We start from the raw sequence: 72,089 nt of genomic DNA, 5'->3' as shown, positions 1-72,089 counted from the left end.
CTTTCCTAGATCAAATGAATTGCGCACGAAAACAATCCGAAATCTTAATCTTTTTACGAAGTTTAGCTACGACATTTTTTAACATAGACAAACTTTTACTAAACCAAATTGGTCTTTTTGAATTTTTGGAATTTTTTTAAAGGAACAAAATTAGCAAAAGCATCATCTAATATGTTTCGAAACATAGCAGAAGCCATCTCTAAATTACTGCAATTATAAAAATTTGCCAATTTACACTTTAAAAATAACGGTTCATAGAAACAAAATCAGTGTTTTTAAAATCATATACATGAGCTATAACATTGGAACAAAACTGTGATTCAATAAATCATGAACATTATTTTAGCCCAAAAGAAAACTAGCCTCATCAAGATTCTTATCAATAAAAACTAGATCTAAAATTCAACCAATAGAATTTTGAACATTATTATTGATGCAGATTTAAAGTCAATAGGCTATCAATTACATTGTATTCAAAATCTTTAGTTACGTTATAAGGAAAATATTGTTCATCATCATTTGAAAATAGCCATTTTACATTTGGTAAATTAAAATCTCCAAAAATTGATAATGTTGACTTTTTCGAGGTTTAAAGTTCTCGAGGATCTGAATTTACGATTTTTAGAGAGATGGCTGTGTGTGCTTGTGTGCATAAATTCGTTCTTACATTCGGCATCCTTTTTTTGTCGGCCATATCTCAAGAAGCGGAAGGAAAATCGACTTTAAATGAATTGTGTTATACAGATAAAAACATCATAAGCTGCCGAAAGAACTTTTAAAAAAAATTAAGGGAACGCTTTTTATACTATATCAATTTACAAAAACTTTAACAAAACGTCTTTTTTTGTTGTTTTTTGTATTTTTTGATGGGTTTTGTAAAAAAAAGTCTTTAATTGAATTATTCTAAAAACTTTATTAAAAGTAAGCAACAATTTTTTGCATTTGATAAAATAAATTTGATTTCAAAATCTCTTTCTGTTTAATACATTTTTAATGGCAAACAAATTTTTAACAATTTAAGTAGTAGTGATAAATATTTTCTGAATTTTTGAATTAAAAATTTTCCCAAAAAAAAAGTTTGGTTACTCAAAAAAAAACTAATTTAATTTTACTTAAAAAGTATCCAAATATTTAGAGAATTTCGAAAACAAAACTAAAATAAAAACAATGACATTTTTAATTTTAAATCAAATTTTACTGAGACAGTTATTGAAACCGTTTTATTAGTTTATTAGAAAACTTAAAAATAAAATAACGGTACAATGGGGGGTACCCTTCAGGAGCAATACAAACATATTTTTTATTGAAAGAAGCAGAATTAAGAAATTCGAATTTTCGATTTTGATCAAAAAATTGGCAGCAAAAATATAGTAAATAAATTTAAAAAAACGCCTTACGCGAATCAGCTTAAAACCTTAAGTTTTAAGTTTGCACTCAATCGACCAATCGAAAGGCGGAATCAGGGAACCCAAATTTTTCGACTTCTCTTTTGATGTCATGTTTGATTAAAGTTCGAATTTTTTTCGAATGCAAAACTTGCCATACAGTTCCTATACGTCACAAGTAAAAAAGTTATTTTTGAAGCTCTTAAGGTCAGCTAATTTTTTTTAAGAATAAAAATATTAAAAAAATGATACTTAAAATTGGTTTTCGATTGAAATATCTTGGGAAAAAGTGGGATTTTGAAATCACGCTTATTTTATCATATGCAAAATAGTGTTATTAGCTTTTAGTTTTGGTCTAAGAAAATTCCAATCGACAATTTTTCTTTCAAAAACGAAAATCTATAAAAAACAACTAAAACTTGGTAAAATGGTTTTCGACTCAAGTATTATTATGAGAACAATGAAATATATTGACTCCAAACTTTTTCCATCTCACATAAAATGTTGTTATTAATATTTGGTAAGATTTTTAGAATTATTGACAAACGGCACTAATGGGAGCTCTTCAGTGTCGCGTCACAGCCCTCTTTTTCGTTTTGGTTTTAAAACAAAATAGTTTTCGAAAACCTTTATCGATTTCCAAGGTACTCCAAATTAAATACAGTTTTTTAAAATCCCTTGCAGTTTGTGAAGGATTGAGAGGTCTGAAACATGAAAACTTGCCTAATTGGACAGGTATAATATGTTGGTGCTCTATTTTCTGTCATACGGACGTTAATACTGTTTAGAACTTTTTTTACTTTAAAAAGTTGTTCACCTCGGAATAACAGATAGTAAGTTGGAATTCCTTTTGAGGTTTATTCATTGTGCAAAAATTCTCATTAAATCTCGTGTAAGTTATGGACCACCAAAAGTAACGAAACCTCTTTATCTTAATTATCCCTGCTTCAATAGCTCGAATGGTGTTAAAGCATACAATTTGCTTAAATGCTCATTCAAATAATTGTTTGGCCACTGTGAAGTTCTTGATTTTATAAATTTTTGATTCTATGCTATTTTCAAATGATGCTGAAAATAACTTCTTCCTTATAAGTAGAAAGAATACGGAATGTTTGTTAATTCATTACAAGAACCGATCTATTGACAAACAAACCAAAAATATATAAACTTTTAATTAATAATACTTTAATTTGACCTAAGCTCAAACAAAACAAACTTATGTTTGTTAGTTGTAAATATTATACCTTCCAGCATTGCCAAACCAAATGTGCTTTGTAGTAAAATTATGTTGTTAAACATGGCCCATCATAAGCACTTTGTTAAAACAACTATTAACATCTCAACACAGGATTATTTACGGTATAAAATCAATTCGTTGTGTATATCCTCTCCCCTTTGCCCCCAACAATACCATCATCATCACATATAGCCATACCTTCTATAGCCAAACATTGACTACCCCACAGCTTCTCATATAATAAATCCAAGCATCAGATGTGACAGCAATTTAAATGATATCATAACATCGCATATATGTATGTTACACAAAATATAGGAGTAGGGGTATCATATTCCTGTTGTGTATCTTATACCCGCTCTCGTTTCTACCAAAAGCTATACAATAAAATGATGTTGTCCTTATAAAAGCATAAAACATTCCCGGAATGAAAACAAAGGACATGGACAGGACATCCAGAAAACACCATAAGGATCTAAAAAAGGTGATGACAATAATTTAGATTCACATGTCACCATCTTGCATTGGCATTAGTTTTTATTTATTGAAATGGCTTTGTAAAACATTCCTTCTTCGGTGGAGGGACTCAAAAGGATTAATCCTTTTCTGGTCACTTAGTCAAGTCAGTTGGTCAGTCAAAAGTTTGACTATGACTTTTTTATCCACAGAAAAAAAAGGTACACATATTTCAATATTGTGCCTTTCGGTCTATTTGATTGTTGAATATTGAATACTTCCTGATTGATTGAAGTTTGTTTATCAAGGATACCAAATATTCCAAAGAAAAATACAAAACTGTTTAACTCACTTCGTATTATTTTCAAAAAGAGAAAAAAATAAGGAAATGGCACGCGCCCTCGGCAATAATAACATCCGTTTTCTGAAGGACCACCACCAGCCAATGCCATAAGGATTTTCTGTGAAGTTAACGCTAAAGAGGAAAAAAAATCTCATCACCCGAACTGTTTAACCCTTATTTGGGTGATTTCAATTTCAACCCTTTTTTCTAAACTCTATATAACTTTGCCTACAAAAAATGAGGGAATAAAAAACAATTTACCCCAATTGCTACACTACACAACACATATCGCAATGTTATACGTTCCATTGACAGCTTGTACTCTATGGCCTGGCCATTTTTTATGTGGCGGTGTTTACATCGCCTTTTAAATGAAATTTGTGACGTTTATATGCTTAAACGGGATTTAACAAACACACGCGTTATGTTATGTATGTTAAAATGGGGGGCTTTGATATTTTTTTTGTTTGGGGTTACTTTTAAATTCCCAATTCACACGCACACTATTTATCACTCTAAAAAAAAGCATTTTTGAACTTTAAAAGAAATGTTTTTTTTTAAAGTTAGTATGAAACTTGAAAAACTTAGTTTTATAAAAATATAAAAACAAATATAAAATAAAATGGTTTGAGGTTCAGTAGTTCTCAATTCTTGGTTTCTATCAAAGCCTGATTATTTTGTATCATATTCTAAACTTAATTCTTAAAATTTTGAATTCTAGGTTTTGTTTTTTTATTCAAATATTTTAAAAAATAATCTGTTATGCTCTTTCTAGAGCTACTTCGAGTAAAATCATCCTCGGAATTATCAACATTTGTGCATACCAATTTTTTTGTTTTGTGTTTTGTTAGTTAAAATTTTCCTAACTTACTAATAAGAGCCAATGTTCTCCAGAAATGTGGTCCTTTATTTAATTTTCGAAGGTTTTGAAAAGTTCTTAAGGAAATTGTATTCAAAATAGTCTCTTCGAACATATAAAAAGTTTTTAAAGAGAATATTTCACACAACAAAGTTAGCTATAAGAATAATATAGATACATATAAAATTTGTATTTTGGTACCATCAGCCTTGTTACAAGGAGTGACACTTTGAACTGAGGACTGGACCAAGAACACAATATTAAACGAAAATCCAAGCCCATTTCAATCGAACAGTACTAATTCGTCGACTTTTAATCAATAGAGGATTCACCATACAGTTTAGTTCTACAATCAAAAATTTCATCAACTTATTTGCTAGTAATTCAACCAAAGTCATCAAAAAAAATTATTATAATTATAAGTCAGTGACCCTTCTTCCCCCCCCCCCCCCTGATTAAAAGCCTTGATATTGCTATTAATCTTTGATTGACAAATTTTGTTTGAATATATTTTCTTTAAAACAAAAGAGCTGATGTCCGAACTTGATTTTCAATTTTGCATTAATCAGGCTAATAATATTCAAAGAAAAATTTAAAAAAAGTTAAAAACTACTAATTTTACTATTTTGAATTCAAAAAACATCCAAAGGATAAAATATTTATGTATTTTTCTGCTGCATTTAATTAATCTCAAATTTTTAGAAATAACAATTAACAAATTTTATACACATTTTTTTAAGACTTCTTAATGAGGCAAGAGTTGTTTATCTATATTTTTATTGTTGTCAGTAAAGCGAAAATTTGCAAATACTTGTAGATTTAAAGACAAAGTAACATACAATACATACATAGAATAACAGTCTTTTGATTTTGTATTTATAATCTTTGAAAATATCGTTATGAAATATTCTAATAGCACAGCATTTCATCTTATCAGATTGGCCACTATTACATGAATACAAAAGTTAATACAAAATTAAAACATGATCAGATCAAATGCTGTATGGTTAGAGTTCTCATTTTGATTTTTCTTTAAGCTCATTTGCAGCAAGTACAGAATTTTTTTTTTTGGAACTATGTATCATTTTGATTTTGTATTTACTTTTATATTTTAAGGCTATATTGTCCATCCGTTTAGTCCAATTTTGGCATACTCTGTCCAACATTTCGGCCGGTATCTCACTAATAAATGCTACAATGTTGCCTTCCAATGCGTCAATTGAAACGGGATTCTCGTATAGACATGAGCCTTAACATAGCTCGACAAAAGTAGTCTAAAGTCGTTAAATCGCACGATCTAGCCGGCTAATTGACCGGTCCCGAACGTGAAATAAAATGTTCACCGAACTCGCCTCTCAACAAGTCTATTGTTGCGTGTACTGTGTGGCATGTGGCACCGTCTTGTTGAAACCACATGTCATGCAAGTCAAGCTCTTGCATTGTGGGCAAAAAAGAGTTGGATATTATCACACAGTAGCGCTCGCATTCACAATTTCGTTACGATTCGGCACATCTTTGAAGAAGTACGGTCTAATGATGCCACCAGGCCATATACCGCACCAAGCTGTGACTTTTTTTGATGAATTGGTAGCTCTTGCAATGATTCTGGCTGATATTAACCCCAAAATCAACAATTCCTCTTATTGACGTACCCATTGAAAGAATAATAAACTTCATCGCTGAACACGCATTTTGATAATAAAATTCAATAATTTTCAAGCCTTGTTCGTCTGTAAGATGTTTGACAGTGGAATAAAACATCAAACCTGCATCAGCTGTTTAAACAAGTATTGCCAAAAAGATAATGGCTAAAAAATCACCCTTTATTATGACATAGCGTTTTTTCATACAGCTCATGAGGTTATTTTCACATTTAAGCTCCCTTGTTCACGGTTCTTAAAAATATTTCAACAAAGTATTGAGCCTATTCTCCCCATAGTTAAAATGACAGTAAAAATAATTCCCTCTTTTAGTTTTAATAAACCAAAAACAAAAAAGCATTAATTCATTGTAATTTGGAAAAGTTTAAGTCACTTAAAGAAAGAATACAAAACCGTTTTAAAACATTTATAAGAAGGAAAGGAAAAGCAAAAAGAAAAATTAACTAAAAAAAATATTCAATTTAACATGCATTTAGAAACCCATATTTTTCTTCAAGGCTCTTCACCTCGAATATACAAAGTTTTGTGTGTATATTATTGATTTTATTAGTTATGTAAATATGTTGTTTGTTAACTAAATTTTTAATATTACATTTGTATACACTTTCAATATTTTACAATCTATTTTCTTTCCATGCATTGAAGTCAGTATATTCTAGCGCGAAAGTGGACTTTTTTCAATTTCGATAAAATTGCAATTAGGCCAGTATGATACTCACGGCATCAAATGTAACTCCAACAACTTAATTGCGCTTTGCCATAAACTTTATATAAAACTCAACATGTTTCCAAACGCATTTAATTTGTATTCTTAGTAATTTTTAAACTCATAAAATAACTTACTTGTTGGATCGATTAAAATAATTATGGGTCATAATTAATGTTCCAAGACAAATAAAAAAAACTAATGTTGGTGTGTCCCGATTTTCCAGAGCTCCGTTTCGTCTACTTTTTTAGTCGTACTTTAGCTTTACAATAAAGAATAGGTAAGTTGTTTGTTTTTTGAATAAAGGATAAACCATTTAAGATATTTTGGATGCTCCAGCATATGAAAAACGCATAAAGAAAAGCCTATAATGGGAAATATCGGCATAAGCAGACCTCGTAACTACACATTAAAAATGATATTTGGAATCCATTTTATAAAAAATATATCTGATCGTTATTCTATTATGTATTGTTCAGAATTCAGTAAAAATAAGACTTAATATTTACCTTACTCCATAAGTCCAAGAGTTCGAAATTAATAAACATAATATTTAGATCTGGAATGTTCGTTTTTTTTGTGACATTTTTATTGTGTGAGTTACGAGATTTGCGTATGGAGCCGGCGGCGATATTTCAGTTTAACCGACCTATGATTTAAGTTCTCAATGAGTAGATATAATCACTTGCTATGAGAATTGTTTATTATAAAAAGAGTAAATGTTATGGCCAAGAATGTATATTTATTATAAAGACAAGTTTTTCCGCGTCAAATATTCACTTCCAAGGCGTCAATCGTCTTGCACTTTTGTACATAGACAAATGACTTCACTCCACAAAACATAGTTAAACAGTTTTAAATCACACGATCTGGGACGCCAGGTCAAAGACATTAGATAATACGTTCATCAAAAGTTCAAAATTGTTTGTTCAGGAGTAAGTACATTAATTATAAAATGAAGTGGGCATAAATCAGGGGTCATCTGTGTAACATCAGATTTAAGACCACAGGCACGGTTGCCAGTTTGGTCTGTGGTTTTCGACCAAATTTGGTCATTATTTTCTTAATTGGTCGCATGATGTTTTCTTATTCCATTTGGTCCTTTTTGTAAGGAATTGAAAAAAAAAATAACTCTACTCTATTCCTTTTATATTCTCAAATATAAAATGCTTACCTAAAAAGATATTCATCTTATGTAAACGTACATAAATTTATTTAATTCAACGCACCCCATAAGTATGCACACACTGAATTTCACAATTTAATGACATCCGGCTCAACATCTCAAAATCATCACATCTCAAGATTATTAGAATTTTGGAATAGTTTAGTTATCATAAAAACGCTTTAAATGAATATTGTTTTTAAAATTTAAGAAAGTTCGTTTATAACTGATGTTACTTCCTCACAATAAAAACTAAAGGCGGACTTAGTTTTGATAAAAAGTTGTCAGTTGAATTATTTTTAAAAACTTTTAAATTTACAACAATAATTTGCATGCGATGAAATAGTTTTATTTCAAAATCTTTTTTGTTAATAAGATTTTTATTTGAAAATCAATTTTTACCAACTTTTAGTAATGTTTTTTTAGGTTTTTATTTTTTATAAAAAAATATATGTAAATTCGATTTTTCTCAACATTTTACGGGATGTCAAAAACGTTATTTTCATTGCATACAATTATTTTAGAGAAAACATTTTGTGTTCGTAAAATATTCGAGGCGACAATAATTTTTTTTTAGTTTTTTTTTATTAAAAAAAAATCCGTAAATTAGTTTTTTTTTTTTCAAAAATATACTTGTTAGTGCCCCGTTACATTATATAACATACAATTTAATTCAATTCGCTAGTGTTATTGGTTCGTGAAATATTTGAGGTTAAAACTTCTACGGTAAAAACAAAAACCTCTCAATTTTTTGAGAGTCCTTTCTGCATTATTGTCTCTATAACGAATAACTTCCTCTACTTACTCAGGTCCTGTAAAGTTCGTTGGGAACCTGTTAAGGGGCATTGGGTCTCTACTACGTCTACGCGCTATCGTGTACGGTTTCCGGAGATGTGTTTCAACTCCCTCCAACTCTTGCCTAGTGACGCTGATTCCGCCTCGACTGTCCTGCGCCATGTGCTTCTCGGCCGTCCAGCTCTTCTTCCTTCTTGAGTGAGCGGATTCAACTGCATTACTGGCCTGCAATGCAGTCGTTACCTTTTTGAAGTGTATGCCCAATCCATTGCCACTTACGTCTTCGTATTATAGATTCCAAAGGTTTATGGCCTGTCCTTCTATGAAGGACCTTATTTGATATACGGTTTGACCAGAAAATCTTTAGGATGTTACGAAGACATCTATCAACGAAGGTTTGCAGCTATCTTGTTATGGCTGAAGTAACCTTCCAAGTGCTGCACCCATAAAAAGACACAGATTCCACATTTGTACGAAACAGTCGTAGCTTCGTTCTTAAGCTGATAGAGTTTTTCCTCCAAATTTTTGACAGCAAACGGCGCTTTTGATTTGCCGATGCGAAAGATATCATGTTGTTCGGTTACGCCTTTGATGGAAACGATACTTTCAAGGTATTGAAAGCTCTCCACTTTCTCCACCGGTTGTGAGAAAATATCTATTTGAGAGGGTGGTCGGATTCCGAGGCTGATCATTTTTGTTTTGCCGGAATTAATTTTCAGCCCCACAACTTCTGCTTCTCTCTCCACAGGTCTGAGAACAAAACATATTTTATTAAATTCCTTTCTTTAAAGATAATTAAAACTGCTAGCTGTGGAAGCTACTTAGAAAATGCACTTTTCTCATCAGCCAAATTTTTAATTGATTGTTTTTTAATTTAAAATTCACGCGATCTTAAGGTAGAGAAGCCTTTACGAAAAAAAAACATATCCCTTGAAATCCTTAAGCTTCTCCAATAAAAACTAAAAAGTAAGTCTTAAATTCAAGAATATATTTGTGTGTAAAATAGCTAATAGAAATCAATCACTAATTTTATTTGCTTTGCCCTGTGTAAATAGATGCCAGCCTATTTAAAAAAAAAAAACCATTCCAAAGTCTCCACTCCCACATTAACCTCTATATCTTTCTAAATACTTTAAATAGACCCTTATTTAGCCTTGCAGCAAATAATCAATTACCCTTAAAATGTGAAAATGATTAGCACCCACTTCAAATAGCCCTTAGGCTAAGAATTTGTTCATCCCTTCAAAATAAAAAAAAAAAACCTAAAATAAATGAACCAACCTTCATACAAAACCCAAATACGAATAAACTTCAAGTAAATAGATATCCAGATTAAAATGAAGATCCGTATCCCCTTTCCATTATGATTGGTAAGGTATGATGGGCTTGGGGCACATTTACTCGTATATTTATTTACACAACAACATCAAGCCCCTATTTTTTTGTTCTTATGTATGTATCACAGCACAACCTTAAAAAAAAAGAAGAAGAAAACTAAGCTCCACCAATGACCGAGATTTATCTTCTTCTTTTTTCCAAAGACAAATTTATCATCCTTAAAAAATAGAAGAAATAAAAAACCAAATCTGATTCCAAGAGAAAAGGATTATCCTATTCACACCATTTTGAATTTTGAAGGACTCCATATTGCGTTGCCTCTTCTATCTATTTCTATGTATACTCTACCATCAACAGCAACAACGACTGACTAACCCTTTCACAAAGGATGATGCCTGCCCATCAGGAATATACAAACATACGTACAGATTACTTAACAAGGACGATTTTCTTCTTTTTGAAATCATACCCGACCGGGTCAAGTGTTTTGATTGGAAAAAGTGAAAATCGAGATTAAGTTGGCATCATAAAGAGACATAAACACAGCTACTCAAAAGGAGAAAGGGCTTTTTCTTCCAGAAGTTCTGAAGGTTATGAGGGCTGGAAAAATAAATACAAAAAAGCCTTCTACCCTCTGCGTGGGTATTATCTTTAAAAGTATCCTTGACTTTTTTGTGTTATCTCACACGAAAAAATACAATGCCTCCTTTTGATTTTTTTAATCAAAAGAATATCCTGTGCCAATGGAAAAGTAGACCTTTTGTTTGATTTGTTTTTAATTAAATTAATATTATGATCCTATCAGATTTTGATTCTTTGAAAACAAAGAGCAGGGCCAAAAAAGAAGAAGAAAAGAAAAATCACCACCGGAAGTGCGAACTGAGTTTTATTTATTTTAAATAAATACACACGACAACAAAAAACATGTCTTCCGAGTTTAGACTTCCGCCATCAAAGGAACAAATTTACTTACTCGAGCATTTTGTATTTGTATGGAATGTACATAGTATGTGCCTTTGATTAGTGCCTAACGAACCGTTATCATAGTTGGATGTCAGAGTTTAACAAAAGGTGGGCCAGAGATTTCTCAGAACGGCGCGCCATGCCGCCGCACCAAGTCGGTTGAAAAATTGAGGGTGGGTGGTGATTTAAACTTTTTTTTCCAACCATCATCAGCAACAAAACGTCTGTCAAACAAATATACCTCTATATACATATAGACTGGTGGAGGGGGTTTGACGTTTCATTGCAGTTAAAATGATTAAAGGTTCTAATTCCTTTGTAAACGCGAACTACCCGGGAATGCTCTAGGAAGCGACTTGATGTAGTGAAAACTTTTATTTTTCTTTCCTCTAAATTGTACCAAAAACATGTCCGCGTTGAGAAGGGAAAGGGCCATATGCATTCTCACCATATGTGCGTGTATAGTGAGCCGTATAAGACATCAGGACCCTTCTATATATGTATGTTGTGTATGATACGGAAGTATAGATAACGGACTTTAGAATGTTCTTATCAACTCAATTTCATTCGTTTGGCAATTCAAATAATGGCCGAGAAGAAATGGATTTCTTTTTCTCTTTTTTTTTTGTATTTCTAATGAAATGAGAAGAATAAGTAGAACTCTGGTTTGGGTATTAGAATTTGATTTTGAAATTGAAATTGAAATGAGGGTGTGGCTAGGAAGATGGATAAGCTTTATTTTGAATGAATTTTCTTCCTCGTACTTTGTTGGGTGGATCATAGTTGTTTTTAAATTTTGTTTTCTTTCTTAAACAAAATAAGAGCCATGTTTTTTTTAGAATCGTTTCAGCTCAGAAAACAGTCTTCAACTTCAAGTAATGGTGTTGTCCATAGTTTAGTTTAAGAAATAATGTTAATTAAATTACCTAACACACTGTTCCAAAAATTAGTTTTTTTTTGGAAGCACAAACAAATCAATACTTATTCTCATTTTTTTTAAATTTTTTTATCACATCAGGTTTTTGAAATATGTCCCTTTAAAAATGCTATAAACAACCTGAAACGGTGTTTTTAAAGCTAACTTAAAACTCAAAATATCTCTTAACAATAAATTGTATATGATGATTTTGCAAAGCAGAAATATCTATCCTTTCAATGGATGATCCAGGAGGATGGTTGTCATGATCATTTTCTGGGAGATAATTTTTGTTTGTATATTTGTAGCAATTCCGTTCAATTAAAAACTAATCGTATTGAGTTAATGGATATGACTCCCATTATATTTTGAATTATTTGTTTCTTTTTTGTATATGAAAACAACATTTGTATTTCACTTCCTAAATTTTGTTGCGAAAACTCAAAAGAACCACTTTCTACTGAGGATTATACCAAGAACATAATTTGAATCGTAAATTCAGCCTTATTAAAAAAACTTAGCACAAATTCATTAAATCTTGACCAATCGACGGGGAGGTCATATGAACCATAAAGCTTATACAATTAAGTTATATAAGTAAAGATTTCATCTCAAGATTTTTTAGTAATTTAACGACATTTACCAAAAAGTGGTTTGCTGTCAAAAACAACAAGAATTTTTGTAACTTTAAATTATTTTCAGGTTTTTAAGAAGAAGCCTTGAATAAGAGATCGCAAATTTTATATTAAGTTGTCTTTAAATTCTTGAAACCAGCCTTCAATTCCATCTTATTTTTTGATGCACATAATATATAGTGAACATACCGCAAGTATTACATTCGAAAAAAAGTTCGAATCAAACATGGCATTACGGTGGTAGAAAAGTCGATTTTATCCGTCTGGCCTGGCCCCTACAGCCTAAACCATTGTGACGATTGAAATTAAGTTTTTCAGCCGATTAGTTGGCGTTTTTTTAAATTTTTTTTAACAATTTTTTTAGTTTAAAACGGAAAATTTGAAAACTTTCTATAATTTTTTTTATTAATTCAGCTTCATTCTACAAGAAACAGAGGGGTACCCCTCATAACACCGTTATTTTGTTTTAAAATTTTCTCGAGACTAATTAACCGATTTTAATAATATACTCTTTCAGTGCCGGCTCTTGTCGATGAGCAAATTTTCAAATTGATGATTATTAAAAATACCATTATTTTTTTTCAAAACTTGATAACTCAGAAAGGGGTGAACATTTTTTAACGAAATTTAATTATAAAATTTTTATTTTTAAGTACTAAATAACTGCATACCAAAAATATTTTAAAGACAAAATTTAAAAACTTTATATATATCAATTGATTTAAAAAAAAAAAAAACACTCTATTGATTTTCGAAAAAAACTTAATTTGCAGGTTCATTTTTAGATCTTAAAACATAGGAACAATTTTAAACAGACTTTTTTTTGAGGAAGTAGCAAGTTTTAGCGATACATTATACTTCTTTCAAAATTGATTTTCTGTTGAATAAAGCTTTGAAGATCTCAAAAAATTAAATAAATCTAATTTTTGAAGTGAATTTGCCTTAGATGTTCTACAACTGAGATTTAAACACTAATTTCAAGAACATAAATGTCCCAAAAACAGCAAAAGTGGCACTTTTGTTAAACTAATGGCTAATTAGAAAGCACAATGCTCGTATAATACCTATTAATATAAAAGCTTTGAATCTCTTGAGAACTGAATTGAAAAGATATTCTGAAAAGTGTAATTTGTGACTGCCACACAAAAGTGTCTTCCCAACTTATTTGCATATGTTTCTTAAATTCAAGATCAAGATCAACCCTTGTATGCTTTAGATACAATTTAAATAATTTTAGTATTTTACTAAGTTTCTGGAAATTCTTATTAATCTTTACTTGACTCTTTATAAAGTTTTGGGCAAACCATGAATTTAATACTTTCATACTTTTAAAAAATGCGTTTTGGAGTAATTTTCGTGCTGGTTTTAGATCCAAACTTTAATTTTAACCATGTACATGTTCAAATTTTAAAAATACCCCTTTCCAACATTTCTTAAATTTCACAATTGTTTAGACAACACATTCGTTACAAGAACAATACTTAGATACTATCAAACAGTTTTAGCTTTTTCTGTTGAAAACTGTTTTAGAATAAATGGCTAAGCGTTTTCTTCACTTTTTCATAAAACAGGTGCAACTCAACAACTTAAGGATATTATTCGAACACTTAATGAAAAGTTTAAATATTTCTACTGAATATTGACGAAATAGATTAAAGATTTAGAAAACCTTCACGGAATTTATTGAACAAAATAATTTTGAATTTGAATTCGAATTAAGGCCATCAAAACCCACTGGAAAAGTGCAATTTTATTGCCAGTAAGAGTAAATGGTGGTCGAATGATATTTGTGACGGTGTCAATTATTTAATGCCATTATTGTTACGTTTTATGCACTTTAGAAGAAGGAAATGGTCGCAGTTGATTTATCAATTAGTTCTAGATTACAAATTAAAATCAAATTTTTTCGTAAAATATTTTAAAAACAATTTGCAGACTCAATGGAATAAAGATTTGGCTTTTAAACTAAAAATAAATCAATTCATTGTTCTCAATGGAAAGCTTAAAAACAACACTAAAACTGAGGTTAATTTAGCAGAGGAAAAGAGTGGTGATATATTTTAAACACATAATTAATGCATTATGAACTAAACCGTGAGATAAACAAACGAGCCAATAAATACCCGCGTTCCTTAAAAACTTTCTAGTCACTTTTTGACTGTGATCCAACCAAATATAAATCAGTCTTTTTAAACCGATGCATGTTTGAAAACTGCCCTCCACAAAGAAACTTTATTTTACAGCTAGCTATAATGCAAACAAAAAAGATTAGACAAAAGTTGATTCGTGAATTAAGGAAAAATTAATTGAAATAAATTGAGCAGAATCCGAGCATTTATTAAGCATGCTCTGAACATCCTCTGGACAAAGTATGATGTTCAGATTCTGACCGCTGAGAATTATTTTTGAAATACAACTGAACACTTAAGGGCCTTCCACATGAGAGCAAACAACGAATTGACACAAAAACACATTTAAATTAAAAGAAACCAATTGACACTTATGTTAAAATAGTAAAATTTGCATTATGTTTTCTAAAACAAGACAATTTTGTAAAAACTGTTTGGTAGTAACGAATTGCAGTGTGGTTGCTACGAACTGTCAAACTCTAATCGCGTTTTACATACCATCCACAATGGAACGAATAAATATTTCGCGCTCAACTTAACCTCAAATTTATACCACTCTTGTTTTGTTTGTTGAAAAGGGTAATTATAAATTGACAATTCGTCCTTGTCTGCGAATAGAAATAAAGATCATGTGAAAGAAAACTCAAAATATACGAACATCTACAGTTCGTAGCTCATGTGCATGATACTTTATCTGTCACTATTTGACATTTGCCAATTTAAGTAGTATTCACATGAGCGCGACCAACGAACGACGAATGAATTACAAAATGTGACTTTATATGCGTTTGAAAACGTATTTCCACACAAATTTTTAACAAAACGATAACAATATAGTTTCTATTTGATTTATGATGCCTGCTTTTACTTTTAAATATCATAGGTATATCAATAAATTTAATAAAACAAATTTATTCGTCGCGAAAAAAATGGTAGTTGATACGAACTGTCAAACTTTATTCGCGTTCCACATTATCCACACTCGCAACGAATAAAAAAATCGCTCGTATTTAACCTAAAAAAATCATTTTTGTTTTGGTTTCGTTGGTCAAAGTGAAACTTCATTCGCGACGAATTAAAAATTCTCATGTGAAAGAAATGTCAAAATCCACGAATATTCATTCATTCGTTGGTCGTTGGTCGTGCTCATGTGAATAATGCTTTACTTGTCATTGTCTTCTACAGAAACAAAGAAATTGATTCTAAAATTACATTAAAATGGAAAAACTACGGTATTTAAACAAAAGTCAAAAACTAACACAAATTTTAAGCTTTCAATGCTTAGAAGTATCTAAAAAAAGGAACACAGTGCTTGACAGTTAAGACTTTGCTCTAAACTAGTGTTTTGTATATTAAACGCTACTCTTTTAAAAAATCATCGAATATCAAACGTCTAAGAATAAAAGCTATAGTTTTCGAGAATTTTCCAATTAAAAGTTTATAAAAGTTTATCCCCTAAAGTTTCATAGCAGTATTTTTGTATTGTAGAAATAACTAAACTGAATGTAAGACGCTCTAACATGGTGCGAGTAAACATTAACTGGACATGGAAAAAATGGCAATGTTTACATACTTAGAATAAAATGTCAAAGTTAAAGAATAAAGCAATTTAAAATGTTCATTAGTTTGGAGCATCTGTCAAAAAAATGGAATTGTTAGTTTTTTTGCCAGTTGTCACTTCTGCGTCACTTTGGCAGCCATTCCATATTTTTACCACTTTCAACTTAGACAGCATGTGTATTCCCTTAAGTCATGTTTAATGTGAGAGAATAAAGAACAAACATCTTGAACAAATTTCTAAGTTCACTATAACTATCTCACATGAGCTAAAAATTATGGCACATTTTAAACCAATTTTTATAGCATTTATATCATGTAAAAATGTTATAAAAATATAAAAATAAGTTGAAACTTCAAAAAAAAATCACATTTAAAGACTTTTATTAATAACCTACAAACAGTTATGTAATTGAGAACAAGCAATCTTGTATTTTAAAAAAATAGAAACAATTTTTTTTCAAATTTCACCGCAACTAGAATTGGTTTAGTAATGTAAATGACATTATCGCATGTCCCGAACTAGAGTGATTTGCATTAAGTTACTTCTGTGAATTTCGAAAGTACATTCACACGAGTATTGTTAGTCAATTACGAGAGGTTTAAGCTCAATCAAGTAATATTTAAAATTTTAATAAACTTAAACGTGTACCACCATAATTTCTAATGTGGATTGTCAGCTTTGCTTATCTAGACATTTAAAACAAAATTAAAATTATATTTCTCTAAGTAATTGCTCGAAAAAAAATATATGTATTTATGTATTTCTCTTAAGAAACTGTCAGATCTGTCAGTAAAAAATTGACTCAAATGTCTAAAAGCTTATAAACTTATAATTTGTGTGTAAATATCTGCTGAAACGTCACTGTCAGACAACATTTAAAATTGTGAAGATATGAAAATTGCTGACAACGTCTTCATTGTCATTTATAATCGGGCCTGTAAAATAATCCGACGAAAAAATGGATTTAAATGAAATGGAGTTCCAGAATTGACATTTAATTCCAACTTCAGTTTATTCATCTGTTTCAGTTATTAATGCAACTATCTATATGCCGACGTAAAATCGAATTAGATTTGACAATGAAGTTATAAGACTTAGGGGCCAGTTATATCTATCATTGAAATCGATCCGGAAAAATGTTTCAATCGATATTTGACGGTGTTTCCCTTTCATTAGGAATGAATGAAGTGTAATCACGCGTTTATTTTTCTCTAAAAATATTTTTTTCTATTTTCAGACGGAAAATCATTTTCCTGAACAGCTGATACTTTTATGTTCAAAAGTGAAACGAATCGTTCCACTGATTTGAGTTCCAATTGCACACAATTCCAATGACAGATTTCTGTCAGTAAAAGTTTTTCGGTGGATTTCAATCAAGCCATTTTTTTAATGACCAAAAACCAACTATAGCTATAACTGGTGCCTTAGGGGCGTTCTTTAAGCATATAAACAACCATATTCGTGCAGCGGAAGGATAAAACTAATTATCTGTCAAACTAAACATGAGCTGAGTGTTACCATTCACGAAATAAGCACTAGTTGAAAAAAAGGTTAGATGGTGGCCCCTATATTTTTGGGTGGATTTCAATCAGGACACTTGGTTAGTGACAGACATTTTTAACGATTGCTAAAAACGACTTGTCAAAAAGAATCCAATGATTGAATTAATGACAAAAACAATTGCCAATAACTGCCTCCTTAAAGCCTTCTACGAGCGGGAGCGATATACGACCAAAATTGCGTTGCGAAAATAGTTGGTCCTATTCATTTACATAAGGCATCCACTGGAAAAATGGGACAGTGAAACGAGGCATTAAAACGCGCTCTGTTTGCGAGGACGTGAAATCAATTTTTTTTTTTTCGAGAACGTATAGGATTTCGATTTTCGAATGTCGCTGATTGTACAAAAAATTTTTTAAATTTTCACAAATAAAAACTTAAATTCCACATTTGTTATGACACATCACTATTTGATCCACAATTCAGTGGTTCACGTATAAACTACAATCATCTGCACTGTGATGTTTGTCTTTGCTATTTAACTTTCGTTAAAAATGTTTGTTTTCAATTTTTTGCGTGACATCTGTCATTAGTGTCAAACTAAAATTGCACGTGTGTGCAGTTGATTTCTTTTCTTCAATTGTTTGTTTTCATTTCGTATTCTCTTCCAAATCCTGCCTTTAATTGATAAAAATAAAATATGGTAAGTTGTATTTTATAATATATTTTATTATTAAACTTTTTATAAAACTAATATCCTCTGTTTCAGGGTAAACAAAAGAAAACAAAGAAGATCCAAAAGCAGCGCACCGCTCAGCTGACTCGTCTCATGAAACCCACCGACAGTCGAATCAAAGAAGAACTTCGTAAAAAACGCAAAGTCGCCATAGATCCCTTGAAATTGAAAATAAACGAAGCTCCTCAAGCCAGTTCAGCTCTCTTCTTCCAATACAACACTCAACTAGGACCTCCCTATCACATCATTCTCGATACGAATTTCATCAATTTCAGTATAAAAAATAAGTTAGACATAATTCAAGGTATGATGGATTGTTTGTATGCCAAGTGTATACCCTACATATCGGACTGTGTGAGGGCTGAATTGGAGAAACTCGGTGCTAAATATAAACTTGCTTTGAGGATAATTTCTGATCCAAGATTTGAGAGAATGCCATGTCTGCACAAGGGTTCGTATGCTGATGATTGCATTGTGAATCGAGTTACCCAGCACAAGTGTTATATTGTTGCAACAAATGACAAGGATCTGAAGAACCGCGTCCGAAAGATTCCCGGTGTTCCTATTATGTATGTGGCCGCTCACAAGTACACTATTGAGAGAATGCCAGAAGCTTATGGCATCAAGACATAATTTTAAGGGATTTTTGTTTTAGGATTGAAATGTTAGTAAACAAATTAGTTTGTATATTTTTTTTATATATACACAAACAAATATAATAAAATGTGCTTATTTTTTAATTTAGTTTTGTTTTTATCTTGAAGTGGACTAGAATAGAATCTTATTATTAAGCCGTAAAAAACAGTCTCTATCTATTTTAGAACGAAGTTTTTATTTTTCGTAGGGATCCTACGAGGGGCTTCCGTACACATATCAGTTTTTTTTAATTATCCAAGATACAGAGGAACCTATGTACGAAAAAAATGTCTTGGTAAGGATATGAATGTGAAGGAGCATGTCAATTTTTAAAAATAAATGTATCCTAAGAGCCTTAAAGCGAAGCCTTTTCCTAAACAGTAAACAGTAGTTGGGCTAAGTTTAAAAAAAAACTAATTGAGACATTTCTCGACGTTTCAAGACAATTGAAAACAAAGATTTATAAAGAGATGTATGCAGTTTGTACTTTCATCGTCCATATCTCAAGAACCAGTTTTATACACAAAAATTGAGTGCGTAGCTTTTTTACTAAAGCAAAAAGTATAAATTTTGGTTGACCCAAAATATCTCACGATCACGAACCAATAACGCAAGCGACTTCAGTTAAACATTATTTTATAAAATGTAAGTGTGACGTGATGCCAAAATAACAACCTCCAAAATAATTGTATGTAACGGAAAATAACGTTTTTTTACATCTATTAAAATTTTGAGAAAAAGGGAAGTAACGGATTGTTTACAAACATTATTAATAGTTGGTAATAATTGATTTTCAAAAATCTTGGATAAAATTAAAGATATTAGGCAGGGACTTGAAAGTAAGACAAGTTTCTAGCATCTAGCTGCCAAAAAATTACCTTCCAATTAAGACACAACTTTAATGGAAAGTTAGTCAAGAAAAATCTCCTTAACTTTAAAGTCAAGTCTAATTCTATCAAAATGACAGTTGATCATGTTTTTTCATTCACCTGAAAGCTTAACTTTATTACTCTATGATTTATTTATTTTCTGCACAGCTTAATTTAATGTTTTGTGTAATGTACGTTCAAAGAATGAAGTTGACTGCAAATGAAGTTCCTTATGTTGCCTGAACCTGCCCAATTCCACTTATGTCAAAATGACAGCTAATCCTAGTTTTTATTTTCAACTGATGGCTGAACTTTATTAACCTGTGATTTACTTATTTTCTACACAATTCTATTTGATGTTTTATTTAAAAGCGTTCTTTGTCAAATTGGAACAGGAATAACTAATATTTCCTTAAAATACAAAATTCAAGTTGAGATGGAATTGTAGCTTGCCTGAGAGGTGTTTTGTAGACAATTAAGTTCTTGGTAGTTCTTGCCCGGTCAACTGAAGGTAGAGCTTGATGAAGTAAAGTTTCGCGTTCAAAGTTTATGGCACTTGCAAAACTAACTACATAGTTGTCTTGGTCTAAATTTACATTCATAGAACCTGCTCAATGGGCAGTTTCAGACAACATAAGGGACTTCATTTGCAGTCAACTTCATTCTTTGAACGTACATTTTGACCAAGACAACTAGTTAGTTGTTTAAGTGTCATAACCTTTACTTCAAGTTCATAGTACAAAAACTACGAACAAAATTATTGTCTACAGAACACTCCTCAAGCAAGCTACAAATCCATCACGATCTGTACTTTGTATTGTAAAGAAATATTACTTATTTCTTTTCCAAACAAGGAAGCTTTTTACAGAAAGCATTAAATGAAGGTGTACGGAAAATAAAGAAATCAAAGAGTAAAAAAGTTCAGCTTTCAGTTGAATTAAAAAACATCTTCAATGGTCATTGTGACATAAGTTCACTTGACTTGATAGTTATGGAGATTTTTCTTGACTAACTTTCCATTAAACCATTAAAGTGGCCTTAATTGGAAGGTAATTTTTTGGCAGCTGGCCAATCAGATACAAGAAACTTAAATCTACAAAAAAAAATTAATTTTTCTAAGGTTTTTGATGGCTTTAGTTCCAATCCGATTTCAAAATCAAAATATCAAGTGATAATTCGAAAAAAAAAAAACTTTTTGAAGCTAAGATAATTCATGAAGCCAATTTTTTTTCAATAAAATTCGAGATGATTTTTCAAATCTGCAATAACTATCTATAATATTCCGTTTTAACATTTTTAGTACCGTAAACCGCGGTTACTTTGGTTCATTGTTTTAGACCTTTTTCATAAAATGTCTTCAAAATTATAAAAAATACTATTCTATCTATTTTTTGTATATCCCTACTATAGGTATACAAGATAGTAAATAATTCAAATATGGTATGATAAATACTTGAATAGAAATTCAAAGATTTATTTTTTTGTCATAAAGTGGGCAAAGTTGCTCAAAAAATGGGATTTGAAACATTTGAATAAAGTTCTTTTATTTGAATAACTATAGAAAAAATTTAAAAAAAAAGCAAAACAAAACACTTAAAGAGGCAAAGAAAGGGTATTTATTAAAAAATACATACTAGGGAAATAAACAAAAATATATTTAATTATGTTAGCATTGGACTACCAATGTTTTTAAAGTTCTCAGGTAGCAATTCTTATTCAGTTGTCTCTCAGAAGGGCTTTAAAGGAACTAAACGATCACTTAATTTCAGCTGAAACGAGTGGAGCCCATCGAAAACTTTCAACATTATTGACTTTAATGTTTCCAGGAAGTTTGGAATCCGCGTCGCCGTTTATTACAAAATTTATCCGCTTAACCGTTTTTAGCTTTTTTTTGGCGGATTCACAGGCGAAAGAGTGTTCATTATTATTCACTGTTTGATTACGTGGATTCTTTCTTGATTGTAATTATATAAAAATGTGAGTTAGCTTTATTTTAATTTTCTTATAATTTATTCACAGTCCACAATAAAATATAAAATTTCAAATAAATCACCGCAAATTTCACAAATTCAATCAAAATAAAGCAAATCTTGTTTGGAAAGCTGTCAAATCACTGGAATAAAGGAAGAAAAAAATAAGCCAAAAGTGTCAAATCGCTGGAATATAGGAAGAACTATTTTCGCTTCGTCGAAGCTCATAATCAGGAGCCTGTTTTTCCATTGAAAACGGCAATAAACTTCTTCAAGACTTCCTCTGTAATGGGCCCTTTTTTTTAATTTTCTTCAATGTCTTTCAAAACCGGCAGCACTTCGCCAATTGATGTTCCTTGATAAGAATATTGTTAGCTTTACTTATAAGTACATGATAAACACTCTAAACTATAACTAGCTGCGCTTGCACAACATCATCTTCTAGAGAGCTGAAGATTTGTTTGATCCAAGCAAAATAGTCCGCATAATATGCTGAAGGCTCTAACCAACTACCCCAGAAATACAATTTAAATTTAATTTTCAAACAAACTTACAGGCTGAAGTGACAGTGGAAATCAGGTTCTATATCCTTTAAACTAGGCATCCGAGATGGACTCTTCAGGAATACTTTTTTTCAAGTTCGACACGAAGGCGTCAATTTTTGAGTAGTGACTGCGCATTTTTCACAAACACTGTTTACACTGTGAGCGACGCAAGTTACGTGAACCATTTTCGAGTACAACCCTAGCAAAGTTTTGCCTCTCTTCTTCATATACGGTGCAGCGTATATTACGAACAACAAAACCATTTCACTCTTAAGGTCATAAGGACACAACAATCGCATCAAATCGTCAAAAAGCCTGGCAATTGTTGTTGAGTTTACACTCTCCAGAACTTCGGACGTTAACAGGCACCCTCATCCAATTGCTCCCAAAGGCGATTGACTTTATACAACGGTATGTCACATTTTAACAACATTTTCGATATATCCGCGTAAAAGATGTGCTTATCGTTTGAGTTTTTGATGTTTTCTTCAAAGCCATCTTCAAGCACATTTTCATCAGATGAAAAATAATCTGGTCCATACTTCAATACAAATTTGTTTAACTTAGTTTCGTCTTTGCAAGCCGTTTTAGGCATTTTTTCACTGTAATCGTCCACTTATTTGAATTAAAAACACCCCAGGTATACAAAACTGACTACTTAAAGAGAGCCACTTCGAACTAATGAGGTCTATTGTTTGTATGGTCAGGTCATTCATTTCTCCGAACAGTTTAGAACGTTCTAAAATCTAAATGTTAATGCAGGTATGGATTTTACGCTGCGAGGAAGAAACACCAAGAATTTTTGCACTGATACATTTTCCATAATTTTTGTGTTTGCTTGTATCACAATGGGCCATTAAACTGGCCTAAGTGTGTCCGTTTCCATCTTGGACAGCCACTATAACCTAACCTATGCTTGATGAAACTGTACAAGCTTTTAAGTGCTCTTGCCATATTCAAAATAAAAGTTGCTCTTTTCATTTTATTATCACTGTCAGCACACATTTTATACCATACAAAGCTATTTATCCTGCCATATCTAAAATCCTTTGGAAAATGGCCATAGGCTAACGACGAGTTTTACGGCTGCAAAAATATATTGAACACTTCTTGTCGACTTCGTCAACTCCTCCTTTAGTGTTATTATAATCTGCAATCATTGTTAGTTTTCCTACATCAGTATCAATACCTTTATTGTGGTGGGAAGAAGAGATCAGGGAGACAGCTTTATTTTTGTCTATACATACGATAGTCCTTTGTTAATCCATTTAGAGAACTCTCCAATTCTCAATTTTTATTTGGCAAGAAGCATGGTGGTATCTCAGCTTTGTTCAACAGCATTTCATCAATACAAAGGTATGCTCCAGGAGTGTATTGGGACTGGCTATTCGAAATAAATCTATTGAACATACCTGATATTGGTCTATCATCTTTGAGTCGTTCCTTTCTAGTGGTGGAATCATCAAATCGGAGGCAATTGATCAAACAAGAAAATCGCCATTTGGACATAACACACCGGAAAACTTCTTGGCCAGTTCCATCGGTGGCAAATACCAAACGAAGATCAGCATCATTACACTTGAATACTGACGAATAGTACAATTGACAAATAAATGCTTTCATTTTGGTGACATTTGTGTCCCTCAGTTCTACTTTAGTTGTTTGTTTGAACCGCGTCCGGGAGCTATTTAGCTTTTGGTTCGTTATCAAAGCTTGGATCAAAGTTCAAAATAGCCGTCAAAACTAGGAGTATGCAAGCGGCCAGGTAATCGTATTATGTTGTGATTTGAAGTTCGAGATGTTGTGCCTATTCCACGTAAATCCTTTCTTACCTTTATACAACTTTGACATTTCTTGATGCACATTAATGTGTGACGGGTACTTCAGGTGTCGCTTCTTCATTTTCTGGTTCCTCTAGATCATCTGAAACTTCATGGACTTCCAGGAATTCGGTTTCTGCTTGAAAATTTGGGTCATCATCTTCATCGTCGAAATCGATAAAATCATGCTCGCTTTCGTCGTCTAACCACTGTTCCATAAGCAGGTCGTGACTTGCAACGTTTCTAGTCGATGTTCTTTTCAATCTTTGTGACTCTCGGTTGTTGAGCCATCTAGAAAAACAGTTCCAGAGCGGCGCCTACGACACTTGCACACTTCTTTGCTGCTAAGTGCCTTATATACCATTTCCTTCGATGCCGTTCTCGGTTTCAGAACGCCAGAAAAAAAAACTTCTTTTTCAATAGAAAAAAATCTGAACATCATTTTAATAGTTTAGCAGTTATTTTGTAGTTTTTTAATTTTTTATTTTGTGATTTGTTCTTTTTAAAATTAAAATACAAACAAATTTGTTAAAAGAAAAAGAAAATGCATGAGTTGTGTGTGAAGTGTGAGGGAAAGAGAACAAACATTCAAAATATTAATGAAAACGAAATTTCGTTGTGAATGCGTCCAAATTGAAGCCATTTTAATATTTTAAGTGTTCACTTGAGCGCAGCGCATGATGTAAACTTGATGATGGTACAAAAAACATTTAACTCATTGTGTTAACCTGAAATTAAGAAAAATAACAAAATCAGTCTCCAAAAGAAAAGATCATAAGCAAAAATCAAACTTACAATATCATCGATCTTCAAAATCGATCTAACCGTTTCTGTGGCTAGGGAAATCGCTGAAATACTTACTAACGACGGTTGGACGACATTCTCGGCGAAAATATCAGTGATGGCGCCCTTGCGAACATTGATGCCAGCATTCTTCTCGCCCTGAGCATGTCGGTTCCTCAATTCGGTCACAGTGGCGATGGGATTGAGGCCAGCATTCTCGGCCAAAGTGGAAGGAATGACTTCGAGAGCATCGGCATAGGCACGGAAACAATAGGCGTCGACACCTTCGACTGTCTGGGCGTAGGCGGCCAATTGCAGGGCCATTTCGATTTCAGGTGCTCCACCACCGCAAATCTGGGAACGTTGCTTGACCAAACAACGGACGACACAGAGGGCATCGTGAAGTGAACGAGCAGCTTCCTCGAGAACCAATTTGTTTGATCCACGGCAGATGATGGACACAGTACGGCCGGGATTCTGGATTCCGGTGATTTTGACGAATTTGCTGGTTCCACTGGCAACTTCTTCACACAAATCGGCGTTTACAAGATTCTCAGCGACGAAGTGATCGAGGGAGGCAATAGGACGACAATTCAAAGTCTTGCAGACAAACTCAATGTCCTCACGTTCGACATCCTTCACAACTAAACACTTGATCTTGTCCAAGAAATGTTGAGCAAGATCAGAAACGGCATCTCTATAAAAAAAACAAGAAAACAAAAGGATTATAAGATCTTGGCCAATTAGAATCATCCATTCGAAATTACCTCAAGATGGATTTCTGGACAAGGAGGACATTGCAACCGGCCTTCTTGATTTGCTTGACAATGTTCAAGATGTAGGTACGCTCTTCCTTCAGGACACGATCCATGGCGGCATAATCGGAGACAATAACACTGTGGTCCATCTGAAAAACAAACCATCCCCATTATTGATTAATTCAAAGCCGACTAAAGAAAGTTCAACTCACGTCAGTCTTTGGTGGAGAAATGCAGAACTGAATAAGACCAATCTTTGCCTTCTCGATGCGCTTAGGTGCGTTGGTACCAGACGAACGCATAGTGAAGACCAAACCATCAATCAATTGGGTATCTTCGATGGTTCCTCCCAAACTACGGATAACCTTGATGTTCTTCAAGTCCACAGCTCCTTCCTTGCCCAATTCGGTCACCTTCATGACAGCTTCAACAGCTAGAGGAGCCAACAAGCTGCTCTGTTGCGACACAACCTTCGAGTTCAACGAAGTTGAAGCACTCTTAATCAAAGTCTCACGATCGCTCAACTCAATTGGTTTTGACATCTCCTTCAAAATCTCAATAGCTTTGTTGGCACAGCGTTGGAAGGACTCGGATATAGCAGTTGGATGGATACCCTTGTGTAGGAGTTTCTCGCATGCTTCCAAGAGAGCTCCGGCGATAACTACAACAGAGGTGGTTCCGTCCCCAGCTTCGACATCTTGAGCGCGTGAAAGTTCAACCAACATCTTCGCAGCTGGATGGAGGACATTCATTTGCTTAAGAATGGTAGCTCCGTCGTTGGTGATGGAAACTTCTCCACTGCCAGATTGGATCATTTTATCCATACCACGGGGACCCAAGCTTGTTCGGATGGCATCGGAAACAGCTGTGAAATTTTAATCAATAAACATTGTTGTTATTAGTTTCTACCTATGACTTAAAAATGAAAGAGGTCTTTAAGCCTGAATAAACCGATGTGAAAGGGATTAAGAAACCAAACCTATTCAAACATGAAGTCAAGAACATAACTAACCACGACCGGCTGAGCTTAAAAAAGCAATTTTAACACCTTGACTAAGATGTTTTGTTCATTTGAATGCCTTTTATTAAAAAGGTACAAAGTAACACGCTTCAAAATCATTTTAAAATTAAATTTAAAGAAATTTAAAGTAAAAAAATCAATCAGGTGACTCATAGAGAAGAATATTCCAGACGAAATTTGTTTACACCCTCCGGCCGCAGCAGATGCAACTTCAAACAATGAAAACTTCATGAAAATCTAACGAAACTCACCATTTTCTTTTAAAATATTATAATTCTTACTTTAAAAAACATGAAAAACATATTAAATAAAATAATTTAATTCATTATTACCTTTTGCTGCTTGAATATTGCTCATACGAACATCAGCCGGCTTGCTTTTGTCTTTGAAGGCAGCACCTTGGGGTTTTAATCCGGTAGTCATTTTGCTTTTTGGTGCCATATTATTTCTGATTGAAATAAGAATAAAATTGAAGAGATTTTAATTAATTTTTAGCACGATTCAAATGGATTAAAAATTCCTCGAGATTTGAATAAAGCAGTGAAGAAAATTTCTTTGAACGATTTTTTTTTCTTTCTACTGCGTAGGAATTGACAGTTTTTGGTAGATGTCAAAAATTGCTGTCAAAGTGACAAGCATTGGTTTATGGGTTTATTTTGCTTTTTTTTGCGCAAAGGGAGTGTTTGGAAAATGTTAAGGTGTATACAGAGTTGGAGATTGGAGTGGAAACTAAGTTTTTTAATATAAATAACAGAAGGAATGTACTGTAATTGTAAAAAACGAAATCATATGTGTTTTCATTGCTTTTAGTTACATCAAATTTAATTTTCAAAGCAAAAAACTTTTAGCTAGGCACCAAATTAGTAACTATTGGCACTTCTTTGTAACGCATTGGAGCATTATAAAGGGTATATTTTTCAAAAGTGTGGTTTTTAAGAAGAAATTAATCACATATAATTGAAATGTATGGCCAATAATTTATCTTTTTAGTGGAGACGAGAATTTGCTATTATGTCGTAAAATAATTTCGGGCAGCTGGCTTTAATAAATTCCAGCTGAGAGACTCCATTTTCAAACATTTTTTTGCAGCACTGGGGACGAATGTCAGCAAAAACACTGCAAATATTTTTTTCCAAGGCGTCAGACGTTTCGGATTTATCTGACTTCAAAATATAGTCCAGCGGTGCAGAGTCAACAAAAGTTACCTTCAGTAAATTATAATTGTTTCGTTGGCTGTATGACATGTCGCTCAAACCAAACCAATATTTCGTAAATAAAATTGCACAATAAATTATTAAACGTTCCTTAAAAGAAAGTCTATTTATGATGAAATGGTAAACCAAATTGAGCATAAATCAAATAACAACTATCAAAAAGACCAACTCCATACAAATTATTGCACAATCAATTTTTTTTCCAATATTCAACTTCAAAAAGTGGAAAAGTGATACAAATCTTTTTTCTTTTACCAAATAACTGAGATTGTCTACCTTTCATCTCTATAAAACAAAAGTTAAAACGTTTAAACAAATAATAATTGAATGATAGCTGTCTCTCAGATATTATATTTTTGGTGATAACGAATATTTTTACATATAAAGAGCCATATTACCTTAAATTACTTAGCACAATCTTCCTTTTTCAGAGCTAAATGTTGCTACATATTGTGTATATTTGTTTGCTTTGTCACTTTTTTCATATACATTTTTAATGTAGTTTAGCTTCAAAAATCGGCCATACACGACAGAGCAAAAGATTGAAATAGACTCAAGGCAATCTAAAATGAACCGTGTTTGGCGGAAACTGAGGTGATTTGGTTTGGCTCTGTAAATCCATTTGGATTTTCATCAAGTCAAAAACCAACGCGCCAAGAATCGGTTCTATCGTGTGTAAGAAATCAACAAACCAACTTGAACTGTCTTTTTACACAATCAACCATCTCAGTCCATCTCATACAACAATTTAAGGAAATAAATCTTTAATGTCCCTTTCCTTCTTTTTATTTATTCTAGGTCAGTTGCCAATTTTTATTATTTGAGTGACCATTTTCGGTAATGTTTTTTTAGTTAAAAATTTCATAATTTAAAGACATTTTTCTGAACAAATGAATTTTTTAATTTATTTTATAAAAATGGCTGAGACTCGGTAGTGTATAATGTACAAATTTGAACCGAGTCCAAATAGGTCATGTATGTCCAAGCTAAAATTTAGCTTCCATACAAAATTAAAAAAAATTAGTCAAGTTAAATTTAGCAAAGCAATTCAGGCGAGTGATACGCAGCTCTAGCTGATAATTCATATTTTGGTTTCAGTGCTTATTTGCTCGGTGCATTTAATTCGAGCTGAAATTTGACAGATTATTGAAGATCATAGCTAAAAGGGGGAAAATTGCATATCAATAATTAAAAAAATTAAACAATCAGCCCTGTCAGGAGCTTCGCCCGAATGTCATTCCCTTTTTCTTTTCCCTAACTTTGAGTTTCATCCGAAAAAAAATGATGTTCGAAAAATTCACCTTATTAGGAGCATTCAATTCGGGTGAAATATCGCACGCTTTACAGCTAAAATGTTCACTTAAATTTTAACGGCGAAGAGGAAGGCAACAACGTTAAAATGTGAGTTTTTCGACGACATTCTTTATTATTAGCAAAAATGTATTAATTTTTGTTTAAATCAATAAACACAAAACAAAATGATATAATCTTGCTAATTATTCAGGAAAACCCTGACATTGCGAAGGGTTTCGTGAAAGAAATTAAAACAAAATGACTGCATTTTGGAAGAAGCTAAAGTTGGAGCTAAATAGCGCTGGGCCTCCCATTGAAAATGATTTTAAATGCAAGAAGGTAAGACATTTTTTTAATTTGTGTTTAACAAATTATTATCAGTCGTGGACCGACTATAAACGATATGTATGGATGAAAGCCTCTCACAACCAAATTTATGAAAAAGGAACCGGTGATGGACCAAATGAAGTTCCAAAAGAAGTTCTCTCCCTCTGAAGAAGCAATTTTCCAACTTTTTGGAATGAGGACGGCAGTCGAGGGTGTCGTTAATGACGAAACCAAATGAGAACACAGAAACGTATCAATCGGAAGCATTTTACACATACGATGAAAATGTATATGAAGAGGAACAGATAAAAGACATCCAGGAGATCACCATTATTTCGGCTCCACTACCTGTTTCTTTTCAAATTATCGACAATATTGCCTTTTGTCTGAGTACAACATTTTAAGCAGGCCAAAAAAAGAGGATTGACAAAGTAAACGGCCAACAAGTTTTTACGGACGAACTGGAAGTCCAACTTTGTGTGAAGGTTGATGAAGCTATTATAGTGATGAAAGAGCATAACAATCAAATGGACACACATATGAAGAAGTTTTATCGATCACTAGACAGCATTCATTATCAACAAAAAGAGCAAGCAAAAGAACAGAAGCGGCAAAATCATGAAGTTAAGAAAAGAAGAAATTAAATTTAAAAAAAAAAATAATTCATCTGAAAGAAATAATATTCATTTATTTTTTCTGAATACGAAAAGGCACCCGACATAAGAACGGAGGGGAAATTTTGTGTATCTGCTTACTCAGAAAGTTTTTTTTTAAAGAAATCGATTGAAGAGGGATTAAAAATCGTACCATGGCTCTCAAGTACCACAATTTTAACAGGTAATTGAAACATCTCATTCATTTTATACTTTTTTTATATTCAAGAAAAAACTTAGGTGCACATTTCATTCTTTGTTTCCATAACAAAGATGGGATATTTATTGAGAACTCAGTTTTTTGAACATACTTATTTTTCGAACTGTCAGTTTTAAATTCGAAGTGAAACTTTATTCGGGTGAAACTCCTGATAGCTTTTTAAAATCCAGGGGAACAAAAATATTTCGGGTGAAACTCCTGATAGGGCTGAATATGTTTTAAATAGTATTCTCAAAATAGTCCGTTCTTTAAATTCTAAATGGCTACGTTCAATTGAGTTTAAACGGTTCTGTCATGAAATAAATTGTATTTTATGTGTTTACTTTGTGCTACCATTAAGTAAAATGGATATTTAAGAATAATTTTTTGAAAAACAGCTGATAAAAGGGAACGTGAAACACGAACAAACAAATGTGTGTTTCGATGAGAAATAGAATTTGGCAATGCACGTGAGCCAACAAAACTCAATTTGAAACTTGAGTTCACACAAGATCAATTCAGTTTTCTACAAAAGGTTCTTCAATCAAAATTTAGCACAGGTTTTAACTAAAGTTTGGAGAAAAACATGAACTAAATTTAAGCTAGCTGCGTACTTCCTTTTACTTCTAAGGCGAAGTTTCTTAGCAAAATACAAATAATAAACTACATTCGATTTACTAAAGTATTGGTATAATTTTGGGTGAAAATACTGCAGGTCCATCCAATAGTTATAAAAAGGCGTGAATTTTAATTTGACAAAAATGATTTTATATAATTGCACAAAATCAATTCCCTATGTTGTGGAACTCTCACAATAAAAAAAGGTTAATATGTATTAAAAAATTAAACACAACGCTTATATTTCTATTTGCTTCAAATTTCATCGTTTGTCGACTTATTTCACGGATGTGAGAGTAAAGTGCTTAAGTAAACTATTGTGCTTACGAATTCGTTTACACACGAATTTTGTGAGTTTTTAAATTATTCACACCTGAAATATATTAATTAATTAGTATGTGAAATTTCAACACAATTTTTAATTCGAGGTTTGATTCCAACCAATTTCTTGAATGGTTTGTGGAAAACGTCATTTGGTTATAAATTCCTTAAGTTGTGAATCTGTACACAAAAACCTGTTGAATTTTAAAATTCATTAAGAGTGTATTTCTTTTTCTTTCACAGAAAATATACACATGCAAATTTATTCAGAGGTAAATAAAAAGCCTTGAATGTTAATCATTATTGCATCAAAGTTCTTGTGAGTCAACAAGCCAAATTTAGAAAGAGTATTTAGAAGCCGTCAACTCAGTTTAATATTTGAGGTGAGTACTAAAAATAATAAATTGTAATTAGAAAATCCGTAAATCTCTTTTAAAAATCGTAATTTTCGTCTTTATTGAACAATAACTATCTTAAGAATTTTAATCATTTCAGAATTTGAAAAAAAAAAAATTTTAAAAATGAGCCTACGTTTTACATGGAACCTGCTTTCCAAACTCACTCCAATTTTAGAACCACCCTGTCAACAAATTCATCCAAACAATTCATTTCAAAACAGCAGAAACAAGATTCCAATCAGTCTGTCAAATAAAAAAAAGTAGCCTTTGCGTGTGGGGCCTACATTTCCTATAAAATTTGTTGAGAAAAAGTTAGATTTTGTCAATAAGAACATCTGGAAAATTATCCAAATTCTAAAGTATATTTAACATAAAACAATTTACTAATTTAGTAAGTAAACAATCAAATGTTGTCTTTTAAATTTCTGGCAGAAAAATCAATATTCTTAAAGACTCGCCGGAAGGTTGAAGGAAGTTTAAGCACGAAAAAAAAGTTTTCGTTGATGTAATCTTGTTTACGAATACCTCATTCCACCCGGAAGATATTCCTTTCACAAATTGCTAATAAGAATAGTTTTGTTTCTTACGAAATAATGTCTTAACGCTTCAATGCTAATCACACAACCTCCCAACCAACCACCACCTCACCGCCACACCACCTTTTTCTTCTTCTTAGAAAGATAACGAGTCAAGTCGATTCGATTCTAACCTTCGTTGCGGCTTTTAACGCCCCACTGCCTGCCGCGCCTCAATCGAATTTGCCATGTGCAACAAATAGTTCTTAAGAGAGACTTTTTCTTTATGTAATTTCAGCACCTTGAAGATGTCTCGAGGAAACATCGGCTCCACTGGCTTATCAAAGCTACAATTGGCTCTCATCGTCGGCACCCCAGTGGTCATCGGCATGGGCTACTATCTGTACAAAAAGAACAGCAAGCCATCACTGGATGGCGACGGAAAACCTACCTTATTCAAGAAGATGCCCCTCAAAAGCCTAAAAGACCAATCGATATCACTTGACGGCACCGAAAGTGAGAAGGATTTGGAGAAGAAAAAGAAAGCCGAGTTGGAAAGCGAGAAATTATCACCACTCAAAGAGGCCACCAACTACAAGAACGAAGGAAACGTGTGCTATCGCAAGGGAAAGTATGACGAGGCTATTTTATTCTACGACAAAGCCATAGACAAATGTCCCACCGAAAACCACAATGACCTTGCAATCTTCTACCAGAACCGAGCGGCTGCCTACGAAATGCTAAAGAAATGGTCTAAAGTGAAGGAGGATTGTGCAAATTCTATTAAACACAACCCACGTTATGCCAAAGCCTATTTCCGCCGAGCAAAAGCCAGCGAAGCTACAAACAACATCCTCGAGTGCCTTGATGATGTTACAGCGACATGCATCCTGGAAATGTTCCAAAATCAAAATTCAATCATGTACGCTGATCGAATTCTCAAACAGACTGGCAAGGTGGACGCTGCCAAGGCGATGGTAGATAAAGTCCCAATCTTGCCTTCGAAAAATTTCATCAAGACTTTCTTTAAATCCTTTGTTCAAGATCCTTGTGTTGTTAAAGAGGTAAGAATTTTGGAGGATATTTTAAGCTATTGTTGTGCCAACTCTCTGTGGTGTGTTTCCTTATTTTAAAGGTTCCGAAATCCGAAGATCCTAAAGGCTACGTTCGTGCTAAGATGGCATTTGACAATGAAAAGTTTGACGATGTTATTCCAGCGTGCACAGAAGAAATCGAATCAAGTGAATCGGAATCCCAGTTCAAATCCGAAGCTCTGTTAATGCGAGGAACATTTCATTTGCTGTCTGCCAATTTTGCAGACTCTAAAACTGACTTGGATGCCGTCATCAATAATGGTAAGTCGTCAAACTCTTGTCCACAAAAAAAAATTCTTCTCAAATTTGATTCTTATTTCAGTTGATGCTGATGTCAATCTTCGATCGAATGCTCTCATCAAACGAGCCTCCCTTCACATTCAACTTGACGAAAAGAACACGGGTATGGAGGACTTTGAGAAGTCTGTAAAACTCTGTCCCAAGAATCCCGACATCTACCACCAACGTGCCCAGATCTACATTCTCATCGATCAATTGGACCAAGCCCTCAAAGAATTCGAAACGGCTGTTGAATTGGCGCCCAAGCATGCCATCGCCTACATCCAAAAGTGCTACGCCGAATACAGACTAGCGATAATGCACCAAGACCAGATGCGTCTCATGATCATTATGAATGAGTTCAAAAATGCCGTCGAGAAATTCCCCGACTGTGTGGAGTGCTACAGTCTGATGGCGCAAGTTCTCAGCGATCAGGGACAATTCGAACAGGCCGATTCGTTCTTTGAAAAAGCGATTAAAATGGCTCCTGAAAATGCCTCGTTCTACGTGCACCGCGGTATAATGTGGCTCCAATGGAAGGGTGATATCGAGAATGCCGTGGCACTGATGAGGAAGAGCATTGAAATCGATGAAAAGTGTGAGTTAGCTTATGAGACACTGGGCACCATTGAAGTACAACGAGCCAATCTGGACGGAGCTGTGGAATTAATCGAAAAGGCAATCAAATTGGCCAAGAGTCAAACAGAAATGGCGCATTTATATGCATTGAGAAATGCGGCAATTGCCCAAATAAACGTAACAAAAAAACTAGGAATTGACACATCAGCGATATCGGCGATGGCGCGTTTTTAATTTCAAAATTTCATAACTTACAAAAAAATATCCTAATTTTTGACACACCCAGGAATGTCATTTGTATTTTTAACTAGTTTAAAATATTTTTTTCCATCTTGTTTCATAAAATTTAATTATGTTTTATTTTGAATCAAATCAAAACACTATTCGTTCCTTTTGTTCTTTCTTATTTACTTTCTATTCGATGATAAGCTTTCTTCTTTTGGATTTATTATCGAATACAAATGAATTAAGAAAATATACATATTTCAAAAATTGTAATTATTTATAGACTTTATTCCAAGATTCAAATCAATTTCAAAAAATTGTTATCTATTTGTTTAAGTTTGTGTATAGTTCATTAAGGTCCAAGTTGAAAGTGTAAGACTTTTCTTAAGGCACAATAAAAATATGGACCTACATTATTGAAGCAATATTAATAATATAACATGAAAAAAAGAGAGGACACTTTTAATTGATTGATTTGAATTTTGGAATGAAAATTAATTAAAATAAAGTAAATAAAATAAAACAAATTATTAAACCGTTAAGTAGTATGTTAGTTACAAAAATTTAATCAAATGTTTTATTTCCAACTCAACATCTTTATCAGTATAGCTCCTGCAAAGGCAGTACAATTGAGTTAAGTTCATACAACATGTTGTTGCGGACGCTAGTTGAGCCATCTTCTAAACGGATCGAAGCGGCACCTACATGTAAGAAATTAAATATTTCGAAACAAATAAGATGCGAAGGAAAGCAGCAAAAAAATTAAAGAAAATATTGTTTTCTTTTTACTTATGATACGTCTTCATATCAGTTTTAAGTTGAGGGAAACTTTATGATAACTATGTAACTCATACGTGATGTAAACGGATCGTAGCAGATTCTAGGTTCTAACTTCCCAAATGGATGTTCTGTATTTTGGTTTGTTCTATTTTTGAACGCATTCAAATCACATTTTTTATTTCTGTGAATTGATCTTTGATAGCTTCCTTCTGTTAGTAATCATTGGTTGCAGCAAGTTTTTGAATTGAATGAATCGATTTAATTATATATATTAGATATTATAAAAGGTTCAATTTCCATTAGAACATACAAAAAAGCGTCTTTGCTTAATTGAAAATTACATTGTTTATAACAACAATTCTACATAATTAGCAGCGCTACTTTTTTCTCATTTCTTTTTATTTTTCTCTCTAACTTAGCTTTTTCTGAAACTCTTATTCTAAGTTTTCATTATCATCACCATAAATCATATCAATATGGATTATATCAATAAAATAACGGCACTTTGTTTAAAAAATTGCAAATTATAGACACACAAAATAATAGCAGCAGTTTTATAAATATTCAAAAAATTAACATTTATTCAATAATTTCATCAAATTTTATAATTAATATAATTTTTTTAACACATTAATATTTTGTACAATAACAATTCACTTTCATAACATCACCCCATCTTCTTGGCATTGAATCCACCAGTTTATTGCACCGTTCTATGGGTATTCCCCTCCATACACTTTGTACAGCCGTCCACAATTCTGAATGATTTTTTTGGTTGTGCTTGCCAAAGCCACGTTTAACATCCCCCCACAAATGCTCAATGGGATTCAGGTCTGGAGATTGCGCTGGCCAATCTAAGAGCTGTATATCCTTACGCGAGAACCACTCTTTCGCACTACGGCTTGTGTGCTTTGGGTCATTGTCTTGCTGGAAGACCCATCCGAGAGACATGTCTTCTTCAGCGTAAGTCAGCATCACTTCCTCCAAAATTTGGACATAGGCATGTTGATCCATAATGCCATCATCGAACTCTGTGTGAGGTGGACGCCAAACAAAATTTCTAGACCCAGTGCCACCAAAAAGAACGATTTTGCTTTCGTCTAAAAACAAGACGTTCCGCCACTTCTCTCGTGTCCAACAACCATACTTTTTTGCAAAGCAAGGCGTTGAACCAGATGACGTTTGGAGAGGAGTGGCTTTCTTCTTGGGTGGCATGCCTTCAAACTAGCTGTGCGAAGAGTGCGACGCACATTGAGCTCGAGCTCCTTGTTTATCTCAACAGCTGATTTAAAGGGGTCTTTCTTTAACATTTTGACTATTTGCCTATGGTCCCGTCCTCCAATTTGCGTTTTCGACTTTTTAACTTTTTAAACAAAATTTATGGCATTATTTATCAGCTTTACAGAAACGTTCAAATTTTTTTGGATTTGCATGTACGATTGTCCGGTGCTCCTCATTTGGGGCGTAGCTCTTGACTGCAGTGTTTTCCTCGTCCCACTGTTTAATCAATTTAACAAAAAAACATGCAAAATAACAAAAAATGATATTTGCAGAAAATACTCACTGTTTGTTGGCTATTTTAGTTGAATTATACTTTATTTTAATGATTTTAACTATTTTTTGCATTAACGCTGCTATTATTTTGTGTGTCCATAGTTTGCAATTTTTTAAACAAAGTGCCGTTATTTTATTGATATAATCCATATTGATATGATTTATGGTGATGATAATGAAAGCTAATAAAGGGTGATTTTTTTGATTTCAGATTTTGGATTTCAGACATGGTGTCAGAAAGAAAGATGCTCAGTATGCTTTGACATTTCATCATGAATAGACTTACTAACGAGCAACGCTTGCAAATCATTGAACTTCATTACCAAAATCAGTGTTCGGTTCGAAATGTGTTTCGCGCTTTACGTCCGATTTATGGTCTACATAATCGACCAAGTAAGCAAAAGATTGTGACCAAGTTTCACACTCAGTTTACTTTATTGGACATTAAACCAACCACACGAATGCATACAGTGCGTACAGAAGAGAATATTGCGTCTGTTTCTGAGAGTGTTGCTGAAGACCGTGAAATGTCGATTCGTCGCCGTTCGCAGCAATTGGGTTTGTGTTATTCGACCACATGGAAGATTTTACGCAAAGATCTTGGTGTAAAACCGTATAAAATACAGCTCGTGCAAGAACTGAAGCCGAACGATCTGCCACAACGTCGAATTTTCAGAGAATGGGCCCTAGAAAAGTTGGCAGAAAATCCGCTTTTTTATCGACAAATTTTGTTCAGCGATGAGGCTCATTTCTGGTTGAATGGCTACGTATATAAGCAAAATTGCCGCATTTGGAGTAAAGAGCAACCAGAAGCCGTTCAAGAACTGCCCATGCATCCCGAAAAATGCACTGTTTGGTGTGGTTTGTACGCTGGTGGAATCATTGGACCGTATTTTTTCAAAGATGCTGTTGGACGCAACGTTACGGTGAATGGCGATCGCTATCGTTCAATGCTAACAAACTTTTTGTTGCCAAAAATGGAAGAACTGAACTTGGTTGACATGTGATTTCAACAAGATGGCGCTACATGCCACACAGCTCGCGATTCTATGGCCATTTTGAGGGAAAACTTCGGAGAACAATTCATCTCAAGGAATGGGCCGGTAAGTTGGCCACCAAGATCATGCGATTTGACGCCTTTAGACTATTTTTTGTGGGGCTACGTCAAGTCTAAAGTCTACACAAATAAGCCAGCAACTATTCCAGCTTTGAAAGACAACATTTCCGAAGAAATTCGGGCTATTCCGTCCGAAATGCTCGAAAAAGTTACCCAAAATTGGACTTTCCGAATGGACCACCTAAGACGCATCCGCGGTCAACATTTAAATGAAATTATCTTCAAAAAGTAAATGTCATGGACCAATCTAACGTTTCAAATAAAGAATCGATGAGATTTTGCAGATTTTATGAGTTTTTTTTTTTTAAAAAGTTCTCTAGCTCTTTAAAAATCACCGTTTATTAAGAGTTTCAGAAAAATCTAAGTTAGAGAGAAAAAAGCAATAACAAAGGAGATATAATAAAAAGAAATGAGAAAAAAAATAGCGCTGCTATTTTTTTGTTGACAGCTGTATATATTTAATTTGTCTCGCAAAATTCGTCTTCTTATTTTTTCTCTTGAATTCTTCTTCCTTTTTTCACTTAAAATTGCCAATAATATTGCATCCATCTGCAAAACGGCAAACATTTTACTTCAGAAAGAAAATAAAAATGGATGATCTTTCAGTTCTGACAGTTCGATGCAATTTCCAAGTTTTCGAAACCGATCGAATTGAAGAACATGCAATTTTATTCCACGTGAAATTGAAAAGTGATTTCAATTCACTTTCGATCGAAATTCGGAACATGGACGATTAAATTCGAATAAATGCATTTAGTTTTAGTAGGATCGTACGTATTTTTTTTTTAAATTCATTTTTATTTATTCAATCTTAAACCTATCTTAAAGCTAGACAAAAATTCATAAAACTAGCCTAATTATCCATCACTTACAACTAACTTAATGGTCCCATACGGACACTCTAAGTTAAACTATAACACTAATTACTAATGCCTTTCGGCCTTAAGATCTATTTTACTTCAATCTAAATTTTATTTGTTTTGTTTTTATTAGAAAATTTTGAAAAAAAACTAATAGGTATCAATAACCTTTTTTATTTTTACTTACAAACTACTTAAAATAAGGTCCTTAAATAAAACTTAAAACTAACTTAAACTACCTATTCTACCTATGAACTACTTAAAACAAGAACAACCACAGCAGCAAATCTAACGTGTTTTGTTTTTATATTTTATTGTCTTTTTTGTACGTTTTTTTTTTTGTTTGTTTTTTTTTTTTTTTTGTTTTTTATATTCCATGTTTTTTTTTTAATTTCTTTTGTTTTTTTTTTGTATTTTTGTTGTGCCACCATGCCTATTCTACTTAAAACTAAACCCTAAAACTATAAAACAAGTATGTAAGCCGGCCAAGGCTTAAAACCCCATCCCGACTACCCACTATCAAGTGCCGATTGAAGCCACCAAAACTGGTTCTCCTGCTTCACCCTATCAGTTCGGTCCCGCTCGGACACAGCCCTACTGAACCGAAGGAGCTCCGCTCCACCTTGTGCCATGATGTCCCGATTGTACGGGAGTCGCCTATCCACGGTTCTTCGTCTGACGTGGTAGATTAACGGAACTGCCAATCTATCCTGTATCAGACCGCATTTGTCTAAAAAGAGGAATGCCTCTGGTGGAATGAACCCGCTCAAGCGTGCACTTTCAAAATACTCGTCGTTCGGATAGAACGCCCCGAAAATAAAATTGTTGGTCGAAGACATAGCTCTTGCAATGTGACCTCGAACGAGTTTTATCACGAAATTGTCAATTCTGTTGATTCGTTGTATAGGACCTCGTTGGAAAAGTAATGCACATAAGAAGATTCGACTGTTCGATATAAGCCGGTACAGCGTCGTAAACACTGCCGCTCGAGCACCCGAAACCTCTCCATCTGGGAAGGGGCAACGTTGAACCACACAGGACAACCATAAACGATCATTGGCCGTATGAGGGCCATGTAGCAAATTACCTTCACTCCGGGGTCAAGCCGACTGCTAAAAAACAGCCGTTTCGTCAAAGCGAAGGCTCCTCTGGCCCTGGTCAGAGCAGCAATTATATGTCTGTCGAAATATAAATACTGATCTAACCAGATATCGAGGTACTTCACTACACTTTTGCTCGCTAATGGCTGCCCGTGAAGATCAACGATGACCATCTTGCGCCAATTCTTACACGTATCCCTCGTGGCCCTAGCCAACAAAGTCCGGAACAGAATTGTCTCTGACTTCTGGACATTTATTTATAGTTTCCAGTCGTCGCAATATCGCTGAATCTTGTCGAAATCACGCTGCAAGAGAATTCTAATAACCTCAACCTTTCGGGCCGTTCTGTACGCAATTGCCTTTGTAAGACTACCTATCAGATCGCTGGTGTAAATGCTGAAGAGAATCGGCGAATTCACCGCTCCCTGTTGAAGACCATTTTTAATTGAGAATGTTGTGGTAGAAGTTACATTGCCACTTTTGACAATAAACTTTCTACCGTTAAGCATATCATAAAGTATATACAACAATGGCTTGCTTATGCCAAGCCTGCTCAGTTTTAGGCAAAGACCCTCTAACCATACGGTGTCAAAGGCCTTTTCCAAATCAACCAGAACAGCACCTGTGCATTGTTGTTTTGATTTATTCCATTGGATATCAGAAACGAGTTTAGACGCAGCATGAATTGTGTCATGACCCGCCTTGAACCCGAACTGTTTATCCGGAATTATTTTGTTGTCCGCAGCCCACTTAGTCAGAGCCCTATTAATGATTTTTTCGAAAACTTTGCTGATGCTCGGAAGAAGACTTATCGACCGAAGATTTGACGGGTTGGAGTTGTCCTTTCCCTTTTTCGGGAGAGGATGAACTACAGCGGTCTTCCAATGCAATGGATAATATGCATTATTTAGTGCATTGTTGAAGAGTGTGATGTAAATGTCAATTGCTTCCGTCGGTAAATGTCTTAGCACAACGTTGGATATACCATCGATACCTGCTGACTTCTTGTTTTTTATTGAGTTGAAGATGAGCTGAAGCTCAACCTTCGTCACTAACAAGGGACTTGGTCCCGTTTGCTCGGCGATTATGGCATTTGCCAAGGAATCGTCATTGAACCGCATGAAACCGCGGTTCTCAGATCGCCAATGTGTGATATCACTACGGAGGTAAAAGTGATTAAGTAGGGCTCTGTTTTCCAGGTCGTGGTTGGGGCGAATGCTAACATTCACCTTGTATACTTGCTGGAAAGCAGCTCCCACCGCCTCCACTTTTTCCTTCGGATCTTCAATTATGTAAAAGTCATAGTCAAAGATGGCTTCCTCTGGATCTATTTGCGCTGTCCTGAGTACGTCTCTGTTCTCTTCAGTTCTTTGGAGTTTAAGACACGGAATGTCATTATCGTTTTTTTTCCTGAATATCTTGTTGATTTTGGGGAACATACTAGGGTCACTCGAATTAACTGACCGGATCTTGCGGTCCCAGTACTTGTTAATTGATAACCTGTAGTTCTTATTAATCAACAGATTGACATTTTTTATTGACGACTTCAGTGTCCTAGCCTCCAAGTTGTGTGGGTCTGTAAGTCGTCTGTGCAAGTTTTTGAGTCTTGTCAGTAAGCCACTCTTGTGCTTTCTTAGTGCGTCAATTGTCGCGTTTCTGTAAGCGTCCATTTGGTCCCGTTCTCTGTACTTTGGAATTGTCCGTTCCATCGTTCGTTTTATTGTTTCGTCCATCTGTTGTAATTGTTGATCAATTTCTGTATTTGTCAGGTTTCTGTTGTTTGGTGGGGCTATGTCACTCGAACGAAGTTCCTCGCTAGGGCATTGGTGAAACGAGGCCACCGCATCTTACTGTAATTGTAAGAATGCGTTGGAACGTATTCCTCCAACTCCAAGCGTTCGTTCGGAATCTGCATTACAGCAGCCTGTCCGCAGTGATCACTGTCGTACTCGACTGTCTGTAAGCAGTTTCGCGGGTGATTACCCACTTTGTCTGTAACTGTCAGTCTGGTGTCGTACAGCAAAAGGTCATATACATCCGCTTCCCTTGAGAGAGAGAGATGCATACAACGCAAACTTCTAGCGTCTTGAGCTTTCGCAATTCATTGTTATGTATGACTTTATAATTAATGCCTTTTCGTATAAAGAGAGCGACACCGACCGCCCTCTTGAATGGAGTCGGGCCGGTCTCTTCTTACGATATTGTAATTTTTATGAGTCAATTTGTGTTTGTGGTTTAGCTTAGTTTCGCTAGCCATAAACACATCGGGACTGTAGTCTGTCAACAATTGGAACATATTGGCTCTTCGTTCAATCCTAATCATTGAATTTACATTCATAGCTAGGACTTTAAGGCGCGTCTTCGGCAGCGCGCCCATTATGGTTTAAATTGCGCCAGGCAACAAAGAGTAGAGATGATCTACCCTTTTGCCTCGCTCCTTTATCTGACTTTGCAGTCCTGTTAGTTGACCTTGAATGCTCAACAACAAGGCTACAATGTCAGGCTGCACCTCTGGTGCTTTAGGCACAGGGGCCTTTGGGGCAACCGTTGGTGGAGCCTGTCTCGTGTTCCCATTCCCTGACACCATTTGGGCGTAGGAAAATTTGGGATCTATGAATTTTTGTATTGGAGCCTGTCGAACTGTTCGACTTTTTTCGGCTTTTTGGCTGGCCTGTTTCTGTTTCATTTGTTGGACCTTAGGGCAACCCCTATAGTTAGCCGGGTGCCCTTGGTTTCCACAAAGGACACACTTGAGCAGGGTCAAATCCTCAACCCGCTCATTCCCCAGCTTACATCATTCTCCTTCTTTGTGGGTTTCTCCGCACCTGACACAACGCAACTGCATATTGCAGTTGGCATTGGCATGGCCAAACCTCTGGCAGTTAGTACATTGTAAAATGCCGTCGTGCCTTTTTAATGTATACCAGCGTGCAGTTTGATAGTCGAGAGATGTGATTTTCTTTACACTCTCAAAACTGCTTTGGGGCGATAATGTTACCAGGAACATTGGTAGCCTATAACCCCCTCGCCTGGACTTCACCGTGGTGAAAGGCTTGACCCCGATAAAATCGATGTCGTCCGTGGCTTTTTGAGTAATTTGTATTCGGCCAGTGAGAAGCACTGTACCGAATACCGCTTTTCTTTTTCATTTAGAATATTAAGGATCGTACGTATACTGAGGAGCGGATGGTACGAGGTTTTTTTTCGTTAGGAGAAATCTTCTGATAGCTTTTGTGTGTATTAGTAATAAAGGGATTTATTGCTGTTCCGATTGATATGTATAGTAGTCAGTCATATTCCGAGATTCAATCAATAATAATTTATGGAAGAAGCAAAAGCAACATGAGTGTCGAGTATTGCGAATTAAAATAAAAAGATACAAACAAAAATAAGAGATATTAAAACTTGGATACGAATCATAGTGGTGAGTTGACAAAGAAAACTTGTATTAAAAAATAATTAAGGAAATATAAACTCTAAGGCGATTTCTCGACGGTCTCAGATGTAATCCCAGGTGCTTGACCGCCGCTACTTCTTTGTTCACCCCGATTTTTCTACCCTCGATCGAGGTATTTTGGATCATTGGATACAACCTGAAGGAAGATCTTCCAAAGTTATAGCTGGGGATGCTCCAGAATACCACATAGGGCGACAGTTCGATTTTGACAGCGCTAACACCAAACCGAAGTCCTACCATCCCGATTGAGAAACCGAAACGCATCTTTAAAGTCCTGAAATAGGAAAAAACAAGAAAAAAAGACAAAGTTCGTGAGATTTTAAAAATGTCTGGTGGATATTTAGCTTCTACAATTTGTCTGGCTGTTTGCAAAGTGTGTTGAAATAGTTTCCAAAGTATCATGCATAAAAATAAAGACTCAGACTCTAAGAAAACTTACCTCATTTTTTCGCAAACTTTAAAGTGTCAGGCGGAAATTACCGCCGACGAAAACTGTCTGGCAATATTATTTTAAATTTTTAATGAAATTGTGTAAAATATATACATAGGTACAAACATTATCACTCAGACTTAACCCGTAATCAAAATGCTTCTATTCCCAATTCAACCGGGGGACAATTATTCGCTTCAAATTCGGGAATGAAAATGTTGTATGTTCGAAGCAGCTGTTTCAAAGTATTTGACAGACGAATGTATACACAATCGCTGTTCCTTGATCGTCTGTTTGATTGTGATCTTTTTCAACTATATGGAGTGGCAAACTTTATGGGGAGACACCTCATCTCATCTGATTGCGATAATTGTGGATCGCTATCATCCTCCCTTTAATATCTCCTTCCCAATGAATTTAAAAAAATAACTTTTTTGAATTGGAGAATTATTGTTATGATTTATTTTCGTAGGGCTGATTCCTCCAAACTCAACAATCTTCTTAGCTCAGTAGACTTTGAATTAAGTTCCCTCCATTCAACACAACAGTAGAGTCCCTTGAAATTGGTTTTATTTGATTCTCTCATACTGTATTGAAGAATCAGCACCGTTCTTTCGCAAATAAGATTTCACCTCTTCTCATAATCTCCTCAGATCAAACAACTATAACAAATCTATATGCTAAATACTTTATCAAATCTTATACTGACCATCTTCATGATCCTGATCTACGTACTTTAGTTATTTGGATGGTTGCGCGCAAACCTCCCTTTCATCTTTTACAATAACTGGAGAAATGGTACTTGCCAAAATCGTAAGCCTCAAAGAAAACTGTAGCCCTGGTCCTGATGGCGTCCCATCAGTTGTTCTAAAAAAAAATGCAAGCATTCACTGTCAAAGCCTCTAACTGCACTCTTTAAACTCTCTCTTTCCCATATGGAAAGATTCATATATATTTTAAATTCATAAACAAGACAATAAAACTGAAATTAACAATTATAGACTTATTGCTAAAGTTTCATGCATCCCAAAATATTTTGAAAGCTTAGTTTTTGATTCTGTTTTTTTTTCCATTGCAAGCCCCTATTCTCCCCGCTCAACATGGCTTTCTTAAAGGTAGATCCGCTACGACTAACTTATTTGAATTTAAGTCCAAAGTTTTGTCACCCCTCGAAATTCGGGAATGGCAATGGTTGTAGAGCAAGCAATATCTGCGCTGCAAGAAAGTAGTCTGGTTCCAGTTCACTTTGTTTGTGACCAAGACTCCAATTTTCTTTTCAATAAACTAAGCATAAATCCTTCCAAACCCTATTTTAAAGTTAATGACCAAAAAATGTTTGCTCTCTTTGACCGCCCACATGTTTTTTCTTTCTCTGTTGGTTTTTCAACAGATAAGTTTTTTCACATATAAAAGAAAAAACTTGAATTTCCATTCCCACTTTGACCAAATTATTAATAAAGCTAATAGTTCTCTCGGTTTTATCAAGAGATGGTCAAAAGAATTTTAACTAAAGCGCTTTAAGCTTTACCAATATGCTATGCTAAAACATTCCTCAAGCAAGCTACAATTCCAATCCGATCTATATTTTGTATTTAAAAAAATATTACTTATTCCTTTTTTCATTTGACAAGGAACCCTTTTACACAAAACATCAAATGAAATTGTGCTTAAAATAAATAAATCGTAGAGTTATAAAGTTCAGCTTTTAGTTCAATGAAAAAGCAATGATCAGATGTCATTTTGACATAAGCTGACTTGACTTGATAGTTAGGGAAAAACTTGACTAGCTTTCCCATAAAGTTGCCTTAATTTGAAGGCCATTTTTTGATAGCTGGCCAATCAGAATGGCTGAAACACAAACATGCTTCCGCTTCGTCTTCGTCTGGGTTACTATGGACCTGCTTCGAGGTTGCTTTGAATGACACTTCTGTCATTAGCAGCTGTTATTTTTTCTCAGAAAAAAATATGAGTTTTGACGTAGCAAAAATTAAATTTATCGCTGAAGTAGCATCCACATACTATAATAACCAATGGGAATGCCTTCAAACGCAAATGTAATTTGTTTGGTGACTTTTTTACAGCTGCTGAGCTGTCAGGCAAAGCAAATGTTCAGCAAATTTGAACTAGAACTCCCGTTTGGAGTCACATTACGTAACATTGCGTTCTTTGATAGTCAAATGAAACGTGATAGCATGCATTGAATTCCTATGGAATGGTGAACCGAAGCTGAAGCGTGTTGGTGTTTCAGCCATTATGTCGCCCAATAACTTCCACCGATTAGCCAAATGTCTTGACGGCTCTTTTCCCCATTACCATCAAATGTTTGGGTGGCAATTGATATTCCGTCGATAAATTGATGATGATTAAATTATGTTTTTTTTTTAAATTTATCTGGGCGGAATGGTTAAAGGCGACTAAGCAGTCAAGTCATTTTGATTGGCTACATGGAACTATAAAGTGAGTTAAAATTTTCCCTCCGGCGGAGTATTGTCCAAAGTTAATTGAATAGATTTTTGACGTTTCAAAATCAGCATTTAAATGTAAACATAATTCTATCATATTCAATATTGGAAAATCTTATAATCGTGTATATTTAGCTTTAATTTTAAAAACTTCGAAACTTCGAACTACATTAATACATTTGTGTACCTTTATACTGTAGTACCAGTGGCATGATGGCAAGTGCGTTGAACACTCCTGCCAGAGGTCTTGGGTTCGATTACTGCCTATGCCATCTTAAGTCTTTTCACGGGTACTGCCTCTTGCGAGGAATTGACAAATTCTAAAAGAGTAAATCTTGTCATGAAAAAGTGCTTTCTCAAATTAGCCGTTCGGATTCGGCATATAAACTGTAGGTCCCTCCATTCCTGACAACATTACTCACACACTGGAACGGTTGAGAGTTGTAAGTCACTAGGCCCTAGTTCTCAATGGACTGTTGCGCCACCCAATTTATTTTATTTTTTTATACCTTTATACTCCGTTTCCCAAAATATAACTATTCAATTCGATCTAAACGCAATTCTTCAGTTGGTTTTAAATTGTATACCTTCACAAAAAACAGTTTCCAGTATTGAATCAATTTTATTTATTTATGTATTTTTGTCTTTTTACTTAGCATGTATTTTATAAACAAATACATTAATTGCAAAAAACTCATATTGTAGAACATCAATAACGATATTTTTTTGTTTGTTTTGTTTCTTCCTATTATTTAGTTAACTAAAATCGGTTAATTTCTAAGGTTTAACAAAATTAGAATATATTTTACAAATGTGTACAATTTTTTTTTAAAACATGTAGTTTTTATTTGAACTTGGGGTCTCCATTGAACATTTCTGATGACAGGACTATCGGCCTGTCATCAGATAATCCAATAGAGACCAAGCTTCAAAGCTGTCGACCGACATCATACGAAAATTCATATAGTCTGCACCGTCCTCCCCTTAGTAAGTCCAAATCATGAAGTTCCCTTACTTCGAGAAATGGATTCATCCAAAACCAATAACTATCGACACTAATGGTAAATCAACAAAAAAAATAAACAACAGATTAACCGTTTTTAATGTCAAATGTGACATTTGAAGTTGCTCATGGCAAGACATAATATGCCCAGTCAAAAAAAAACAACGGATTGCGGAAGAGAAGCTGGATTGGATTTTACTCTTGTGAAGCCTCAGGGTAAACAAATTTATAAATAAATTACAATACTAAAGCACTGAACGCTTCCATGTTTATGGTGGTGTTGCAATTCTCCTTAAAGGATTTATTACATTTGGTGTGTTGTTTATTTTTTTTTAATTAATCTCTTTATTTATTTAATAACATGAGAAGGCAAGCATTATATTTATAATTTATGTTTTTTTTGTTTAGTTAAATAATATCTTATTGTTAAAGTCTAAAGGTAATCAAATGCTAAAACTCTACACACTCACACTTTGTAACAAAGTTAATATAATAATAACAAAAATTTATATAGTAAGGTATTTTCATACAGTAATTTAATTAATATAAATATGCATAAGCATATTGCAGTCGAAAGCTTTAAATTCGTTTTATACTTAATTGTGTGTGTGTTTTTTTTAAGTTCCAACCTGTGGTTTTACTATGAATTATTTTAAGGCTACAAATTTCTTTTTGTTTATTCATAAGAACCCTACAAATAAACTGGAAAAGAGAAGACTAAAGATAATGAGCTTTTATTGAAATAATTTTATGTTTTAAATTATTATTTGGTGTTCTTTTTTTGACCACCTTCTTCCATATCTTTTTCTGGTCGATAATCATTGAAGTCTTGAACTTCACCTGAAGCCCATATCATATAGACAATCGATGTTGATACTAATACAACAAATGCCACCCAGAATACTAGACGCCATTCAAGAAGTGTTGTCTTAAAAATGATGAAGAAAAATATTAATTACCACTAAATAGATTGATTATTAATAAAGAATCTTACATTGGGTGTCATTACTCCTACAAGATATGGTGTTATAATTCCAGTTATAGCAGCAATTCCATTCGTAATGGCCATCAAAGGTCCTGAGTAATTGGGACTCAAGTCGATAGGGTTCAACTTCATGCCAGAATAGTAGGTACCCATGAGACCCATGGCAATTGTAAAGAACACCACAACTAAGAATCTATTACAACCAGCGTACGAGGCAGCCACAATAAATATTGCTGGCCCAATTGCAGCTGGAAAAGAAGGAGTTAGTTTGCTAACGAAGAACAAAGTAGAAGACTAAAAATTCTTACCAATTGAGGTACAGATCTTCCTCGAATTTGTGATGCCAATGATGCCATTTGTTATAAAATAATCCGAAAAAAAACCAGAAAGAAGCGAAACAATCCACATCAAAATATATGGCAGAGATGAGTAGAGTCCGTTATGTTTAATAGAAAACTGCATGACATCATTCATGTACTTGGGCAAATCGGTGACCATAATGAAGAAGCCCCAATCGTGACCAATTTGTGCGCAGATCAATGAAAGCATTGGAGCATTGGTAAATATTTTCTTCCATGGTGTAGGTGGTAGGTCAGTTTTACGATCAATTGAACCCAGTTCTCGGATTAGATATTCCTTTTCGGATTGCTTGATGAAAGGATGAGATCCAGGTTCACTGTAGCAAAGAGCAATCTAGAGCAAAATCATACAATCAGAACTTTTTCTTTCTGAGTATCCAAACTGAGATAAACATACAAAAGTTAAGAACCAAACAAGTGCCATTACACCAAAGAAGTAGAATGTATAATCCCATACATATGCGTCCAACAACAATCCAGATATCGAATTACCCAAAATGGTACCAACTTGTCCACCACCCAACACTAAAGCTCCCAATTTGCTTCTCTCTTTTAGTGGCACCCATGATGCAATGAGTACACTCAAGGCCGGGAATGTAGTTCCTTCACCCATACCCATTATAACACGAACAGCAATTAAAGCATATGATCCTCCCATACGTATAGCCAATGGAGTGAGTAAAGTGAAAAAAGCTGTCGATAGAATTCCCAAACAAAGAGTCCATTTTCCACCGAATTTTTGAGCCAATATTCCACCGGGAATATGTGTTACTATATAACCCCAGTAGAATGAGGACAAAATTAATCCCTGATGTTCTTCTGACCAAGTATATACACCACCATGAGGAACCTGCGTAAAATTTTAAATGAGGATAATGCTGTTGAAATATGTTTTCTGAATTACTTACGACTACTGCGCCTGGTTTAACTGGCTCAGGCAGACAAACACCCGAATCATGACCGGAACCTGTGTGATTTTTGGCAACAACCAATTGGGTGATGGCTACTGAGAGAGAAATTCGCATCGTATATGCATTTACAATTGCTAAGAAGCCCATAATAGCTAAAATTACCCGCTGGGGTATTATGAAATCTGAAATACATAAAATATAACAATTAAAAAAAAAGAGACAAAATATAATATTTGTAATGTTTTAAAATAAAAAAAATAGAATAACTTAAAAATACTTTATAAAAGAAACAACCTTTAACGTTGATATCTTATAAAACCCCAAATATTTTAACAAATTGATTCAAAACTAAAATATTTCCCAATTTAAAAGGGAATTTAAATGTCAAAAATATCAAATAGTTAAATAATTTCCCAGACAACTTGACAAAACAATTTCACACTAGTTGTGACTTCCTTTTCCGGGAAAAGCTTATCCCAGTGAAGTTATTTTCGTTGTCTATTTTTGTTTATTCTTTCACGCTGTTAAGAATTTTTTAAAAGAACCTTTACAATACTAGCTTCATTTTCAATAATTTCCCGTCTCCCAACTTATAACCCTTTTCTTTCCGTCTTAATTTTAAATAAAGTGCCTTGCAGATGACAGCGAACAACAAATGGACGAACAAACTTGGTTTTATAAATTTCAAAATGTCAATTTTTAAACAAAAACCCATTAACATTATAAGAAATCAATTGAAAATAACGTAAGAATAATAAAATTTGCATTTTGTTCTGTAAAACAAGAAAATTTTGTAAAAATAATTTGGTAGTGACAAATTGCAGTGTGGTTGTAACGAACTGTCATACTCTATTGGCGTTCCACATACCATCCACACCTCAAAATTATACTACTCTTGTTTTTTTTTTTTGTGTGAAAGGCCATGGCAGAGGAAAATATGGAGACGAAACTGACAATTCGTCACTATCTGCGAATAGAAATAAAGCCCATGTGAAAGATTTCCAAATTTAATTTTTAATTGTTAAAACATGTGTATTATTTGATATTTTAAATTTGTTTTCCATGTCAGAAATAATAAATTGTTTTTCATCTGTCAAATTAAATAATCTTGAGTAGAAATAAATCAAGCGCCTACAAATTGAATATTTTACAAATACAAAATGTAAACACACGTTTATTAATATTGTAAAACACACCTGAAATCATTAAGGGTGTTTATAAAAATAAGTTTCTATTATTTATTCAATAGTTATTTCTTTGTTTAGTTTACGATTTACATCAGTGATAAATATATCCCTTTAATTGTTTATCAGATAATTGAATAATTACTGCATGTGATTAGAATACGATTAATTTTAAATAGTCTTTGAGTAAAAAAAAATATTTAATTGATAGGAATAGTTTTAAAAAGTACGTCTAGTTTTAAACAATATTCAAGTTGTGGAGATTTGGTTTCTATGATTTTTTGATTGATTGATTGTTTTGGAGATTTTATACATAAGTCATCAGTCATCTTTTTCGGTTTTCTTAAAGAATTTTATCAATAAAATCATGGTTTTGTTTTGGAATTTATTTATACGTCAAAATTATTGCAAATTATATTGAATTAAAAAATTCCGTTGATTCAATACCATCAAACAAATAAAGCGCATTGAATTTAAATTAAGTGATATAGCTATAAAATGATTAACGATGCAAAATATTAAAAGGATCAAAATAACAAGACAATAACAAAAAAAATATAAAATTAAGGCCACTTTACTTGAGGCTTAAGATATGATTGATTGAAATTAGAGTTTGACATTAAACAAAAATTCTTCTATAAAAAGAAATAACTGCCGAACTTTAGAGAATTATTAGATTAGAACAGAGACTTTCGAACAAAGAATGGGTATCGAATGATTGTAGTTTTTGGGTTGTATTTTGTGAAAAGTTATGACATCACCAGCAAATAAAACAATTACACCTTTCTCATGAAAACAAATAGTTTCCTAATAAAAGTAACCCATATATTACTGTCGTTTTTCAAACTGTAATATTGTGGCATTTGAAAAGTAAAAGCTGTAATAATACACAAACGTATCTATATTGTCAAAGTGTACTCCAAAAATAACGAACATTTTTACATCATGTTATTTCGTAGTTTTAGGAGAAAAGTTTTCTCAACGTGTATTTTTCACGAAGATATCTTGAGACTTAGCATCTTTATGGTTGAAACACAAACACGATTCAGATTCGGCTTTGCCTGACGTTTACGAGTTCAGCCATAGAAATTCAATGCATGCTATCACTATGAAGCTTTGACCCAATGGCGGATCCAGAGGGGGTCGTAGCTGTCATGACTCCCCCCTGGTAGATATTTTTCTATTTTCGTAGGAACTACCTTGAACTCAAAACTATCGTATTGCGTTAATGGATATGAATCCCATTATATTTTTAATTATTTATTTTTTAGATATGAAAATAAAATTTATATTTTACTTCCTTGAACTTTGTTTGCCAAAAGTACTGCTTTTAACAAAGGACTGGACCAAGAAAATAATATGAATCAGAAATTCAGCAATTTTCCAATAACGCAGCACAAATTCATCAACTTTTGACCAATGGACAATCCAGGGGGGGGTTTCTTATGTTCCAAAAAGCTAATACAGTTAAGTTTTTTAAATAATGGTTTATCTAAAGATTTGTTAGTAATTTGACGACATTTTACAAAAAGTGGTTTGCTGTCAAAAACAGCTAAACTTTTTGTTTTACTCAATTTAGAATTTGGAAAAACTTTAGTAATGCCTTAAATTATTTTAAGAATAATTGTTTCTAAGAAAAAGAACAAATATTCAGGTTTTTAAAAAGAAATCTTGAATAAAAGAATGTCAAGTTGATAATAAGTTTCCTTTAAATCCTGAACCTCGTATTCAATTTCGTCTCAAAAATTTAATTAAAAAAAATTCAAACTCGACCTTTTAATGAAACATGACATTACAATGGTAGAAAAGTCAAAAAAAAATTTTTTTCATTTTTTTAATACAAAAATTCGAAACTTTCTAATTTTGTTTCCATAATTTGGCTTCTTTCTACAAGAAAAACATATTTTGGTATTAAATCAGAAGAGTACCTTTCATAAAAACGTTGTTTTTTAAGTTTTCTTAATTATGTCATTATACATTTTTTTTATTAAAAAATAAAAAACTGGACACAAAATTTAAAAAATGTATATGTAAAAATCCGCTCTATTAATTATTATTAATTTTCCAAAAAAACTAATTAGTAAACCTAGTTTTTTTGAGAAATAAAATGGCATTTAAATTTTTGCGAAAAACTTATTTTGCAGATGCATTTTTAAATCTTAAAATATAATAAATATTTTTAAACACATTTTTTGGACGACATTAGCTAGTTCTAGCGACCCAGGCATGCATTTTATTGCTTTCAGTATTGATTTTCTGTTGAACACAAAAACTTTTAAGATCTTTAAAAGTTTAATAAATCTACTTTTTAAAGTGAATTTGCTTTAGATGTTCTTGAACTGAGATTTAAATACGCATTTCAATAATATAATTCAAAAACAACAAAAGTGAAATTTTTGTTAAACTAATGGCTAATTGAAAAACATAATGAACGGTTCATATCTATTGATATAAAGGCTTTATATCTCTTGGAATTTGAAGTGAAAAGAATATCTGAAACGTGTAATTTGTGAGTGCCACACGAAATTTCCAACTTATTTGTTTGCCTTAATTTGTTTTTATATAATTTTAAGAGAAATTATGTACTTAAATGCACCTATATCCTTAAATTCAAGAACCAAACATTTTTCTCTCTACAATTTTTAAGTTTTGTTGACTCCTTTAAGATCTAAATATTTTCTTGAATCTACGACTAAGAAGACTGACAGCGATAGTAATAATAGACCCCCGAAAAATGAATTCGAAAAATCAAGACAATTCTTCATATCAGATCCTCTCTCATTTTCTGGGTTTTAGAATTTTTGTAGCGTTCTTCACAATATTAGAAATTGAAACAAGAAGAAAGATTTATATTATTTTAAAAAAAGGTATACGTTTCAAAACAATTTCTTACCTTTCTGTGGGAAATGGACCAAAAACCCTCTAAACTACTGTGTTTTAGCTCTTGGATATGGCATAATTAGAAAACTGTTGGAATCTTGGAATGCTTTCATGTGTAGTGACTAGTGAGTGGTCCAAATTAAAAAGTTAGACCATATCTTTATATCATTTTATAACTAAAGTTGTCACTTTAACCCTTGAAATGTTTAAATGTAAGGTTAAGATGCACATTATGTTATTTGAATTTTGTCAGCCTCCTTTATAGAACATGAACAAACAAAAGTGGTGAGTAAACACTCATCTTTATGTTTTAGTGTGTGCCATTTTAGAAATGTCATGTTGGAAGTGTCATTCAAAGCAACCTCGAGGCAGGCCCAACGGAACACACACGAAACCGAAGCTGAAGCTGAAGAGTGTTTGTGTTTCAGCCATTAGACTTTTTGATGAGTTCACGTGCAAATTAAGGGGTATGCTAGTGCTCCATAGTCGATAAGAAATATTAAAGATGGAAGTTGACGAATCCGCAAATGTGCGTATTGGTCATGGAAAATTTCATGGAAAGGATATTAATTATTATTCAAAATCGATTTTTGAGAATGAATGTCAGATAATAAGATTGAGCAATGAGACAGAGTCTCAGTCTAAAAAAAAAAGAAATAATTTTGAAATATTATATGAAAATATTTTTGAAAAATGTCCACAGTTTATGACGGAAAAGACAGAGAAAACCAGTTTTTAGTTTTTTCTTCAGATTTTCGTTTTTTGTTAAAATTTGTTTTAACTAAAATGTTTACTAAATGTTAACAGCTATATTTTGCATATTATGATAAAAAAAGTTGGATTTTTTAATCGGAAGCAAATTTTGACAAATTTTTAATAGCGTTTTTTGAAGGTTTTCATTTCTTAAAAAAAATCGAAAACGAATTTTACTAAGAAAATTACTTTAAACAAAAAAAAATATTTTGTAAAGAATGAAATTATTTTAAAGTCAATAAATTCATTTATTCGCAAAATATTCTCATAATGCTTGAGTCAAAAACCATTTCTTATCACTTTTTTATTGTTTTTGTAGTTTGTAAGTTGGCAGCTGAATTTTTCTATAAAAAAGATAAGTTTTTGTTAATTTTAGTAGCATTCTTTGAAAGTTTTTATTGCTTATATAAAAACATAAAGACTGGATTTTTTAAGACAATTTAGCCATTAAATTTAACCATTTTTAAGTAAATACCTAAATTTATTTACGAGTTATCGAACATTAATTTTTACCAATTTTATGCGACATTTTTTGTAGATTTTAATTTTTATGAAAAAAAAACTTACAGTTTAGTTTTTATAAAAATTATACTGAATGTTGAAGAAAAATGTTCATAAGACAACCAGGATATTTAATTTTTACCAAGATAATGAGTCAAAAATTAACTTTCATCAACTTTTAGCATTTTGTGTTAAAAAATTGTCACTTCGATTTTTCTCAAAACTTAACCAGAAGTCAAAAATGTTATAATTTGTTGTATAAAATTATATATATTTTTGATTAAAAAAAATGTTATTTCAAATTTTTCAAAATTATAAGAGTTTGGTATCATGTCAAATTATATAAAGAGTCAAGTGATAATTTTCAATTTGAGGAACCGGACCGGTACCAATAACTTTCTTTGGGTTGTTTATAACACCTGGTCGACAATATTACGTTTATTTTTTCTGTCTTACAAATAAAACAATACCAATTAAACGGATTAAAGTTTCATAAATTTGAATCTCGCGTTTACATTTTTCTATCACATCAGGTTTTTAAAATATGCCCCTTTAAAAATGCTGAAAACAACCAAGAACGGTTTTTTTTAAGTCCAAGCTAAAAGTCAAAATGTCTCTTAACAATAAATTCTATGATGATTTTGCAAAGAAAAAATGTTTCTCTTCTACGAGTAGGTACAATTTAAACCATTTTAGTATCTTACTTAGTTTCTGGAAATTGTCATTAGTTATGACTTATGAGTCTTTATTTGACTTTATATGAAGTTTTGAAAAAGTCTGAGTTTGGTACTTTTATAGTTTTGGAAAATATATTTTGGACAGATTTTTTTTAAAGATAATGCATTAAAGTCTGTTTATTTGCATGTTTGTATTTAAAAAATATAGTTTTGTTTTAATCAAATAAAAAAAATTGCACAGGTAGCATATTCTTATATGATGCTGAACTATTCAGTTCTTCATTGTTTAACACGAATCAAAGTATCTCACTTGCACTTCATAAGAAACATCAAAACACCATTTGCATTAAAGAAAGTGCTGTCAAACTAATCATTTTTAAATCTTCTTTTTTAATCTAACTTAATTATCTTTTCTACTGTTTTCCCTGCCCAGTTAGTCCATTTCCATTAACAAAACTAATTAATATCAACAGTAACAGATTGATTCTTTTCCCTAATGGAAAACACATAAATTCAAAGCAACTCAACGAACACAGCCTTCGAGATACAAACGTAATGTCAATGGTACGAACATTTGAGAACGAAATCATATAAGATCCGTTCGACACTATATTTATACTATACGTATAAATGTCAAAAACCCATCCGTAGTAAGATTCTATTTTAAGTTTTATCGGCAGTATTTATACTGCGTTTATTGTTTTTGTTATTCGTGTAAGATCCTACTATACTATTGATAGATTTTCGAATAAAACACGGGTAATGATGACTTTAATGGATGAAATCTTATCGGAGACCTTTATTTAAAATCGTTTAGCAACTTCAATGTCATTGGATTGTTCAAATCAAAATAATTTGTATGCGGTAGAAGTTTTTTACAAATTAAAATTTTGTGCTTTCGCTTTTTAAAGAAAAAAGACGGTGCAAGGAGACCCACACTAATAGCTTCTCATCCCGCCTGTTGATCTGTCTTGCTTTAAAGTTTGTAGGTTTTCGTGTTGTGTTAAAAAGTCGTCAGTTGAATTATTCTTAAATGTTTTAAAATTATCAACAATATTTTTCATATCAAGAAATAGTTTAGTTTAAAAAACTAGTTTTGTTAAATAGATTTTTAGTCGAAAACAAATTTTTATCAATTTTAGTAAAATTTCTTAAATTTTTATAAATTGGATGAATGCAATTAATTTGAGAGATATCAAGAACCGAACATGAATTTTTACCAAATTTGCGTAGTATTTTTTGTATGAAAAAACGGACTGTTCCGAAAATCTTTTCTGAACAGTCCTCTTTTCTTTTGGTTCTTGAGCTATGGACTGCGAGATAAACGTCACGAACTTACGGACGTACGTTCACACGCACCCACAGACATCTTTCTAAAAATCTTTTATTCGAACTCTAGAGACCTTGAAACGTCGAGAAATGTCAAAATCTTCAATTCAACAATTCGACAAAAATTGTTGGTTAACCCTAAATATTTCACCAACCAAAAACGCTAGCAACTTGAATAAAATTGTATAATAAACAAATATATTTTTTGAAAAAAGTCCAATTAACGGCTTTTTATAGATGAAAAAAAAAACGAAAAAAAAATGTTTCACATCGAAAATTTTACAAACAATTTTGTGCAACGAAAAATAAAGTTTTTGACATCTGGCAAAATTTTGAGAATAATCGACCTGAAAGTTTTTTTTTTTAAATAAAGACCTAAAAAAACATTACTCAAAATTGGTAAAAATTGAATTTCGACTCAAATATCTTTTCAAAAATTTGAGATTTTGGCTTCCAACTTATTTTATTTTATAAGAAATATTGTTTTGAACATTTGGTAAAATTTCAAGGCAAATCGAATTGACAGTTTTCTTACTAAAAATAAAATCCAAAACAAAATTAATAAAAGTTAGTAAAATTTGTTTTCGACTTAAATATCTTTTTAAAACTTTGTGATTTTGTCTAAAAACTAATTTTATCTTATAAGAAATATTGTTTTGAATATTCGTACAAAATACAATCTCCAAAAAAACAGTACGAACATTTGGTAAAAATGATGTTCGGTTCTCGATATCAAGTGAACAATAGAAGGAATTGACTTCAAATTAATTTCATTAATTTAATTTGTATTTGTTTATATAACGATTAAAAACTTTTAACAAATGCTACTAAAATTGGTAAAAATTTGTTAACGACTAAGAAATCTCGTTAGCAAAAATAGATTTTGAAGTCAAACTATTTCACCATATGCAAAATATTGTGAATAATTTTTATTTTCTTAGAATAATCCAATTGACAACTTTTTTAACAAAACACAAAAATCTTCAAACTTTTAAGAAAGAAAAATTGACAAACGGGATGGGAAATTATCAGTGTGGGTCGCATCCCAGCCTTTTTTAAAATTATAAATAAATAAATTGGGTGGCGCAACAGTCCATGAAGAACCAGGGCCTAGTGACTTACAACTCTCAACCATTCCTGTGTGCGATTAATGTTATCAGAGATAAAAGGGACCTACAGCTTATATGCCGAATCCGAACGGCTAATTTTGAGGAAGGACTTTTCATGACAAGAATTACGCTTGGAGGCTTTGTCAATTCCTCGCAAGAGGCAGTCACCGTGAAAAATGTTAGGTGGCACAGGCAGGGATTGAACCCAAGATCCCTTGCATGACAGTCCAACGCACTAACCATCACGCAACGGGTACTCCTTTTTTATGAATTGGTTAAATAAATAAACCAACCACCCTATCAAGTTTTTTGAAAGACCTATCTTCTGTCTTATTATCTTTATAGCAGCATTTAGTTTAAGTCGATATATATATACTGGTTCTAAAGATATAGATGACAAAAAATGAAATCCCGAACTAACGAACGTATGTACAAACGCACACACAGACATCTCTCCAAAAATCTTTGATGTAGATTCTAGAGACCGTGAAACGTCAAGAAATGTCAAAATTTCCGATTCAAACAATCTCTCCGATTCCAATTAATTCTAATGGGAAGTTAAGATTTTTATAGTTTAGCTATCGTATTTGGAGATGGCTAAAAACTTGGAATATATTTGAGTCTTAAAACATGTCTTCTAAATTCTTTTAATGAAAAAAAGAAGGAAACAATATAAGTCAATGTTTTGTGTTTTATTATGAAATGTCACATCAAGCAGACGACAGAATTGCCAAGTGCTTATTTTTAAGTAAGAATTATTGTTAAACTTTAATAAGAAAAAATAAAGAATATATCTATCTATCAATCTATAAGTTAATTTATGTAAGAAGAAGGAGCAGGACTGGGGTTTTTAAAGTACCGTTAATCCTGCTCTTGACTAAAGTCAAAAAAGCGAATTGACCCGGGATGATTTAACAATTCTATTTTTCAGGTTTTAAATCAATTATGAAATACTTCCTTGACTAAAAGAAAAAAAAAGTTTAAACACAATTGTTGCCAATCAGCTCTTGGAGAAATAAAACGACCAGGAAACTTTTCTTTCAAAACAGCGTGATGCGACCTCAAAATGTACATAATTTTTTAAGTGAGTCTTAACAATTTCATTAAATTGCTTGTATCATTTTATTTTTAGTAAAGATGTAGTTTTTAGTTGTCAAATGTCGAAAGATGACAGGATCAAAAGTGATAACTGTCATTATTCAAAATGACATCTCTTATTGGTAAAAAATGTTTTTTAGTTTTTAAAATATGTAAGTTATGTATAAATATATCCTTTTCACTATGGTCTACTCTTACAGCTTATGTCTGTAAAATATTTAATTTATTTCAATTTGAAACTTTTGAACGAAATTTATTTTTGACTGTTGAATAACCTTTAAATAATTTAATTAATCGTTACATTGAAATGTGTTGACAATAACATTTTTTCTTTAGATTTTTAATACCGCTAATCAAAATTACGAATGACTGTTGAATAACTAACGAACCCTTTAAATAATTTAATTAATCGTTACATTGCAACGAGTCGACAATAACATTCTTTATTTAGATTTGTTCACACCGCTAGTCAAAACTGTTTCGTTACTTAATGGCGTACAAATATTCTGTTTTTTAATTTCAAGTAGACACCTAAATAGTTAAATTTAATATTGAAGACAAAAACCACCTTCGTTTACTAAAGTTTAAACCTGTAGCATTTATTTTATGGTTAAATTAATTAAATAAGCATATGTTTATAATTAAATAAACACCAAGGAACTCATAAAACCCCAAGACATATTATTCTATTTATTTGTTTAATAACATATTCCCAAATGGCACACTTCACTGCCCGCCAAATATTTAATTATTTAATTTGCGAAAGTCTGTACCTACAGAGTTCTGTTTTATTTGTATACATTAACATTTACTTTACTGCCACACAAATTTCTCATGTCATTGAAAATATGTAAATCAATAAAATAAAAAAAAACTAACTTATTTTTTTAAATTGTCATTTAAATGAGATTATAAACAAATTACACTTACAATTCGATAGTTTTACTCCCCATGCTGGTTGTTCTCCCATACTATTAAATTTTTATATCACTGCAATTTTGTAAAGTCTTCGATTTTCCTTTATTTATTAAATTTGAAGAAGCGCGTCCACAACACAAAACAATCAAAGTCACTAAAATTTTATTTATGTCTCTGACTCTTTTAATTTTGAGTGATAGAAACGAAACTTAAAAATACAAAGAAAACAAACAAGTAGGAAACAAAAAATAAAGTATTTAAATAATATTTTTAAGCGACAGTTCGACAGTTATAATTCCTTATTTCCTTAAGACGCAACGGATCACACGAGGAATGATTAAATGAATTCCAATACGATTTACTTTATGCATCCAAAATAAAAATAACAATGTCACTTAGGGTTAACTTCACCAATGGCGCTCTTGACAGTTTATACAGTTTTTAGTTATGTTTCTTCTTCTTACTTCTACTCTGAACGTCGAACTTGTCGAGTTGTAGAAGCTGAGTAAGGTCAATGATTCTCGAGAATTTTCTCCAGATGAGTCCTGAAACGTTCTTATCCCTTTACCTTCCCAAAATCATCATCCACTCCCACATAAACAAGGCATACCAGCCTACGTTTTTGTCACCAACTCCCATCCCACCTCCCACGTTTGTAATGGCGAAAAAGCTAGCAACGGTCCTACCTCCTATACTCCTTCTCACTCTAGGTAACCTAGCTGAATTGCTGTTACCGAATCCCAATCTTTTCCTTACACGTCAGAATGATGAATTAACATCAACTGACTCCCCACCCTTTCTCTTCCTCCCCAATCACCAACTCCCATCCCACCTCCGACGTTTGTAATGGCGAAAAAGCTAGCAACGGTCCTATCTCCTATACTCCTTCTCACTCTAGGTAACCTAGCTGAATTGCTGTTACCGAATCCCAATCTTTTCCTTACACGTCAGAATGATGAATTAACATCAACTGACTCCCCACCCTTTCTCTTCCTCCCCAACCACCTCTTATCATTATTGGGCTGGATCTAAGGTGTTAAACGACCCGTGCCGATGATCAGCCTGGCTGGGGGCCCAATTCAAAAATAGCAAAGTCTCTAACGGAGTATCCGGATACCCTGTGGCCTCCGGATTAACTAGCCTTATCTGTACATGCGAATCTCTTTTTTCTTCGCGTCTCGTGGGACCAAATATGAACAAAACAAACAACAAAAACAAAAACAATAACACATGTGAGACCGGCATCTCTTCAGGACCGGGCGGCAGCTTGGTGTCCAAGCCTGCTGTCGTATCTCTTGCGGCCAACACAGAGAAGGGAGTAGTGGCTAACCATGGACCCTCTTCTGCTGTGGGTAGCAACGAGAATAAAAAGGTAGCGATACCTTATTTCAGTAGTGGCAGGGTTGTGAAAAATGGCCCTGCCACTACTAGTGAGAATACTTCCAGAAATGGAAAACTCTCAAAAGGCCTTTTTAGACAAAGGCGGTAAGCGGCGAAAATCTTGAAGGCCTCTGGTGCATCATCGGGGGCTGAAAAGACACTGCAGCAAACCGCTAGCGTCGAATGGGTCAAAAGGACTCTACGTCCAAAAGAGAAAGGTCTCTTAAGGGGGCCGCACCGACACCAAAACGGCCTCGGGTGCTTAATACCAGCACCCCCCTCAATCCCATCAGGAAACAATCCAGTTTCAGTGACGTCGCGAAGGGCAAAGTTGTGTTTGCGGTCATTGACAGGAGCGATGATGATGGCACAATATCGGCTGATCGTTGGCAGTTGGTCAAGGTTAAGCTCTCGGGTGGCTTTTTTAGCATTTTGAGAGAGCTTCTAGAACCACTTCCTTCCATAAGCGATGGGGGTTGGCATCAATGCCATGTCAAACTCATCGTTTGTGGCGACCAGAGATCTTGTTACCTTTACAAGATTGCTGTCAGCCGGTTAGGTGAGGTTTGGCCAGGTGCGAAGCTCGAGGTTGTCGCTGTGGAAGACATTCCTAGCAGACCTAGAGCCCGCATCTGGATACCGATCGAACCTGCTGGTATCGAGGACATTCTCGAAATGGTCAAAGTGTGCAACCCGTCAGTTCCGACGCATAGCTGGAAAATAGGCAAGCTAGAGGAAGTGAAGGGTCTTTATAGGAGCGCCATTGTAGTACTCAATAAAGAATCCTTGGCTCCTCTAATCCTAAACGAGGGCTCCATAAACTATGGTTTCGAAACCATTAAAATTCGAATATATAAAAAAGATGACGTTAACGCAGTTAGCGGGCCTCCAAAAACTACCGAAGGTGAACTAGCGGTTGGTGCACCTGGGACGTCGTCTTCTCTCCTAACAGAGGGTGACGATGCACCCTTGCCCTCTCCAATCGCGACTGCACCCTCTACAAAAGTCGTAGACAGTCCATCCTTAATAGAGACTGAGACAGATGACAGATAAAGGTAAACCTAGATCTTGCATACTAGTGAAACGTAGCATTAATGTATTTTTACTCCATCGTTTAGTGACAGAGATACCACCGTAGCTAGGCTGGAAACAACCAAAGGAAGTTTCTGGCTGGTATCGGCGTATCTTGGGCATGACCACCTTGGCCCTCTCCCTGGAAAAACCCTGGAGAAAGTCGTCGCTGAAGCGGAAAGGCAAAGGATCCGCCTAATTATTGGGAGCGATGCTAACGCTCATCATACTGTATGGGGCAGTACGAATATCAACGACAGAGGTGAGTCTCTTTTTGATTATATTCTTGGTACTAACCTCTTAGTAAGTAATGTTGGTAATGAACCAACCTTCATAACGAAAACTCGACAAGAAGTCTTAGACATAACTCTTGTCTCAGATAGTATACACCATATGATCTTGGACTGGAAAGTATCCCAAGAACACTCGTTCTCTGATCATAGATATATCCAGTTCAATATAAATGTGGATGATAACCCTTGTCCATTGACTTTTCGAAACTATCGGAAAACTGACTGGGCTTCATACAGGAACTCATTACAGAGTTTACTAGAACCTGGACTATCTAGTCCTTCCTCTAACGCTAACGAACTTGACAACAAAGTCAATGACCTTACCGGAGCTATGAACAGATCGCTAGAAATTGCTTGTCCACTTATACACATAAGAGGAAAGAGGAAACCAATGGTGGGCCTCAGAGCTTGACTCGCTCAGGAAGGAATGCAGGAAACTTTTCAACCGGGCCAAAGCTGCAAGAATAGCCTCTCATTGGGACTCCTACAAGAATCTAAGGAAATCCAAGCGATCTTCTTGGCGATCCTTTTGCATGATAGAAGAAACTTACTATTGGCCACTCACTTTCCTGGTAGTTCTCTTACCGAAACTTGCAACAGTTTTATACGTTCAAGTTCAAATACAACATATCCACAAGGTCTGATCACAAAGGATGAGCTACAATGGGCTCTCAACAGCTACAAACCATTTAAAGCTGCAGGACCATAGGTATAATACCAGTCGAATAACGAAAGGCTTCTGATATAATTGCACCAATCATTGAGGCAATTTTTACCAGCTGTCTTTACCTGGTCCATGTTCAATCGGCATGGAGAGAAGTTAAAGTTGTTTTTATACCTAAAGCAGGTAAATGCTCCCAAGTCAATCCTAAAGATCTACGACCTATAAGTCTATCATCATGCCTTCTTAAGACCCTGGAAAGATTGATTGATATCCATTTAAGGGCGCGTATCGATACAAGACTTCTGTCGTAGTCTCTACATGCCTACTGTAAAGGTAAATCGGTGGAAACAGCGTTACACAATTTAGTACGCACCATCGAATATTCCCTCCATGATAAAGAGTTCACTATGGTTGCTTTCCTTGACATCGAAGGTGCCTTTAACGACGTGGACACATCTGCAATCAAATCTGCACTGACATCTCTAAATGTAGAGAGTTCGCTTCGGGAGTTAATTCATTTAATGCTTACTAGCAGAATAATTAACTCAAAACTGGGCAACTCTTCTAGCAGACGATTCGTTAGTAGAGGGACACCGCAAGGTGGTGTTCTATCCCCTCTCCTCTGGAACCTAGTGGTGAATGAAATCTTAACTAGTCTGGATGCGGAGGGTTTCAGAGTGATAGGCTATGCGGACGACGTTGCTATAGAAGTTTCAGGAAAGCATCTTAATATCCTAAAAGAACTCTTACAAAATGCCTTAGACAGACTAATACTTTGGGCTGATCGGTGTGGACTGGGTGTTAACCCACATAAAACCGATCTGGTCTTATTTTCGAGGAAATACAAAATTCCATTTGTCAACCCTCCTTATATTAAAGGAATCCAATTAAAATTCTCAGACGAGGCTAAATACCTAGGTCTTGTCTTAATCCGTCCAAATTCTACAAGACTAAGTTGGTCTTCGTCGCGGTTGACGTTGTCGTTGCCGTTGTCGTCTTCGCCCAGTTTCCTTATTCTCCTGGATTTGGTGCACATACACAAATTTTCTTCTTCTTTTTCACTTAGCACTGATGGGAATCAGAATTGGAATTTTATTTAATTTTTTACAATTTTCACAGATAAACACTTAAAATTATTTATAAATTTAATTGAGAATCACTGTATATGGTTATGGGGTATTTTTAATGGAATAAAGATTAGTTTATTTTAATTGGAAATTAATGAAAAATTTGATTTAAGACAGGGAAAAAATTTCGCTACCTGCTTCAACACAACACATCAAAAATCAAATTGACAACACATCGGAATGGGCAGTGTAGCCAATGTTATAAAAATAAAAATAAAATAAATTGGTTTTTCGGGATTCGGATTTTAGCTTTCATCAAGTATAGACGTGTTCGAAAGTACAAATTCAAATTTTGCTAAAAAAAAGAAGATATAAATAATAAAGAAAAAACAAAAAACATTTGTTTTATACAATGGAGAGAAGTGTCTCTGGGCCTTTTTTGGCCGATAAAGTTCCTCCGGATATTCGGTCTTTTGCCGAAAAAATTAAGCTGCCTTCGAATATAATTTCGGAAGAGGATAAGCAAAAAATTATAGATTTCGTTACCCGTGAATGGAATGGTGAAGATGAAGAACTTGCCTATGCCGATTCCGAAAGAAAGAGAGAGACAACTATAGATGCAATGTCTTCAACATTTGGCGTCAGTCTACCGACGCTATCACGTGCAACGAACAGCTGCGTAATAATTGGTCACGAATCTACTTCAGACGCTCCCAACCTGGCAACTATGCAAAATAGTACCGAATTAGCACTTAACCGAATTCTCGCAGCCGACCAGGATGCCTTTAAATCAGTTTTGGCGAGAAAAAGAAGACACATTGGGACAATAACAGGTTCCAAACGTCCAAAGGAATTCATCAACAACACCAACCGTTTCAAGCCACTTGAAGAACAAATGGAGCATGTTGATTCTCTTAACTTCGAGAAGGCTACTCCAGTCAACCCAACTAATAAATTTGATACATCCAACAGCCGCAAAGGTTTCCCTGGAGCCATTAATATCTGCAGTAGTACCGGCAACCTGGGTGCTAACGTCAATATCAGCAAAAATTATAACTGCAACCCCAGCAGCAATTTAAGCCACAACATTAGACAGAACAACAATTCAAACTGTGACTCTGGTAACAAAACCAACACCAATAGGAACGAGCCTGAGCAGACGTCGTCAAAACAAGAGCCATGGTGCCCACCCATCTTCACGAAAGGAGTCTCGTCAAAATCAATAATGGAATTTCTGGGTAGGTTAGGTTAGGTTAACGTGGCTGCGGATTTAGAATCCACACACTTAGGCCAAGTGAAAGGCCCATTGTGATACCACATGAATCTAGAGAATTACTTCTAACTAGTAGAACCATTTTGAGCTTTTTATAAAGCGAAGAAGATATTTAATATCCTTTTTAGCTAGTTCACTGGGATTATCAAAAGAGTAGTCCCCCAGATGCGTCCCGTTTGCGTCTGAGTGAAAGAGCAGGCCAAGTGCATAAGAGATGAGAGATTGTTTCCTCTTCCTCTTCGTCCATGCAGCTCCTACAGAAGTCATTTGAGGCTACGCCAAGTCGTATTGCGTGTCTGCCTATAAGACAGTGTCCTGTAAGGACACCTATTAGGGAGCTAATATGAAGTCTGCTTTGAGATAACATGTCTTTAGAGCGCTTTAGGTCCAGTGAAGGCCATATGAGTTTTGTGGCTGCGCATGTTGGTAAGCTGTGCCACCTAGAATTTGCTATCGCAAAAGCTGTTTCTTTTAGCATAAGTTTACATGTAGCTATCGGTATACCTATTTTCTCCCTTTCAGGTGAAATAGGTATGACGGTTCCATTTTTAGCGGGTTCATCGGCTCTACAATTACCTGTGATGTCTCTGTGGCCCGGCACCCAACAGAGGTGAATGTTAAATTGCTGCGCCATCTCCATAAGAGACGATCGACAATCGAGGGCCGTCAAAGATTTGGTCGAGACACCGTCAAGGGATTTGATAGCAGCTTGACTGTCAGAGAAGATGCGGATATCAGAAGTTGATATCACGTTTTCTCTTAGCCAGGAGAGAACCTCATTGATCGCTAAAATTTCCGCTTGAAAGACGCTACAATGATTAGGGAGGCGGAATGAGATCCTTAGATTAAGCTTTTCTGAGTACACACCACTACCAACTCCCTCATTTGTCTTAGATCCATCTGTATAAAAATGAATACTTTTGTTATCCAGGAAATTTCTGGGTAAGTCCAATTATAACTTGGATGGTATAAAGTTTATTGCAAATGGATTTAGCAAACTAAAAATGATTGTTAGGAGTGTGGAGCTACATAGTTTTTTCATAAATAAATTTAAAGAATGTGGTGTAGAGGCTTTCTCCTTTACGCCAAAGCAGTGCAAAAAATTTAACACGATCCTGAAAGGGATTTTGAATAATTTTTCACCAGCTGTAATCCAAAAAGAGCTCGTCAGGTTGGACCCTTCGTTGAGAGTATCGGTAAAGATTTTTGAGACTAAATGGTCTAAATCGAATAATATTCCGCTCGACCTTTTCTTTTGTTCTTTAGAAGATAGGGAAAGCCTTCAAAAAATTAAAAAAATTAAATTCCTACTGAGACACAAGATAACTTGGGATACAGTTAGAAACTCAGACACTAAACAGTGTTTTAGATGCCAGAGATACGGACATGTAGTAGTAGACCATGAACCTGGTCAATGTGACCTAGGTCCAAAAACCAAAACATCTGTTGCTTCTTGTGTAAACTGCAAAGAACTTGGTCATCCGGCTAGCTACAGAGGCTGTCCGAATCAAATTGCATTCATAAAAAAAAAGAAAGAAGAAGCATTGTCTTCAAATAAAAATCATGTTTCTAACCATATTACCAAATTCTCTATACCCATTCCACAGAGTGGTTTATCTTATGCTGACAAATTAAGAGGCTCAGCACCCCCTCATGTTGTAATTGAACGTCCGGTCTCTAAGCCAGACAATCCAAATGATATGGCAGACTTCTTAAATGAATCTGAGAGACTTTTTGGCGTACCAAAAGCGACTCTCATATCCAAAATTAGAAGCTTTTGGCCTCATTATAAAACACTTGAAGAATCCCAAAAACCTGGTGCCTATCTTTGCTTTATTGCCTCCCTCTCCCCCCTTTCACCATGATTCTCAAACTAATCTCGTCTAATGTTAACTCCTTAACGAAAGATAAAGAAATTGAAATAGACCTCCTTTTGAAAGAGTTCTATCCAACTGCAGTCATCCTTCAGGAAACTTGTCTTAAAAAAACAGCAAACAGATGTCGTTTTTGTTGTTCTAAAAGAATGAATACTTTACACTTGTTTATAATCTTAGCTTTAAACACTGAGTGAATAATCACTTCTTCTTTGTAATTTATTTTTATTATAAAAATAAATATATACCTTACTTTGTTTTCTGATTATCAAAGAATAAACATAGTTTTTTATTTCTTCCCGAATTTTCTCGGTTTATTGTTTTTAACTCGTTTTTCATCAGGTTATGGGCCCAGGTCCCGCAAGATATTTGTTTTGTTTTTAAATTTAAATTTTAATTCGAAATAAAAACTGATCATGGCTTCAAATGCTGTGTCCGTAGAAAAACTGAAGGGACGAGAAAATTTTGATGTTTGGAAGATTGCGGCCAAATCATATTTGGTAATCAGAGGATTATGGGATTGCTTTGAGAATGAACTGGACGCTGCAGCTACGCCTGTTCAAATAGCAACTGATCTGAAAGCGAAGTCTGAGCTTATTTTGTTGCTTGAAACCCAAAACTATTCGTACATAGCGGATGCTTTATCAGCTAAAAGTGCATGGGATAGCCTCACAAATGCGTTTGAAGATACTGGTCTTAGTAGGAAGGTGGATTTGCTGAAACAACTTGTTGAATTGAAGTTGAACGAGTGTGATTCCATGGAAGACTACGTGAACAAGATGGTTATGACGTCATTAAAGGTGAAAAAGGCTGGACTAAAAATTGATGACGAAGTTGTTGCGTCGTTGATGTTGGCAGGGTTGCCTGCAGATTATAAACCCTTGGTTATGGCTGTTGAAAACTCTACAAAAATACTAACTTGTGATGCTGTCAAGACTCTATTATTGCAATAAGTTAAATACAATCCGAAATCAACTGACAGCGCCATGTTTGTGAAACCAAAGTATAAGCAACAAAAACATAAGCCACAACAGAAATTCAGATGCCACACCTGTGGAGAAATTGGTCATTTCGCAAGACAGTGTCCAAATAAGAAAAGAGTAAGAAATAAATCGAATGAAATTGCCATGTTTTCATCTTTTTTAGCCAAGAATGAAGTCTCAGAACGAGCATGGTTTGTAGATTCTGGAGCATCAGCACATATGACGATGTGCAAGTCATTAATGAAGAATCTTAGGTCACCAACCCACAAAGAAATTATTGTTGCCAATAATGCAAAGCTGGCGGTAGAAGGTATAGGGGATGTTAATTTGACTCTTGTAGATGGTAAGAAGAAAACGAATGCTACCGTTTACGATGTACAATATGTTCCAAATTTATGCGCAAATTTGATTTCTGTGAGCCAATTAGTCAAAAATGGCAAAACAGTACGTTTTGAAAAAAATTGTTGCAAGATTTTAAATGAACATAAAGAGGTTGTAGCATCGGCATCTCTAGTTAACAATATGTATCGTTTAAATTGCATTATACCCAAACCATCACCGCTGAACAATTCTGTTGCGTTGCTTGCACAGAATGAAACGAATCTATGGCACCGTCGAATGGCGCACATTTGTGAAGACAATTTGATGAAATTGAAGAATGCAGTCACTGGTGTATCAATCGGCGGAAAGATGGATGAAAAATGTGTAATATGCATCAAGGGGAAGCACACAAGAGAACCTTTCAAGTCAACTGGTATCCGTGCGAAAGAAGTTTTGGAGTTGATTCACTCTGATGTCTGTGGACCAATGTCAGTAAAATCATGTTCAGGATGTAGATTTTTCGTAACATTTGTGGACGATTATAGTCGAAAGCTATATCTTTATCCATTGAAGCAGAAGTCCGAAGTTTTCGAGACGTTTCTAACGTTCAAGGCTCTCGTTGAAAATCAAAGTGGAAAGAAAATTAAAGTTTTGCGTACTGACAACGGTATGGAATATTGTAATTCAAAGTTTCAAAAATATCTATCTGGATGTGGCATTCAACACCAAAAATCAGCCCCTTACACCCCTCAACAGAACGGAGTTGCGGAAAGGATCAATCGAAGCATTATTGAACGAATAAGATGCATGTTGTTTGATGCTAATCTTGAAAAACGTTTTTGGGCAGAAGCAGCATCAACCGCAGCATATATTTTAAATTGAATCCCTTGCAGAGGTGAAAAGTCGAAAACACCTGAAGAATTATGGTCAAAAGTCAAACCAGATTTAAAAATGTTGCGTGTGTTTGGTTGCAAGGCTATGGTGCATATCCCAAGTGAAAAAAGAAAGAAACTAGATGCCAAATCTGCAGAATGTATTTTGCTTGGATTCAGCACTGAATCGAAGGCTTATCGTCTATTCAATATGGTAACACAAAAAGTTGTTGTGAGCCGCGATGTTGTTTTCTTTGAGAATTCTTGGAGTGAAAAGGTAATTGAAGATAAAGAAAGTACAACTAACCCTTTTGTTTCAGTTTTGGAAAACTTTAATGAACCAAATGCCGATTCTGAGGGAAACCATGAACAAGAACCGGCAATTGAGCGTGAATCGAATGCTATTTCCTTATCTAAAATTCATTGTGAAGAAAGCGATGTCAGCAATTATGAAACTGATGAAGGCGACATGAGTTCCATTGAAACCGAAAACGAAACCGAAGACACAATACATATCGATGATGATGTTGAAGTTACAACTGGTTTAATTGAAGAAGATGTTGTTCCTGTTCGTAGGTCCGATCGAGTTCCTAAGCCAAATCCAAAATATCAGGCAAGTTTCAATGTTAAGATTGAAGAAAATGACCCGGAAACTATTGAAGATGCTTTGTCACGTCCTGAAGCACCTATGTGGCAAAAGGCAATGGAAACCGAATTTGATTCTCTCCATTTGAATCACACATGGAATTTAGTAGACCTACCCAAAGACAAACATCCCATCAAATGCAAATGGGTATTTAAAACGAAGCGAGATGTGAATGGCGATGTATTAAGGTATAAAGCTCGTTTGGTAGTTAAAGGCTGCTCCCAAAAAAAAGGCATCGACTATCAAGAAACTTTTTCACCTGTGGCTAGATACTCGTCGATTCGTTTCTTAATTGCGATTGCATCCAAATATGACCTCAATATTTGTCAGATGGATGCTGTTACTGCTTTTTTGAATGGAGACATAAAAGAAGACATCTTTATGGTACAGCCAGATAACTTCAGTGATGGATCAAAAAAGGTATGCAAGCTCAATAAATCTCTGTACGGATTAAAACAGTCCAGTCGAGTATGGAATGAAAAGTTGAATGATGTGCTCTTGGAGGCTGGTCTAAAGCGTTCTGATGCCGATCAATGCATCTATTATAAAGTTTCCAAAAGCAGCATGATCTTCGTTGCTGTTTACGTAGATGACGTTCTGATTTTCTCCAACGATGAAAGACAAGAATTATCTGTTAAAGAAATCTTAATGAAGAACTTCGAAATGAAAGACTTGGGTGATGCATCTTCAGTTTTAGGAATCCGCATTACTCGAAATAGGTCAGCTGGAACAATTGGGATTTACCTATCTCAATATATTTCCGAAATTCTGAAGCGATTTGGAATGTTCGATTGCAATCCAGTATCGACACCTTTAGATTTGAATCAGAAGATATCGCTGAAAATGTCCCCAACTACAGAAGAGGAAAAACAATTGATGTCCAAAGTGCCATACATGGAAGCTGTTGGTTCCCTGCTATTTGCCGCTCAAACAACTAGGCCGGACATAAGTTATGCAGTCAATTTGTTAAGTAGGTACAGCAACAATCCAGGGAAAGCTCACTGGATGGCCATAAAGCGGGTCTTTCGATATTTGAAAGGCACTATAAACAAGAAACTTATCTACTTGAAGGAACCTACCCAGATTCAAGGATTCTGCGATGCCGACTGGGCAAGCGACATCGATCAGCGTAAGTCAACAACAGGTTACGTTTTTACGATGCAAGGTGCCGCAATTACATGGTCATCAAAACGACAAGCAACTGTGGCGCTTTCTACAACTGAGTCGGAGTTCATGGCTATGGTTGCTGCTGTACAAGAATCAATGTGGCTCAAACGTTTAGAGGCTGAAATGTTTCCAGAATGTTCCAAGCAAATGGTTATTTATTGTGATAATAAAAGCGCTATTCAACTTGCGAAAAATAACTCATATTCAGCCAGAACCAAACATGTAGAAACAAAAACAAAATTTTGTTCGAGAAAAAATACAAGATGAAATTATAAATTTGAAATACATTCCAACCAAGGAAATGTTAGCCGATATTTTTACTAAAGCTTTGCCATCTACCAAGCACATAGTAGATGCTAAGCGATTAGGATTAATTAGTTAAGTTATCTTTAATTTTGTTATTATTCATTCAGGGAAAGTGTTGTTCTAAAAGAATGAATACTTTACACTTGTTTATAATCTTAGCTTTAAACACTGAGTGAATAATCACTTCTTCTTTGTAATTTATT

The 72,089-nt window shown here is 34.0% G+C and overlaps 5 protein-coding genes across 5 annotated transcripts; 3 read left to right on the top strand and 2 right to left on the bottom strand.

Annotated features, from left to right (window-relative positions):
* Positions 1-18,199: 18,199 nt before the first annotated feature.
* LOC129950178 (rRNA-processing protein FCF1 homolog) lies at positions 18,200-19,129 on the top strand. Its single transcript, XM_056062022.1, has 2 exons — positions 18,200-18,352; positions 18,419-19,129. Exons 1-2 carry the CDS (start codon positions 18,350-18,352, stop codon positions 19,016-19,018), a joined length of 603 nt encoding a protein of 200 aa, XP_055917997.1. The 5' UTR covers positions 18,200-18,349; the 3' UTR covers positions 19,019-19,129.
* Positions 19,130-24,675: 5,546 nt separating this feature from the next.
* Positions 24,676-27,393, bottom strand: LOC129951163 (T-complex protein 1 subunit delta). Its single transcript, XM_056063185.1, has 5 exons — positions 27,120-27,393; positions 25,979-26,631; positions 25,776-25,915; positions 25,021-25,705; positions 24,676-24,953 (listed from the first exon to the last, which is right to left on the bottom strand). Exons 1-5 carry the CDS (start codon positions 27,226-27,228, stop codon positions 24,936-24,938), a joined length of 1,605 nt encoding a protein of 534 aa, XP_055919160.1. The 5' UTR covers positions 27,229-27,393; the 3' UTR covers positions 24,676-24,935.
* A 4,650-nt stretch (positions 27,394-32,043) lies between these two features.
* Positions 32,044-35,044, top strand: LOC129951108 (mitochondrial import receptor subunit TOM70). Its single transcript, XM_056063119.1, has 4 exons — positions 32,044-32,201; positions 32,624-33,389; positions 33,461-33,680; positions 33,742-35,044. The coding sequence occupies exons 2-4, from the start codon at positions 32,634-32,636 to the stop codon at positions 34,509-34,511; spliced, it is 1,746 nt and encodes a 581-aa protein (XP_055919094.1). The 5' UTR covers positions 32,044-32,201; positions 32,624-32,633; the 3' UTR covers positions 34,512-35,044.
* A 12,390-nt stretch (positions 35,045-47,434) lies between these two features.
* On the bottom strand, positions 47,435-60,202 carry LOC129949929 (putative inorganic phosphate cotransporter). Its single transcript, XM_056061661.1, has 6 exons — positions 59,982-60,202; positions 49,518-49,702; positions 49,007-49,459; positions 48,559-48,943; positions 48,260-48,498; positions 47,435-48,193 (listed from the first exon to the last, which is right to left on the bottom strand). Exons 1-6 carry the CDS (start codon positions 60,019-60,021, stop codon positions 48,029-48,031), a joined length of 1,467 nt encoding a protein of 488 aa, XP_055917636.1. The 5' UTR covers positions 60,022-60,202; the 3' UTR covers positions 47,435-48,028.
* A 7,805-nt stretch (positions 60,203-68,007) lies between these two features.
* On the top strand, positions 68,008-68,544 carry LOC129950736 (uncharacterized). The gene has a single exon (XM_056062658.1). The coding sequence runs from the start codon at positions 68,008-68,010 to the stop codon at positions 68,542-68,544; it is 537 nt and encodes a 178-aa protein (XP_055918633.1).
* Positions 68,545-72,089: the final 3,545 nt, after the last annotated feature.

Source organism: Eupeodes corollae, chromosome 3 (assembly GCF_945859685.1).
Source record: "Eupeodes corollae chromosome 3, idEupCoro1.1, whole genome shotgun sequence".
Classification (NCBI taxonomy): domain Eukaryota; kingdom Metazoa; phylum Arthropoda; class Insecta; order Diptera; family Syrphidae; genus Eupeodes; species Eupeodes corollae.
Note: the sequence above shows the minus strand (reverse complement) of the source record. Positions and strands in the feature narration are given on the sequence as shown.

Coding starts and splice junctions, on each gene's coding strand:
- LOC129951163 (XM_056063185.1), bottom strand. CDS start 27,228: ATGGCACCAAAAAGCAAAATGACTACCGGATTAAAACCCCAAGGTGCT. Junction 25,916..25,978: donor TTTCTCCACCAAAGACTGAC/GTGAGTTGAACT, acceptor TTTGTTTTTCAG/ATGGACCACAGTGTTATTGT. Junction 25,706..25,775: donor GTCCAGAAATCCATCTTGAG/GTAATTTCGAAT, acceptor TTTTTTTTATAG/AGATGCCGTTTCTGATCTTG.
- LOC129951108 (XM_056063119.1), top strand. CDS start 32,634: ATGTCTCGAGGAAACATCGGCTCCACTGGCTTATCAAAGCTACAATTG. Junction 33,390..33,460: donor ATCCTTGTGTTGTTAAAGAG/GTAAGAATTTTG, acceptor CTTATTTTAAAG/GTTCCGAAATCCGAAGATCC. Junction 33,681..33,741: donor GGATGCCGTCATCAATAATG/GTAAGTCGTCAA, acceptor TTCTTATTTCAG/TTGATGCTGATGTCAATCTT.
- LOC129949929 (XM_056061661.1), bottom strand. CDS start 60,021: ATGGGAGAACAACCAGCATGGGGAGTAAAACTATCGAATT. Junction 49,703..59,981: donor GGGAGTAAAACTATCGAATT/GTAAGTGTAATT, acceptor TATGTATTTCAG/ATTTCATAATACCCCAGCGG. Junction 48,194..48,259: donor TAGGAGTAATGACACCCAAT/GTAAGATTCTTT, acceptor ATCATTTTTAAG/ACAACACTTCTTGAATGGCG.
- LOC129950736 (XM_056062658.1), top strand. CDS start 68,008: ATGGCTTCAAATGCTGTGTCCGTAGAAAAACTGAAGGGACGAGAAAAT.